General features: G+C 37.7%; 4 protein-coding genes and 2 long non-coding RNA genes across 11 annotated transcripts; all 6 read left to right on the top strand.

Moving 5' to 3' along the window:
* The first annotated feature begins 25324 nt into the window (after positions 1-25324).
* Positions 25325-30983, top strand: LOC104437539 (omega-6 fatty acid desaturase, chloroplastic). Its single transcript, XM_010050509.3, has 10 exons — positions 25325-25633; positions 25851-25905; positions 27236-27474; positions 27846-27989; positions 28138-28289; positions 28739-28861; positions 29030-29207; positions 29585-29703; positions 30082-30196; positions 30526-30983. The coding sequence occupies exons 1-10, from the start codon at positions 25595-25597 to the stop codon at positions 30685-30687; spliced, it is 1326 nt and encodes a 441-aa protein (XP_010048811.2). The 5' UTR covers positions 25325-25594; the 3' UTR covers positions 30688-30983.
* A 7686-nt stretch (positions 30984-38669) lies between these two features.
* On the top strand, positions 38670-43760 carry LOC104437537 (disease resistance protein RPV1-like). Its single transcript, XM_039309656.1, has 7 exons — positions 38670-39441; positions 39568-39715; positions 42051-42156; positions 42428-42519; positions 42656-42695; positions 42773-43555; positions 43680-43760. The coding sequence occupies exons 1-7, from the start codon at positions 39189-39191 to the stop codon at positions 43758-43760; spliced, it is 1503 nt and encodes a 500-aa protein (XP_039165590.1). The 5' UTR covers positions 38670-39188.
* Positions 43761-43835: 75 nt separating this feature from the next.
* Positions 43836-47776, top strand: LOC104428756. 5 transcript variants are annotated; one of them, XR_005549194.1, is made up of 6 exons: positions 43836-44438; positions 44905-45025; positions 45191-45370; positions 45529-46096; positions 46824-46937; positions 47271-47776. It is a non-coding gene; the product is annotated as an uncharacterized LOC104428756 (long non-coding RNA). The 5 variants fall into 5 exon arrangements; XR_005549192.1 differs by having other exon boundaries at positions 44905-45021; positions 45529-46937; XR_005549191.1 differs by having other exon boundaries at positions 45753-46937.
* A 7070-nt stretch (positions 47777-54846) lies between these two features.
* On the top strand, positions 54847-55380 carry LOC104439745 (TMV resistance protein N-like). Its single transcript, XM_039309655.1, has one exon. It carries the CDS (start codon positions 54847-54849, stop codon positions 55378-55380), a length of 534 nt encoding a protein of 177 aa, XP_039165589.1.
* Positions 55381-56092: 712 nt separating this feature from the next.
* On the top strand, positions 56093-59437 carry LOC104437535 (disease resistance protein RPV1). The gene is made up of 3 exons (XM_039309654.1): positions 56093-57285; positions 57588-57869; positions 57947-59437. The coding sequence occupies exons 1-3, from the start codon at positions 56635-56637 to the stop codon at positions 59435-59437; spliced, it is 2424 nt and encodes an 807-aa protein (XP_039165588.1). The 5' UTR covers positions 56093-56634.
* A 695-nt stretch (positions 59438-60132) lies between these two features.
* Positions 60133-62264, top strand: LOC104428753. Of its 2 annotated transcripts, XR_005549220.1 has the most exons (3): positions 60133-60647; positions 61224-61341; positions 61606-62264. It is a non-coding gene; the product is annotated as an uncharacterized LOC104428753 (long non-coding RNA). The 2 variants fall into 2 exon arrangements; XR_005549219.1 differs by lacking the exon at positions 60133-60647 and having other exon boundaries at positions 60710-61341.
* The last annotated feature ends 9825 nt before the right edge of the window (positions 62265-72089 follow it).

Below are 72089 nucleotides of genomic sequence, written 5' to 3'. Positions count from 1 at the left end.
ATTGTCTATATTTGTAAGCATCTTATAACAATATCAACAAGGCATCTTATTGTGCATCTGGATAATGAATTTTTTTATTTTGCCTATGGATAGGTGAGCTTTGTTCTGTTTTTTCTCTTACCCCATATGCCTAGTGGATTGAGCTTAAAATGTTCATTGTAGTGAGCAGAAATGTGTTCAAAGTATTAAAAAAAAAAAAAATGCTGCTGAAAGTAGCCTACCAATCCTAAAAAATACGCTGCTTCCAAAGACATAAAGGGTTTTATGCATGTGTCACGGGTTGATCGATCTAGCGTTCCCTAACCCGTGTGGCCTTAGGATGTCTCCCAAGCAGCCTTAGAGAGAGAAGCTCTAGATTATATTTCACTTGTAAATGAAATGGGTACAATGAGAGGGAGGAGACCCTATATATACAAATACAAGGCAAATCATATTCGTAGATCTCTCCTCGATCTAACGATGGAGATTGCATCTCCCCAACTACCATCTACTTGCATTTATTACATATGTCTACAATTATCGTATCGTCCACCCCCAGGAGTATTCTAGAAGACTCAAGAAAACCCTAAGTCTCGGGGATACAAGCCAAGGGTCACTTCTTCATGGATAGGTCACAGTCATCATTTAGAACCCTCTTGGATCGGGCTTTCCTTCGGGCCGTGACACATGCTTGTAGGAGTTGCGGTTGTCTCTCGACTTAGGTTGTCTTATATTTACATCTATTTTGACTAAGGAAGTGGCAAGTTTATATTTCTGATGGGGACCTCCAATTTGACCTCGAAGCTTCCACATAAATCGATCCAAAAGTACTTTTTTAATCGGTAGTCATAACCAAGAAGCAAATGTTGATGGTTGGTGAAGATTGTTCATTGGTTCCTAGGATTCCTCCAAGTCAAGAGTTTCTAATGCCGTTGAAGCAAATTCATCAGTTTTTCCACGTGGAACTTGAGAAGCTATATCTTAATAGGCACTAGGTTCAAGATTCGACATGAAGAAGATGAAATTAGAGTTTTCTCATTTCCCAAATGATGTAGGGGATTAAATTGTCCCGATTTCTTCTATTACCGAAGAAGAGAACATTCTTGAATTGTAGTCCCTACATTTTGAGTTGAATTGAGAAGAAAACAATATGGCAAATCTTGTTCGAGGGAAAGACGAACAAAAATGGTACTCCTACTAGGTATTTAAAATATGAATGATGTGTGAAGTAGTCTTATCTTCTATCCCTTCCAGCTTGAGTAAGCTTCTTTCCTCTAATGCAGTTCGCGATGTGACTATTGCCTACAAGTACCATTGTCCATCTTTCATGGATGATTCACTGCTTGGCTGATGAAGACATTCTGCTTCAAGGACCAGATTTTCTTGGACTTCCATTCTAAGGGCCATATATATTACTAAACCGGGAGCCAAAAGGAGCTCTCGATGGTGAAGTGCCTTATGAATGCTCTTGGAATTATCTTCTTGACCGTCATATGTACATATCTCTTGTTGTTTTCATCCGTCTAGTTTCTAAGGGAATGTCTCTTGTTGGTGCACAACTTGCGTTTGCAACCTATTTTAAAATTCACTCGCGGCCAATTGCTAGCTCTAGGAAAGCTCTCATTACTTGCAATTTTGCCAAGCGTCGATCAGGAATAATTAAGTGTCTACAATTTCTTCATTAATTCTTCTCAACATGAAACTTGTCTTTAGATGTCTGGATTTACTGAATAATTTTGTTGAGGAGTACTCTTTTATGAATGAGGAACACTGTTAGGATGTGTTTTCTTCTTGTAGATGATATCGTTTTGCTAAGTTGCTACTCTATGTTCTTTCATTTGGTTTATGCAACTTTCATCTTCTGTCAAACTCAGATAGATATTTGTCATGCACATAATGAGCTCTAGACACAATTCAATGAAAATTTAACCGTTTTATCCTAGCTACTAACTTTAGCTTTTGGGAAGAACCTGAATTGCACCATTTCTACAAAAGAAATGTTGACAAGAATTAATGGAGGAAGAAAATTTTGATAAACTGGGCTCCCGTGGGAACCTTGCAATTTATAAAGCAAACTCATGGGTAACATTCCAATTATATATGAGCAAATACACTAGAAAGTAGAGGTTCATACAAGAATCCGCAGTAAACCAGGAATTGAAGCATTGCCCCTTTCAATAACTTTGAATAAAAGGTGGCAGGATACAACTTCAGACTTGCTCAGCCATGTTCAATCACTAGATAGCTTGTCTTCATTACACTTTCAATAATGGCTCCATGGCTATTGGTCCACGCATTGGCCTGCTACAAATTGTAGTCCTAGAAACAGAATAATATGAAAAAACATATCAATTAGAGTTATTGCAAATGGATGATGCTAACAGGCATAATTCCTTTCTTAGACGTGCCTGAGCATATGCAGTCAGTACAAATAGCTTGTGGCAATTGAGCAGCACTCGTTCCCGCTGTCCTGCTGTCCACCCTAAGTGACAACAATTTGAACCAACCTATTAAGGAAAGCACTGAATCAATCTTCGAACATCCTTAATTTTCTCAAGAAGAATAGTAAACATGCCTCACCTGCGTTAGGGAATATTACAAGAGTCTCAAGCCAAAACTTCTTCAAAGCTTTACCATCCAAATCAAGAGATGATGACCTCTTCATCTTGAATCTTGTGATGGCTCAATAAATTGATAGTTTTAAATTTGAGCCTGGCTTTCAAAATTGGACCATGTTCATTCCAGTCCCGCTTTCTTATCTGTGCCCAGAACCAATGGTTCAACAATTGACTGCTTCTACTATCAAATTGTATCAGATTTAAGAACTAAACCATGAAGGGCTGCCCGAATACTTCTGCCAAAAAAACATTAATTGGACTCCATTGTTCTTACAGAGAAGTAATTTTATAATGAAAACGTAACAAGGACCAAGAGACTGCCATTTACAAAAAAAAGAAGTGGAAAGTCTAGAAAGAAAGCGCACCACACCGCGTCACCAAAACTTACCTTAAATATGCAAGCATAGATTGGACTTGCTTCCTTGCTGGTAATCTTACCTGCTCCAATAACAACTTACCTCAAAGGAAGCAACTTGTTGTTTGAACAAAGCTGCAACTGCAGCCCCATTGCAATAAAACTCCCACGATGCTCCCTCTTTTTTAACCCTTAGGCCGTGACTCTTGAGCATCCTTTGAGGATGTACTAAAAAGAAAATAACATGGAGTTTTATGCCTTGCATGTTTTGTTTTGTTGCATGAGTTGACCCCATTAAAAGTTAAAAGGCTTGTGCTCAAAATGGACCTGGTGTGGTCTACGACCGTGATGTGCAGGTGTCATTTTTCAGTTCAAGGTTTTCGCTCTCAGTCTCTCTCCATCCCTCTTTGTTAATCAAATTGAGATGGTGGATAAGTCAACGATGAGGCTAGTCCCTTATGTACAAAATTGAATCGCACTTTTAAATCTTCTAATTAATTCGATCGGATGTTGCATTTTTATAAACATACACATAGTTAAGCCCTAAATATTTTAATCAGTTCGATTATGTCCAAAATTTATGTTGAAAAGGTATAATTTAAGGATTTAGTGTAGCAACAAGTTTTAGGTGACATTCATATTATTTGAACTAAGGGTTCTAAGTGACACTCAGACAATTTAAGTGGCACTTGGACAATTTTTCCTTTCTTGCGGTTCCAATACGGCTTTTAGGTTAACCATATTCTTTCATTTTGCTCTTTTACTTCGTGACCATCTCCCTTTAATTTCCTAAGGTGTTTTATAAATGGTTTAAAAATGAGAGAATTTTATTAATTTAGAAGAAATTCATAAATGGTCTATGTGGTCCTTATGCATTTTGATTTGGCTTTGAAATGAATCAAGCGTATTCTATCTTCTACATGTATATTTCACGTCCTACTCTTTTCTTTTTTTTTTCTTTTTGATGTAACAACATCATCTAATCAACAATTGAAATTAACTTCAATATGTGACGCAAGTGTTCGAATAGGAGAGAATTGAAGGGAGATGAAATATTAAAGTGTCAGATAAAAATGGCAATTATCACTCTTTTGTTTGACCTTTTCGAGTCCCAATTTACGTCCATTTTGCCAAAATATATTTTGAAGCCAACAAAACATAGAACAAGTTTTCTATGTTCCTATCTGATAATTTCCATTTTTCTTGCCCATTAATTGTTGAAATTTTAGGGTTAAATTCTTCTATTTACAATAAGTTTAAAATGACATTCACATTTTATCTTTTTTTATTTATTTAACATTCATTGGTTCATTTGAATTAATTACTATTTGATAGTGATCTATGAATTATACAATTGAGACCGTATCCATATGACATTTCAAAAGTATCTGAAAATGGACATATTGATGGGTGCAAATTGATTCAACTCATGGTTTTTAGTCTAATAATTACGTATATCATTCTCCCAAGCTCCCATTATCTTAATTTCTTTTAGCAAAATGGAAATCAGAAAAAAAAAAAGAATAAAAGGTAGGAAAAAAAATTAACACATTATAAACAAGTCTAGAATTTGGGCAGCAACCCTCATTAGCTTGCAAATGACTCGATTTGGGTAATCATTGCAAGTTGGACGCCACACATGTCGGGCTCTAGTTTGGCATCTATTCAATTTCTCCTCATATATTTCTGAAAATCATTTCGCATATTATAATGACAAAAATGCAATAGCAAAAGGACTACTTTTGTCACGCCCGAACCTCAATCATGCGCGTATCCCTCGGCAGTCAACTAAAATTGCGATGTTCTCAGGACGCATCGCTGACCCAATCGTTTTATGCACATGTGGAAGAGAATTAAATAAACACCTAGACAACCAACAAATATAGAAATAGTAGAAGTAGGACAACCGATTAACACAAACCCTACTTTATAAACAAATTAAGTTAGCCCTACAGAGTTATATACAAAATGTCTATCTCAAAAGAAGGTCCTCGGCAACCTAAGCCCCAAATCCCACCAACTCTAGCTTTGGATCCTCCACGACACCATTTGGGATGTCGATGTCCAAAGGATCAGCTATCTCTACTCCGGACCCTTCTGCCTCGAGCCCCGAGTTCGCCATAATATCCTCCAGTATATCGATGTCCATGGGGGTGGAGTACCTCCTCATACTTGGTTTCGACGGCAGGCCCATCAAAACCCTCCAAAGGACCCTCTTGAACCTTGTTAGGCTTGTTAAGGAACCACTCTTTAAAGTGATGAGATACCAAGTGAGGTAGGCCTCATCAACCCAAAAGTAGTCACCACAAGATCACGGGTCTAGGTGGTCCCAAGGATGGGGAGAAGGGTAGACTTGGTCTCCACTTCCTGTGGACACCCAAAATGGACGTGAAGAACCTTCATCTAAGAACTTGAAAAAGGGTTAACCACGACGGGGTGAAATAAAAATCTCAGTGAACCTTAAACCTCAATTAGGATGAGAATTCACTCAAAGACAGCCTAAACAGGCATCACACAGAACTTATCTCACCTCAGCATCTTCCCCACACATTAGCTCATCACATATATCATATGCACACAGTAAATGTATTTAATAACCAAGACACTTCATTTCATTTTCAAACAATCACATGGTCCTGATTATAAGGCCAAATAGTTATGATACGTCACATTCCGTGCCACACAATTTTGTCCTATAATCAGGTGCGGCTATCTCAATCACTCACACGTGTCCCAGTTATTACGATCCATCTACCATGTCCAATTCAACAGTCGGCAGTTATTCGGCATAATCTGGGCGTCGTCCTGCTCCGTCGGGCATGGCATTGTCCCGCGTAAACGCATTAGAATGGCATTCTATAAGGAACATCGGCCCGGCCTTCACTGCAATCGGCATTTGTTGACATGGGGCATTTGAACTTAATCAGGCATCGTTCCGTGTAAACGCATCAGGACGGGTTCACTACCCCGCGTAAACACATCAGGGTATTTAGGTGATCACACACCAGCACATACTTGTCCAAAAATATCGTGCTTTGGACTCAAATATCTCAACTTCAAATAATGGACTTGGCCAATTTTCTTCATAATAAAAATTCCCGGTAAAATAATTGTGCGTGCCACACATTCAAATCGAATCATAAAACGTGATACTCTCCCATTTCAAAATTCCACGATTTTATATAAGTACATAAAATATTTTTGGCATAAAAAACCGAGACCTAGTATTTTTCTATTTAAATACCATAAAATTAATTTTTGCAATAATAATCCAAAACGGCAACGAAGCACCCAATTGCACAATTCAGCAATCAATTTCACATATAAATTCAACGATGACGATCAACGTAAAATTTCACTAATCGGTTCTCCCGACACAATTTACGCTAAATATAATTTATTAAATAAATAACAATTAAATTAAATAAATCTAATTTAATTAAACTAACCATGGTTAACTAACTAACCCTAGTTAACTAACTAACCTAGGGTAGTTAACCTAACCAAACTAATCACTTAACTAACTAGTCTAGGTAACTAACTAACCTTACTAACTTAGTTACACCAACTAAACCAACTACTAAACCTTACTAACCCGTAAGTGTAATTAACTTCATAATCCGAGATTAGGGTGTTAACTCACCGAATTAGTGAGGCAACGGGTTCACGGCAATGGCGGTGCAAAGGCGGTGAGATCTCGCAAAACTACGGCGTCACCAATGGAGGCCCGGACGAGACTGAAAACAACCTTGCAAGTCACGGCCAAAGGGGGGTTCGGTTCTGTTTGAGCTGGTTGAGTGGTGTTGGGCTGGACGGCGTGGCTGGCTAAGGTGGTGGAAAGGCGGACGTATAGGCCGAGGGCGGTGGACGGTTCGACGGGGTTGGTGGCTGCTAGGTTGGTTGAGTGGTATATCATTTAGATTTTCTTATCATAAACATGATCAGAGCAGGTTTCTTCTTCTTGATAAACCTGGTGGAGATAAACCCTATGGTCGACAAGGCTAACGAGAGATTTTTCGAGAGATTTTTTCTATGATTTGAAAAAGTTGAATATTTTCCCTCTTAGAGAGAGTAGAAAGGTTTTATGAACAAAGAGAAAGTGTTGGGATTAGGTAACTTAAAATAATTTAAATATGGAATTTAAAATTAGATAAAATCTAATTCCAATCACTCTATTACGAAGAGTTATCCAAAAGACTCACCTGCACGGGGCCTTGCTTTAGAGAGGATAGATTGTAAAAGGGAAGTTCTAAATGGGGTGTTCTCTGCACTGACCATCGCTCCACACTATCGTCACTGCTTCGACGTCCAACAATCACACAAGAGTGAAGTGGTGAGGTCTGAATATTATTCAACTTTTATTTTTGTAGCAAGCCGATCCCTCATGGTAAGACCTTTGTCAATTATTATTTCGAGCCCTATTTTGATCATGGTTGATAGATTGACGATTACATTCTTTTTTCCTTTTTTCTAATAGATTAAGGCTAGTTTTTGTTAAAATTATTGCTTGCACTTTTGGTAGTTCTGTAAAAAAACATATACAATGATGTAATTGTTTGATACGCATAGTTTATTGATCAAGTGGCTAGACAAGTAAAGCCATTCACACAAGTGATCAAATCAAATTAGGGCAAGTAGAACATGACTCACATTTTGGGCTATTATCCCATTTAGATTATGCATGAATTTTATGACATTTCGGTATGTCCTAGGCCTAGATGTTAAGAGCAAATATAATGAAGACACATTGTCCTAGATCAATATACAAAAATCACAAAAATTCATGAAGCTAAATAAATTAGTCAAGTTTTCATAGCTATACATGATCAAAATTGTAGAACAGACGCAATGACTTGGATAAGAGTTTTGACATATCAAATGATACAAAAATGATGCATGTCATATGTTGTTTTGATGCTTGAGGTGTCCTTTACAAATGTTTAGACTATGCCTAAGGCAGTTGAGCGCGTTTGTTAGCTCGTGTTATGACAAGCAACAATGAGGTCAAAAGCATTACATATCACATTGAGGACAATTTCCTTATAATTATCCTAACCAAACTGACCTAAAAAATTCTGAAAATTTTATATGTTTTAGAAAAGGACATTTCGAATAACTTTTGTGAAGACATCAACCTCTGAATTTAAACACAAAATTCAGTAGAAAATCAACAAACAATAAACACATCCCAAAATATATTTTAAATAGATTGTAGAGGAGAATATTATCTTAACCCACAAATGTCTTTTTGTTTCATGTATGAAGTAGTAACCTATGAAGCACCGACACTCTTCAAGAGTCTTCATATAGTGTCGGACACTTCCATATGTGTTCGACATTCTCCGACACTCGATCAATACGTGTCGGAAAATCCGACATCTGGTTAATTTTTTCAACACTCTCCGACACTCGAGTTGGAATTCTAACATACGAGTTTCCAACACATGATTATGATATCAAGCTCAATTTAAAAATTTAATAAATGAAAGGTCAAAATATAGATGTGAAAAAATAAAACACAATAATAAAAATAATAAATGGAGAAATAAGAAAAACCTAGTCTTCTTTTCTCCTCTGACTCTCATTTCCCGTGATACATAATTCACCCCTTAAATTTTTTTTCTCCTCTTCCAACATATCAACATATGAGTCTAGAATATGGATCGCTTGTTTTTCTCCAAGTTTTTGAATTATTGAAATAGAGTTGAATTTGTCAAATTGAAACGATGAATGATATTAATAAATGAGGGATTAATGTTTTTAGTGTAAAATCATTCTTGACTTATTTATTTTTTATTTATTATTTATTTATTTATTTATGAATTTAATTCAAATTAATTTGATTGAAATAATCATAAAAATGATAATTTATTATGTATATATAAAAATATATAAAATACACAACGTGTCTCAACGTGTTAAAATTCTCTATTTTTTTTTTAAACAACATTTTAATGTATAGTGTCGTGTCACATGTCAGTGTCAGTACTACTTAGGTAGTAACGACTTTGCTTTTGTTTTTCCAAAAACAAATCTTTGTTTAAATAGATTTTGAGATGATAATATTTTCTTGAATCCTAGATAAACATAATTTCTGATGTAAAGTCTTTTATTCTGTATTAAATTTGCAAACATCAAAGATGAATCTCTCTACCTCTCCTCTAAAAGTCTCTAACCACGGAAGCATTACTCTATTTCTATTTAGAAAATTTTTGGTCAAATATATCTAAAAAATTCAACAAAAGATAAGAGTAAATATTTAAATAAAAGTGTCCCTTAAATATCTTTTCGTTTCACGTATGAAGTAATAATAGCTAAGCTTTGGTTTTTGCAAAAACAAATCTTTATTTAAATGGATTTTGAGATAATAATATTTCCTTGAACTCTGGACAAACATGGTTTCTGATGTAAAGTCTACTATTCTATATCAAATTTGAATATGTTTGAGAAGAATTTCTCTGTCTCTCATCTAAAAGTCTCTAACCATCGAAGCATTACTCTATTTCTAATAGATTTTTTTGTTCAAATATATCTAATAGATTTGACAAAAGTTAAGATTAAATATTTAAATAAAGCACCCCCCAAAATATCTTTTCGTTTCATGTTTGAAGTAATGCTTTTGGTCAAAGAGTTGATAAAAAAGTCAACTCAAAAGTCAATCATTTGACTTTGTTGAGTTTTTCATGAAAATGAATAAGAAATTACCTACAGATGATTAAATAAAAATATCTCACAAATATCTTTTCGTTTCATGTATGAAGTAGTAACAGCTTTGTTTTGGTTTTTCCAAAAACAAATCTTTATTTAAATGGATTTTGAGATGATAATATTTTCTTGAACTCTAGACAAACATGGTCTTTAATGTAAAGACTATTGTTCTATATCAAATTTGAAAACATTAGTGAAGAATCTCCCTACCTCTCCTCTAAAAGTCTCTAACCACATAAGCATTACTCTATATCTAATAGATTTTTTTTTTGGTCGAATATATCTAAAAGATTCGACAAAAAAATAAGACTGAATATTTAAATAAAAGTATCCCACAAATATCTTTTTGTTTCATATATGAAGTAGTAATAGCTTTGCTTTGGTTTTTCCAGAAACAAATCTTTATTTAAATGGATTTTAAAATGATAATATTTTCTTGAACCTTGGACAAACATAGTTTTTGATGTAAAGTCGATTTTTCTAAATCGAATATGAAAATGTTAGTGAAGAATCTCTCAGCCTCTCCTCTAAAAGTCTCTAACCACAAAAGCATTACTCTATTTCTCATAGATTTTTTTGGGTTGAATATATCTAATAGATTCAACAAAAGATAAGATTAAATATTTAAATAAAAGTATCCCGCAAATATCTTTCAATTTGGCGTGGGAAGTAGTAAAAGCTTTGTTTTGATTTTTCTAGAAACAAATCTTTATTTAAATAGATTTTGAGATGATAATATTTTCTTGAACCCTAGACCATGCGTGCCAAATTAGATCTTGATATCTTCATGAGATTTGCTCTACTCATCAAGACCTCGTTTGTAAAAAAAAATTGGAAAATAAAAGATGTTTAGTAATTTTATTGAGCCCTCAAAGTTGCAAGGTATTCTAGAATTTTGCATTTTTCATACAAACCGAATTTGATTTTCATTCATGTGATGCCCATATGAAAAATCTTTCTCCATTGAAATGGTTTAAATATCTTGAATATTGATTTGACATGGATCTCGTCAAAGTTTGAGTCATATTTAGAACGTTTGTGATTAGCATAAGATGCACCCAAGCTAGCCTTGATGGCTAAATGTGCTCCAAGTTGCTGATGAAATTATGTCTTCTTTCTACTAAAATTTGCAATTTGTGTTCTTTGATTTTGCATTGATTTCATCAAAGTTTGGATCATATTTAGAATGTTTGCGACGTTTGATCAGTTGTGCATAAGATACACCCAAGCTAGCTTTAATGGCTAAATGGTTTCATAACCTTGATGAAGATATGCCCTCTCTTTATCAAACCTTTTCGAATCAATATCCCAATTGTTTGCTAAGTGGTTTTAAGGATATCACATGAATCATTGCATTTTTTATGTGTTAATTCTTGCCATGAATCATGGTTGTGTTTGGTGCATGATGATTAAATAAGCAATTCATTATTGGCTCAGTCAGTTGATTAATTGATTACAAAATAAGGTCGTATAACCAACATGCATGTTATCTTATACACTTCATATGTGAATTTTAGATATATGATCTAAGGGCGATGCATGATCATGTGGTTTACTTTGGGACAACAATTAGAACCCGGCTTAGGGACTTTTTAACATTAGCCACCATGCAAAGTGATGGCTAATAGCTGTAAATCACATTAAAACGAATTGGGTAGGTGTTCTAGGTAGGTTGTTGCATGCATCATCCAAAGACCGACCTTGAGGCCGTTCATGATTGATGGATGTTCTCTTTTAATACTTTGGATGCTTTGTTTGTTATTTGTTATTTGCATTGTGTGCATAAAAAGTACTTTCGAATTATCAATTTAGTTTGAGCGCTACACTAGAATTAGGATAGGCTCATGGAGGTGGCGATCCCAAAGATATGAAGATGATCAATGGTCAATGTCCAATTTGACCTTTCACTTGTACTATTCATTCCCTAACACATGTCTTGGGTTGCTTTTTGTATTGTATAAATGTCCAACGAGTTGTGGGTTTTGCTTTCTATCGCATTTAGAGTTGTACACCTAGATTTGATTTTGCCATTTTAACTACTTTGGTTATTTACTTTTATGCACTGTCTTTCAATTAATTATTTGTTTCATTCTTGTTCTTGTTAGAATAGAGGAGGATGGCATGAACGAGCCATCCATGCTTAATCATTGTTTTTGTTTCTTGAACTTGCACTAAAATGTACAAAGAGATGCGTGGCCATGTTAGGTAATGAAACACATCAATTAGGCACCTAAAGGACGCCAATAGCAACATTAGCATAATCCAACCCTTGATTAGACACTTTAGTTAGCTCCCAAAAACAAGGCTTATGGTGACTCCTAAATATCACATGGGTTGTCTAAGACAACTCAAAACTAATAAGTAAATCCGTCACGAGGGGTATGCAATTTTGTAAAAAGTTCATAGTCATGATTTAGCATACTTGTAGTGATGAAGCCAAAAAGATGAAGTGATGTCATCTTAAGTGGATGGACCTTTGACAGGGGTATCATAGTCGAAATATCTTTAAACCCACATTCATGTCCAATTTCCTTTCAATCTTAAAACTGTCAATTAAGGTATGCCATGGTGTCGAGGTAAAATTATGACAAATTCCATTGTTATGCGAGGTATGAATTTGGGAGAGGTCATGACCATAACCAAGTGAACTCATATGGTTGATCTCAAAGAATGAGGTGATGACACTCTTGAAATTATATACCATGAGAGAACTCCCATGGTCAAACACTTTCAAACCCCGCCTTTATGCTCATCGCATCGTCGAATGGGCGCCAAGGTTGGGTCGCAACAATCCTCATGTTTACTGCTTTGTTCCATCCATTTGAACCTTTGAGGTTGACATAGAGAGCCCTTTTCTGTGTGTTTGCTTCAGCATTTTAGTTAAATAAGATTGGAACGTCATTGTCGATGAATATAATCGCTTGATATTTTGAGTTTGAATTTGTGGACTTCAAATTCTCTAATATTGGTGTAAAATGCATTTCACAGTGGATATTTCATGTGATCTATCTTTTTTTAGCTTTGAAATGTAGTGCAACCTCTGTCCAAGTCGATAGACAAAACTCCTTTACAAAGTTGTGTCATGTATTGTCATGCAAACTCTCCATGTACAAATGTAAATCTCTATCGATTTGTTGTTTGTTGGGTGTTTAGAAGACAAAATGATGATGGTTGTGTGCCACTTATGGAAATAAATCAAAATTAGTTGGATGAAGTGTTGACTTGCCAATGCCAACCATGCAAATGCTCTAGTGCATTGGCTAGATGAAGTGTTGACTTCTTCTTCATATTTAGTGTTTCAAGAGTAGATATTCAATAGTTAAGGATATTCAGCTCTTTCATTAGAAATTAACACATTAGTTCTAGGAAAATATTGATGTTGTGGCCTATGGATAATTTTTTGGAATGTTTAATTTTGTCGTTTCATGGTAGACTATCTCATAACATCTGTTGCTACTTCCAATGTTTACTAAAATTTCTAGTTGATTGATTTTTCACAACTAACAACATTGAGATTATTTTTTTTTTTTATATTGGATGATTATCCACAAAACCATAGAGTTGCGTCCCATAAAATGGGATTCCACGGCTTGTATTCATACATACTAGCTACATCATTAAGGTGTGGTCTTGTATGTTTTCATGCATACAAGTTTGTATACTTATTTTGGGAGAGAAGAACAATAGAAGTGCGAAAAGTTGTGTATGGCATTCACTTTAGTGTTAAAAGTTTTCATCAGCTCACTTAAATGCCAAATCAGAAAAAATATTCATTTAAGTGCTTTTGACAAGAAATTCTAGTAAAAGAAATTACATGGCTTCTATAATAAAAAATTTTGTTTGAGGTGGAATTTTTTTGATATTGAAGTGATCGACTTTTCATTGAGATTAGCATTAAAGTGATCATTTTTAATAACAACTGACACTAAAGTGATCATTCTTTAATAATGACTGTTAGTCTGTTACTAAAGAGATCACATTTCAACCCACTAAGACTTATATACTGACTAGGCACGTTAGCAAGTCATGTAGGATCAAGAAATTAATAAAATATGGATACATTGGACTTTCGGTGATCCAAATCAGAGTTGATACTTAAATGATCGTTTTTTAAATTAAGTGGTACTTAAGTAATTAGAAAAAAAAATAGTACTAAAATGAGTACTGTACACAATTTTTGGTATTTCTAATGTCCTTCTCCCCTTATTTTGGACTAAGATAGTTGATTCCTTCCTTCTTCCTTTGAAGTTATTAGAAGCAAAAAGGATGCCAATTGATCACATTGCTCATCTAAAGCCATCTAATAGGGTTCCAATGGCAACTTAGTATAAGGCCTCGTCACCTTCCATACTCTCCAGGGAGCCTTGGTCCCTAATCAAACACCATCTACATAATGCATAAAATTACCCCTTCCATTAAAAAAAAAAAAAAGAAGCAAAATTTAAATATTCTTGCTATTTTATTTTTTCTTAGAAAAAGCACTTAGATGCATAATTATTTTTGTATCGAAGGACTAGCAGGTGATCTACCTTTATATGGTGGAGGAGAAAGAGAAGGCCTCTATGGATAAGAGTACAAATAAGCATTATGACTAACTATGATCGATATTGGTTAGGTATCTCACTCAAGATTGTTAATTGCATCATGCTCGAAAGTAGGTTTTTATGAAGAAATGAAAAGGACCTCATAATAGGTTTAATTTCTTTGGTGATACCATCAATACATGCACCGTCATCTCATAAAGTTTGTGTTGTAAATACCAAAAAAAAAAAAAATCACAAGTGGAAATAAAACATGATGATCATATATATTAACGACTTTCGTGCTATGTTTAGCTAGTATCTTTTTGGATATTTTGGAATTTTCAATTCTTGGAGCTAATAATAGTTTTCCAATCGAAAATCGAGGTTGGCATTTAATATTTCTAGTTGCCCTTCCTATGATGTATAAAGGTTTTTGAATTCTAGTTGCTATTTGAGTAACAAACAAGAAATTTATTATTTTCTTTTTCATATTTCTTAGTAGTTGAAAGTGAGGTTTAATTTCGAAAAATTGGATGGTACTGTTATAAAGTGGGTTGATGTATGCATTATTAATAAAAGTACACACTATATATTATATATGTAATTTATTCAAGTGTTCTAATGGAAGGTGTCATTTCCAATTTATAATACTATAAATAAAGAATCTCAACTTGCCCCGAGATTTAGATCAACCGTACATGTAGATGGGGATAACTTTATATCAGACTACAAATTTCTTGAAAAAAGCAAGCTAAACAAGATTTTACTCGAATTGTATTACATCTTTTGTTAGGAAACTTGATGGATGAAGGTTGTTGTCATCCTATCTTCATGGCTTCAACTATACCATTATCATCCTGTTAGAAATTTATTCCGTACCAAAATGGAGAACCCTGTAGTTAAAGAAAGTGGACTTCGGACACGGCAAGCAAGGAAGAGAAACGAGCGCTATGCTCCAGGGACAGGTATAGTCATTCTGAGCTAGTATTTACTCTCTTTTCCACGCGAAGCATTGATGGGTTACAATTATATGTAGGCAAGGAGAAGGGGGCATATGATGCATCTCTAATGACATTGTCACAAATTCTGCAGTCAATGGAATTGGGTTTCGTGGTCAGCCCCTCGTAGGTTAGACACCAATAATTGCCGAAGTCTTAAATGATAATTTTGGGAACATGAAACTTAATATTTTTAGTGTTATCGCGAACAAAATTTTTTCCTTTGCTGGTGCCAAGATAAATGCTTTTGACATAGTCACATAATGGCTTTGGCTTTGACTGTGCAACTTGATTTGATGCAAATAATTCAATATCTCATGGCTATTCACGTACATACCTATGTATTGTAACTATCCGAAATCTTTTTCTGAGCCTCTGCCAAGCTGGTTTAACATTCGAGCCCTTTTCTTTTTCTTTTAAATTTCATGGCGCATGTACAAAGAACATAAATCATACAATTGAGTAACTGAGTCAAGAGGCTTTAGCATAATATACCGTCTTGAACAAATAGTTAAGAGGCATATTGTATTAAAAGTAGCATGAAATGTTGCCTTGCTTCATGTGAACGCACGGGGTTCATGTTGCTTGAAATCCTCTTCAACAGGATACAAAATTAGGGGGAGGACTCTCAATATCTCACGCGTAGCATTTGCGGAAACGAACTCTGAATCCAAGAGGTACCATCTAGGAAAAGGAATGATGAAAGTCAACATTTACCGGTAAAAGAGGAGTGAAAGAGGACCAATTGGGGTTCCGTGAGCCGGAATGCGGTAGGGCCTTCAAGCCTCATGCTCAATTCACGACGGAGACTTTTAAGAAATTTTCCTTACCTCTCTTGAAAACTTTCGAAACTTGATTTAACCAAAAAGAAAAAAAAAGAAAAGGTTGATTTTGATGTATGTGACGTTTAAAAGTCACATTTATTATTAGATGTTAGGGCCGTCGAACAAGTCGGGCCAAGCTATGGCCGATTTAGGCAAAACCGACTAATTGGGCTTAAAAAATATTGGATCGACCAGCTTGGTCAGACTTATTAAAAAGTATTCGCACAAACCTTCCCCAATGTATAATGGGCTTAGTCAGGCCCAGCCTATGATATTATCAGGCTCATAAACTAGTCATAATACAAACAAACTCTAATAATTTTTTATAAAATAATTTATAGTATATATTCTTTGATAAATTGGAGGGGCAAATCAACATCGAAGCAAATATTATATTATCAACCATATGTTCCATGAACATGGGCCGGTTTCAATTTAGGAAGTGGATTAAAATATATTTGTGCAGAACCTAATTCAACTTTTGTGCTACGTATGGGACACTGAAGAAATGAGGGCATGGAAAATGGGAAAAGAATATTAAATTTCCGACCCATCATTATACAACAAATTTGAAAAGTTTCCCAATTTTCCATCCGAATTTTCATTTCTCCTCCATGTTCTCTAATTTTCCAAAGGGAACATTAGTTTAATTATGCATTATCAAGTAGGAGTAAGCACTGATTTGGTTTAACTTGAGAACTAACCAAATCAGCCTACATCTAAGTAGCACCAACACACAACATAGACATGCAATATGACATGCTGACATGTTATTTCTCAAAAATAGATAATTCTGACACGTTGGGACATATTGTATAATAAATGAATACTTTTATTTTTAATTAATTCGATTCAAATTCACAAATAAATAAATAATAATAAAGAGCTTACAATGAATTTACACAATAATTTTTTTTTAATGACTCAGGGAAACCCGTAAACCGACAACTGGCGGGTAAACCCTAGGGCCCATGGAGGAACCCACCATCCCCGTGAAGCGGGTAAGTTCACATGCAACATGCTGAGGATTCGAACTTCTCTCCTTTGTGAATGGGATAAGCCCGAAGCCAGCAACGCCACTCAGTGCGGTGATATTTACACAATAATTTTCATAAATCTATAAATAGGAAATTTAAAAGACATTCATAATTAATGCATATCCATGTTTGGGGAAACATTTATAATTAACAAAAGTTATCAATGAAACTAATGACTAATAAGATATTAGAATTAACTTATTTTAAATAAATCTATGATATTCTATAATGACCAAAATTTATCATTATTTAACATTTGGTGCTTTTATTTTTTGAAATCATCTTTTAACCCCATTTTTTGTTTTTCTAGAAAAAAAGAGATATTAGAATCAATTTATTTAAATAAACCTACGATCTTCTATAATAATCAAAATTTATCATTATTTAACATTCAACTCTTTTATTTTTTAAATCACTTTTTAACTCCGTTATTTTTGTTTTTTATTGACAAAAAAGCCCCGTCGCCCCCAAACCCTCACCCCCTCCCTAAAAAATTATTTCCCTCTCTTGTTTCTTTCCTCCCATCACTTGTTACTTCTTTTCTTGAGAATTGAAGTCATCCTCCACTCCCTCCCTCCAAAAAGGAAAAAATCACGCTAAGTCCCATCAAAATCCCTATTTTTAATTCTTTTACCTACTCTTCTTGCTAAAGCCTAAAACTAAAAGAGGAGGAAACTCAAAAACCCTAACTGTGGCTTCCTCCTTCCTTGCACGAACCTCTTCCTCTTGATCTTTGCTTTCTCTTGGTTGTCTCATCACAATAACTCATCGCCTCACCTCCGGCCCTTCTTCCTTCGTAGCTATAGCCTTGCTCCGGCCCTCCATTGCGGAATCGTAGTTACGGCCCTTTGGGTCATCTCAATCTCTGCTCTTCCTCTAATCCTCCTTGCAATCACGCAACCTCGCCATTGCTTATGCCTCACCTCCACTCTCTCTCTCGCCTTCTTCGAAAATTCTCTCTCTTGTTGCACTTGTAGACCCACCCCAGATTCCACCATACCTCTTGCAATTTCGGACACGTGTGTTGGAACGTGTTGAAAAAGTTAACCACGTGTTTGATTTTTCGATATATGTTCATGTTTGAGTGTGGTCAACACGTGTCGAGGTATTTGACACGAGATGGAAGCTCCTAGAATATGTCCGTGCCTCATTGGCCTACACTGGTCTGTTCCAAGATGAGCTGCTTCAATTTCTAATTTTCCAAACCAAGAACCGGGCCAACATTGGTTCAACTACGGTTCCAAAGGCCGAAACTGCATGTTCTACTGAGGTTGAACTAGTTTGAAGCCTCTCTTAGAAAGAAGTATTTTTTCTACCTATTAGATGTTGAATCTTCAACATGAACAAATATCATAACCGATGGACTAAGAAATGTTTCCATAGTGAAAAGCGTTAACTTTTATATATTATTATAAGTATTCGATTTTGTACTCAAAACATAAAAAGCGACTAGAACTGGTAGTTTCAAAATCGATTAGTTAGGATTGCGATTTCTAATATTTTGGAATTGCACAAGGTGATTTTCAGTCATAAATAAAAAACTAACTCATCTTGAAACTGATGAACCATATTATAATGTGAAGAAAATTGTCTAATTACTGGAGAACCTGAACCATATGATGAATGAATCCATTGAAAAGAAGGCCATATTAGAATCTTTAGTGGAATTGTGAAACGCGTGTTGTTTTTGGGGATTGGCCTACAAAGAAGCACTAAGGGCACGCCATTGCCAATTATGCTAAAGATTTGAACCCCCACGACTATCTTGTCCCACATCCCCGCAACACATCAATGGTACTTTTGAATTCAGTCATTGAACACGAGCTTACGGTATCGGCAATGAATGGGACCGAGGGGTGTTCAGTGATCGGATTGAATTGAACTCCGCGCTACGTGCCGATCAAAATAGACTTTTCTTGTGTAGTTCTCAAAAACTACCTATTTGATTTGAGCTCAATGATACTCAGGTTTCTCAAGTTTGAGTTTTAATTCACATATAAGGCATGACCAATTTGGACTCAACTAAACTTAACTCGAGTATCAGACAATGATATAATCTACATGAGGAAGTTCCATTGTCTTGCAAAAATTTATTCTGACACGACATCAATATTTGAATCCCTTAGCTCTACCAAATCTAAATGAATTATGAGGAATCAGAATAAGAATTAACTTAAAAATTACTATAATTGCACATGCTTTATTGAATTTTGTGTATCAAATAGCTATAACTAACAGGACATTAGATACAAAAACTTACAAAATTAAACTTTTGACGTGCAAAAGTTAGAAAATGCAAGGTTTAGTTAATAACCACATGTCTACTTGCCTTTTCATGCGACTCTTCTTATTTAAACATTTCATAACCTACATATATCAATGTATAAATTCATATGTAACTATATATAGTTTTCTGAAACTTAAATTCTTTTGAAATTTATATTTTAAAGAAATAAACATTTGTATATTAGGCAAAACCAAAGTGTAAAATTATTTGAAGTTGTCTAAATCTCGAAAGTTAACCCAAAGTTTGGTGTGGCAAAGCAAAAACCCAAAATTATAGCCTGTTTTGCTGTTTTAAGCTCCGTTTATTTATTGGTTATTTAAAAATAACACCAGAAAACATTTTTTTTTTAAAAATTGTCATCCTCTATGTTCGGCACGATTAAAATTGGTCAACGAAGGATATCTTCTCATTCAATGGAACAATTTTTTTTTTTCATTAAACAATTAAGTATTCTTAAAAGTTGAAAGCTATATGTACCTAACTAAAAGGTGCAAAGTCATTTTCTAAAGTTCACGCTTATTCCACGTTTCCACCTCCACCACCATTTATACAAAGTTGACAAAGTGAGTCAACGTGAAAAAATGAATAGTATTTACTCCCATATTGATTGAGAGAGAAAATTTACTTGAAGACGATTTTTGAAATCGTAATGGTAACGATTTATATAAATCAGCACACAAATTTTTCAATCAATTGAAAGACATGCAACATTATGTGATAATTAACAATGTCATGTTACTTTACAAAGATTCATAATGCCTTATAGATAGAAAAAAAAATGAGGGGGTTAAAATACCATTGAAAATCCAAACTGTAACTCAATGGCAGATTTATCTCAAATTAAATTTTTGCCTAAAATAAAATTCAAAATTATTAGCCCAAACACATACTTACATTTCAATCAATATCCCATTAAATGTATACGTCAACACGTGAATTTATCACGTTGAATCCATCATTCTCCACGTTGGATCCGTTTGGTAGTCATCTATTGAGTATGTTGACGTGTGGGCATTTTAATAAGGTGTTGGATGAATGCCAATGGATAAAATTGGATTTGATACTGATTTGAAATTTTATGCAAGATAAAAAATAATATAGAATTAATTTTTTATGAATTTCAATTTGAGATTTTCAATGGTAATAATCGAACAACAAGAGTCTAAATGCTTTCATCCCCCCCCAAGTAGTTGTCTATTGAGGGCTCGTTTGGTTTGCCTTTTGAGGAATGTATTTGCAAAAATGCAAATACCTTTAGGTGAATGGGGTTTTCCAAAATGCAAATAGCATTTAATAAATTGTAATTCTAAAATGTATCGAGAAACAACTTTGGTCAAAATACCATTTGGTAAAATTTACATTTATAAAGGACTTTTATTAAATTAAAAAAAACATTTGTATTTTTTTTAAGGCCACTTTGATTGCGCGATCGGGCCATCGGTCGCCCGGGTCGCGCGACCCAAGCACCGCCCGAGGTCCGCCGACGGTCGGCCGGGGTTAGGCGACCCTTAGGTGGCGGTTGCCGACGTGCGCGCGACCCCTTGGTCGGCGGTTGGCGGCCCTAGATCAGCTTCCGTGTGGTGGTTTTGGAGAAGATGAACAATACCGGGGATTTGCATTTCGAAAATGCAATTTTCCAAAATACCTCCAGACCTACTTTGGGCTAAAGACCCTTAGAGCTATTTGGATATATAATGGCATTTTACCAAAGTCGCCTAAAAAATCGAACCAAACGCATTTGCATTTAATTAAAGGACTTTAGAGTCCCAAAGCCCATTCCCAAAACCGGATCAAACGAGCCTGAGTATGTTGACACATGAGCATTTTAATAAGGTATTGGATGGAATGCCAACGGATGGTAAATTTGGGTTCAGATACCGGTTTGAAAGTTTATGTAAGATAAAAAATAATACAAAATTAATATTTGTGAATTTCAATTTGAGAACGATGAGTCTTGCTGAAAGTCCGAAATGCTTTTCTTCCCACCCCCACGCGAAATGTGGGTTATTGACTTCGACAAGTGCATATGGTGACATGGCCAAACGAAGACAAAGCGTGCATGTGATGGTCACTGTTCGTAGGACGGCAAGAGCGACAGGACGAGTGAATCAACTTACGCACTCCACGACGATTGGTGTGGCTGGTTTCTGACTCGTATTCACGACCGACACGAAAGACTCAAAGGGTCATATATGATTATGTGTGGAATTAATGGGAAACGCGTGCAACGTGAAATGCCCTAATTTTATCATTCAGCTGACAAGATTGAACAGGGATGCCCCAAGAATTTTCTTCCTAATAAGTTTACTGAGACACGCCTTAAACTCGGTGAGATGCCAACGATGCTCTTCCCAACATGGGTCTAGCGTTGCACTAGCTCTCCATAGATAGATGAAGAAAATATGTTATTGATACATTGTTTGATGTATGACGCGGTCGATAGAAGTGATTTGATGGTTTAGAAAATGTAATAAGCCTTCGCTCTTTTCTTGATATGTAATTACTTAACTCTAAATTGCCACATCTATGAAATATCATATTGTAATTATAAATGTGTTGCGGATACACTCAACCGCCTCTCAATTTGAGGCGGCAACTGGATGAAGTACCATCGTGTATTACAATTTTTGTGCTAGAGAGGGGTGATAAGTTAATATATGCATCCATTCAATTTTATGATATCAAGAATTTAATCGACTATCTCTATCTATCATGACAATAAATTCTGAAATTTTCATATTCTACCATGTTATTCTTTTAGACCTTTTCAGAGGTAAAAAATATTTTCTTTTTGCATTTTTGCCAACTTCTGAAATATTAATCAAGATCATTTCAGCATTTGCATGTTCTAAAAGTTTTCAATATTTGGCGTAAGAAAAAAAGAAAAGAAAAAGAAAAGTTGGCGACCTGCAATATTTTAAAACGTAAAAATTAACGGTCAATATCAAATACAGAGTTACAAACCGTGGTAATTATTTAAGTCATTGTAAGATAACAAATTTGCAAATTATGTTTTCCTCACGCAAATGTAGATATCATTGACTTTCAATCAGCATATGAATTTGTGATCAACATCTTAGATTAAACGCAAAATTACATGCACTACTTAAATGGAGTCAATCCTAAATAAGTAAGAGCAACACGAACACACAATTTGTGATCCTAAATAATTGTTAACAACTTGAACAAAAATCCTAACTTAACACATAATTCTCTCTATGGTTTCATCTACAACACTAAATGTCTAAGTATGATTAACAACACAAACATAAATACTGACTAGACATATAATTCTCTCTAGATAAATACTCATCATGTCTTTACAAATTCTGTTGTCATTGCCTTTATTGAAATATTATCCCACATTACTTAACAGTGGGTCTTATATGCTTTTTATTTTTATGCAGTCTATCTTAATCTATAAATTAAAATTTTTGGGTTAGACTTTCTACAATCTAAAAAGGATTAAACTTTTTCTATAATAAATTCTTGTAATATTTTACACAGAAAGTGTTTTCTTTCACTATAAAATTTTCTTTGAAACAAACACAAGGAAAAGTTGTTTTCCTCAGTTTAAACTTATTGTTTTCAGTTCATGGAAAACAATTTCCATAAATCGATTAACTTTTCGTTTTCCAAATATCGAAAAGTCGGAATAATTTTTCGTATATATATATATATAAAAACAAACGGTGTTCTACATGTTTTGCCCCATCAAAAGTACACGCCTATGGCGTCTAGTAACCAGGTGTCGGTCAAACCTCGTGGCACGGAATCAGTCGCAATGAACAATCCCCGCTTTCCCGGGACTTGGCTCCCTATTCCATGTCCAAAGCATTGGTTGGTAAAACAAATTTTTTTTTTCAAAAAAAATTTATTACGAGTTTGGTTGTGTTTTTTGTTAAAAAGACTAAGATTTCGAACAATTTTTGAACAAAAATACGCGTTTGGTAAACTTGTTCTAATAAAAAATAAACGAAAACATGTTTGGTAAATTTGGATAATTTTTTTATTTCTTTTATTTTTTCTATTTTTTCTTATTTTTCCTTTTTTCTTTTTTTTTTTCATTTTTTTCTTCTTTTGGCTTGGCCGCCGCCAAGGCCTTGGCCGGCGACCGGCCCGGCGAGGGCCGAGCTCGCCCCGGGCGGCGGGCGCGCCCGCGGCCACCACCGCTGTGCGAGGCCGAGGCTCGCCGCCGGGCGAGCTCGGCCTCGCCGGCCCGGGCGAGCTCGAGGCCGGATCTGGGCGAGATCGAGCTCGCCTGGCCGGCGCGAGGTCGGCCTCGCCTTGATCCGAGGCCGAGCTCGCCCACGGCCGGGCGAGCCGCGGCCTCGCCGGGCCACCGCCCGGGCGAGGCCGAGGCTCGCCGCCGGGGCCGGCGAGCTCGGCCTCGCCGGATCTCGCCCGATCCGGCGAGGCCGAGCTCGCCCAGCCGGCGCGAGGTCGGCCTCGCCATGGCCGGGCGAGCTCGAGCTCGCCCCCATGGCGAGGCCGACCCTCGCCTGGGCCACGACGGCGTCGGCCTCGCGGGGCCGGCGAGCCTCGCGTGGCCGGGCGAGGCGGAGCTGCCCTCGTCGGCCGATGCCGCTACCGTGGCCGAGGCCGGCGGCGACTCGCCTCGGCCATGAAAGAAGAACAAGAAAATAAAAGAAAAAAGAAAAAAAAAGTGTTTCGATTTGTGTTCCGAAACAAGAAACACAAAATTTGTGTTTCTTGTTTTACTTTTTTGTTCCCTTTAACAAAAGAACAAAAAGGAACAGAAACGCACACAAACGTGTTGCTCCTTTTGTTCCTTTGAACAAAAACAGAAAACTGTTTAAAAACAAAAAAAAACGCAAACAAACGGGGCCTAAGTTGAAGACTAAGACGAGTTTAATAGTTATTCTGTCTACAAACAAATCTATGTTCTGTTCGGAAAACATTTATTTGCGTACGAATTCATAGGGTGAAGTCTAAGTAGCCATTTGGACACGACACGGGTGAATCTATTTATGCTCTTTATAAGACCATATCCATCCAATTTCTAGTAAAGAAATAAAATTGTTTAACCATCTAAACGAAACTTCAAGTTTTGCTCAAAAAAAAAAGAAACGAAACTTCAAGTGATGGAGCTCCAAATTTCTCCACTTTTCTTTTTCTTCAATTTTTTTAATTTATTACTAAAAATCTAGTTGTCGCAATGAGAATAGCACATATTTTCCTATATTTTCTTTTTTCTTGACTATCTTACGTGGGCACATATCACCATGCATGTTAAAAGTGCAATGTATTATTTTTTAAGTTTTTAGATTTTGCCTCGCACATGTTAGCTTTGTCAATGAGAGAAAGTTCCCAATCATTTTCACGTTAATCGAGCAAATTTATAGATTAATTGTCAAGTAAAAATTAAGAAAATTTGAACATTTATGTACTTTAATTTTTATTGCACATATTACCTCCAAGCTCTTTTTTATCGGTCGTCTCTTTATATACATATAATGAGATGACCGGATGCAACAAAAAAAGGCCCTCTTTAAAGATTTGTTAAAATAAGACCATGACTAAATTTTCCAATTCAAAAATTTTAAAAAAAAATTTATTAAATCAAAATTTGTAAAAGACAACAACAATTTTAAAGTGCAGTTAAATTTCACTTCACTTTGATGGATTAAAGGTAATAACATTGATAGAGTGTTCCTTTATAAGAAAATTCAAGGTGCCTGAATGTCCACAAATTTTTCACGCCGTGTGCTTTATTGCACAATGGAAATGAGATGGATTTAATCATATGCAGGGTGGAAACAGCTCTATCATTTGGACAGAATTAGTCATATTAAAGCAATAAAAAGAAAAGTGGCATAAATCCTTTTTTTTTTTTCCTCACAAAATTACTGTTGGCAAAAAAGGCAAAGAAAGGAAAAAGTACCCCCAAAAGAAGGGAAAAAAACTAGGAGGAAACAAAAAAAACTAGGAAGAAACAAAAGGTTGAGGATACCTGCGAAATGTCGACCACACTTTCGATGCCGACCACGGACAAAGAAGATGAAGTTTGGGGAAGGCAACTGCCCGCATATAAATAGCCAGCAAGAGACGCTGTTTGGAGATCCTCTCCTTGGGGTTCCACCGCCTCGTCCCATGTATTGTAACCCCAGTTGCAATAACTGAGGGAGAGAGAGAGAGAGAGAGAGGGAGAGAGGGGCTTATCTTTTGGATACTTGAGTTTGTGTCTGTGTTTGGGGGTCCTCTTGAGCAGAGCTGCAAATTCTTTCTGCATTTCTGCTTCTTCATGGCTTGCAGGCTTGCAGATTCCGCCTTCCTCCTCAAGGTGTGTCCATCTCTGTCTCTGTCTCTGTGTCTCTCTCTGTGGCCTTCAAGATTGATTCTTTTTGTAAATGCAAGATTTCTTTTGGATATTTTGATTCTTGGGTTCCCAATTCTTGGTTGAATTTGGACTTTGGTTGTGTAATTTTAGTGTAACGTGTCAATGGGCAGTTACTGTCCGCCCCTCCCTATTGACAAGTTCGTATGGATTTTGTATTCAGGGCCCCCATCAGACGTCGATTCGGAGCCGAAGAATTGCTACCCAGTGTTCACCTGGTATTTGATTTTCTATTATGCCTTTTCGCCTGGAGTTTAATTTTTACTAATCTCATGTGTGAATTGAGTCACTTAATACTTTTTCTCAAAACCTCCTTCGGTGGTTGTGCCCCGGTGGTGGTACACTCTGTCAGCGGCCAAAGTAGCTGTAAATTTGGAGCTTTAAATCTATTCTGTTAAGTTTAGAATTTGGTTGTGATGGCTGCAGTTGATGATTCGTGTGATAGGTGAAACTGGTTCTTAACTCTTTACTTTTAGAAAAGTGATTTACTTTTTTGCTCAATGGTGGGATTTAGGATTCTAATTATGACGATGCATGGCACTCAAAGCTACCATTTTCTTCTTCTAAGAGTACGCATTTTATGCCATTTATGTGCATTGCGTTTTGTTGCATAGAATTTGCATTGACAGTCACTGGCTCTACTCTTCTGGTAAAATTCTGAAATTAACCCTTTTTGCAATTGATGATTGGATTGCCCAAGGCATGCATCGAGTTTAGAAATACTCTTATGTTTTGAAACCTCTGTTTAATATATATCAAGTTAATTGTCTTACCTAATGCAATGCTGTTTAGAGGCTTGAAGGGTCCATTTTGTTAGAAGGACCATTCATGGACTTCTGACATCGATTACAGTATTGGTTATATATGATGGTAAATGTCGACAATGCACTTTCTTACCATTGTACGGTCGCTGAGCAATAGCTTGGAGTTGGCTCCCACACCCACACCCACACCCAGGCAGTGAAATGGCCACACTTCCCAGTTCATCCACCCTATTTTATCAAAATGATCCATTTACTTAAATAAGTGGTTCAGATGTAGCCTTGTTCAGTATGCTGTTCTTTCTTTCCAACAAACTAATGATGTGGCTGAAGGATAGGTCCACTTAAGTGCTAGAATCATGAAATATAGCTTCAAATTGGAAAATCTGATCCCTACTAGTTGACCAACTTAGTGTTTCAGTCAGCTGAAACTGGATCTTAATTAAATTTGCTTGCTTGGATGTATTTTGGACTGGACCAAGTCAACCTAATCTCAGGTATGACCAAGAAAGGCTATGTGAACATGACCAGCTCATGCATCTGGTGCCTATTCAGTTTGGTAATAGCATAGACATCGTCGTAAAGGCTAGAATTTATTTGAGTGCAAGCATCATTTTGATAATGAAATTTTGGGAATTGGGATGAAACCGACCAATTTGCTGGGTTTTATTTTGCACTTACGCTTTAAATGACATGAAACAAATTGCATGGGTCATTTGATACTATACTGCTTTAAATGGTTTCTCTGGTTTTGGTGGGTTTCTTATAATTCTCTGTTGGAAGACAGGCTTATATGATCTGAAATGGGAAAATCCACTCCAGAAGGGAATCAAACATAAAGGACATTCATTCTCCCCTAAAAAAATTCATATTGTAAGGGCTGTGGCAGTTCCTGTTGCACCGATTTCAGAAGACAGTGCTGAGTACCGGAAGCAATTGGCTGATAGTTATGGCTTCAGGCAAATTGGAGAACCTCTTCCTGAGAATGTTACCCTCAAGGATGTTATCGATTCACTTCCCAGAAAGGTATCCGTTTTACTGGCTGCGGAGTGTGCTTACATGTTCTCTTATCCATGAAGCATTCCCATCTTCTCATTTTCATTGCCAAGATTGTTTATTTAGATTACTCTTTCGACTTGAGGATGTTTTTGTAAAGAGTGAAAAAGAATCCAATGATGTTTCTAGTTCATGCTCCTATTGCTTGGGAATAGTCCTCAAATAAATGAACAAATGTCTCTTGAATACTACTACGTAAGCTTTTCACCCGATAATTATATCAGCTGCATCTTGGTCATATGTAGGGCTAGATGGTCACAAGAAACTTTCTGGTGTAGCTGAAATAATTGCAACATTTTAGCAAGTTTTCTAACAATTATTGCCCTCAAATTTCATCGAAGGTTTTTGAGATTGATGATGGGAAAGCCTGGACTTCAGTTTTGATATCAGTTACTTCCTACTCGTTGGGGTTGTTCATGATTTCCAAAGCCCCATGGTACCTACTCCCTTTGGCGTGGGCATGGACAGGAACTGCTGTTACTGGGGTAAATCTTGTTTGCTGTTTCTCTCCTTTGTTAAAAAATTCCCTTGCTTTTTGCTCATATGGGTTGTCTTTTCATTCTATAACAGATATTAGATTAACTTCCTAGACAGCTCTGTTTATCCCTTCTTGTTTTCCCTCCCTTTTTCAAGTTCTTTGTTATAGGGCACGATTGTGCTCACAAGTCATTTGCAAAGAACAAATTAGTGGAAGATATAGTGGGAACGCTGGCATTTCTTCCGTTGATATATCCCTACGAGCCATGGAGGTTTAAGCACGACCGACATCATGCAAAAACTAACATGTCTGTAAGACACTCCCTTTACATTTTTGCATTTGATAATCCATTTTGAATACCTTTTAATATGAAATAAAGGGGTACATGGTCCTTTAACGACAAGCAGAATGCTCTTGTGACAGTATATCTCCCTTGATTTTTAACAATTAGTCCATTTTAGGCTATCTACTCCATGCATAATCTACATACTTAAAGACTCACTTTGGATATAGTGAGGAAATATACATGAAGACAATTGTTTGCACATGTGTTGTTTGTTATTTCCTTGCCCTCTTTCATGTCTATGATGTTATCTTCTGGACACATGTTCCTTGTTTTTTCCTCTTATTTTTTATTTTTGTGAGAAAATTCCCCTTGGTTAGCATGACCATATGGTTGTAGTTGTCTGGTTAATCCCCTCTTAACTGCCTTTATGCAACTATCATGATGTTTTTCTTCCTTTTTATCTGTAATAGGTTGTCTGAAGATACAGCTTGGCATCCTGTTTTGAAAGAGGAGTTTGACTCTTCTCCTCTTCTGCGCAAGGCAATTATATATGGATATGGCCCAATTCGTCCTTGGATGTCTATAGGTCATTGGTATGTATGGAACTATAAACATGTATTATTTCCATTTAGATGCTCGTTTCCTCACTCTTCGTGCCTTCAAATTCAAAATGTCAAATTGATGTTGGTTTATTATAATTCTTATTTGTTGCCATTTTATGTAAATGCATTGATTTTTAATCAGAGTAAATGCCCTACTAGGTTGATATGGCACTTCGACTTGAGCAAGTTCAGACCAAATGAAGTCAAAAGGGTGAAGATCAGTTTGGCTTGCGTTTTTGCTTTTATGGGGATTGGGTGGCCATTGATCATTTACAAGGCTGGCATTTTGGGTTGGATTAAGTTCTGGTTGATGCCATGGTTGGGCTATCACTTTTGGGTAATGGTCTTTTTCATCTGCATTGACGTGTGGTTCCTTGCCCCTCTTTAATGAAGACACCAATAATTAGTTGACGAGTAATCCCCACGGTCATACTAAAGAAAACCTCCAAAAGAATCTAGTGGTCTCTCATCTTTTTGTAGCTTTTGATCATTTAGGATATTTGGTGAGAAGTTGCTCATAGTCATTATTGCCAACTGCAGCTGAGGACCATGAATACCTCAATCTTAGGATTTGGATTGTCTGAAAATCATGAGTTGTATAATTAAGAGTTTTCACTTGAAGCTTCTTTGCTCAATTAATTTAGTTGCCCTGGCTGTTCAAGTCAAGCCATCTACATTTGCTGAATGAGAAGAACAATCTTTTCTTGTTTTCAGATGAGTACTTTCACAATGGTCCATCACACGGCACCACACATTCCTTTCAAATCTTCCAATGAGTGGAATGCTGCTCAAGCCCAGCTGAACGGAACCGTACACTGCGATTATCCTAAATGGTAATAAATCTTTTATTTTCCTGAAGTTTCTTCATTACTTGTTCTCTTTTGCTTGCATCTCAGATATAAATGAACTAGCAATGACATGATGGTGGTGGCAATTGGGTCCTGTACCTTTAAACTTAACACATTTGACATTGCTTCTGGGCATTGCCATACAAAAATGTGTATCAAGAAACTTTTGCATTTTTGAAAGTGCACAATAAAATTATTATCAAGTTGAGGTGGTTATAGGGGAACTAGCTATCTTAGATGACCACATGCTTCGGAAGAAGGTTTTGTCACTTGCTTTGCCTTAAAAGTTTATCTGACGACCTTCGGGTGCAAGAATGAGTAGAATGATCAAAAAACAATCTGAGATGCTATTCTCTTGTGCAGGATCGAAATTCTATGCCATCATATAAATGTCCACATACCCCATCATATATCACCAAGGATTCCAAGTTACAACTTGCAGGTGGCTCACAAGTCTATACAAGAAAACTGGGGAAAGGTGAGCTGATTTCCATCAAGTATGTTATTCTGGCATTCAAAAGGCCAGCTAGATTAGGATGATTTGGAGCAAGTTGTGTTTTTTTTTTTTTTTTGGGGGGTGGCTCTTGTCATGAGTAACAGACGCTTGAAGAGGAAGGGAGTATTTTAAAGTTGAAACTAAATTTGGCGAACTTGAGATAGTTTTTGATTTTAGTGTTTGGTGCTTCGAATATTTGTAAATGCAGAGTGATCTTGGTATTGGATATTTGCCTGAGGACCAGTTGTCTCGCTGTTGTCAAAAAATGTCTATTTGCTAGTTTGCTCATTTGGTTTACATGTCATCCACAGTACTTAAATGAAGCCACATGGAATTGGCGACTCATGAAGACAATTATGACGATGTGCCATGTGTACGATGAAGAGCATAACTATGCCGCATTTGACCAACTGGCGCCTGAAGATTCCGAGCCGATTACATTCCTGAAAAAGGTGATGCCTGATTATGCTTGAGAAGATATTTCTATCGGACTCTGGTGATCTTCAGCTCTCTCTCATGGGGTATTCTCTTCTTGAATTGACCCGAATGTAAGTTGCCAGTAATTGAAATGATTTTGCCCTTGTTAAGTAGAGGCTTTTCCATATTAGAGAAGAAAATATTCTTGTGAACTATCTTTGGAAGTTCAATTTTTGTATTGTCTCTGGTGTGTCTCAGCATTATGACATAATATACATTTTGCTACGGCAGCAATACTGAATGTGTCGTTTGAGTGACACTTGATCCATGCGAATATGATAGTTGCTCAAAAGATGCACTTAGCAACTCTTAATTCTGGTCTTGCTATTACGAGAGTACTTGTTTTGAATCGATTAAGCTTGTTGTTTAAACATTTTGGTATGAGTTTGCGCAGGGTGCTTCGTGAGAATCTCTTGCTCATGGGTTGTAGATGGAAGATGGCCATACGACCTTTAATTAGGATTAGATCCCACAAATATGACAATATCTCGCTCATGGGTCGAAGGTTGTTTTATCATATAAAAGATAATTTCTCACTTTTTCTCAGGTATAGTAAGCGGCATGAGAGAGAGAGAGAGAGAGAGAGAGAGAGAGAGAGAGGTCGGATCTATTGTCGGTGTCTGAAAAATGGATAGAACGCCTAATATCAAATTATCGTGATTATCCTGACAATAGAAAGCTTGTCATGCCAAGTTTCCAAAAACACGATCGGATAGGATTTATTCCGTCGCAGGTTCTTGTATCAAACCAACTTGAATCCATCTTTTGTCAAACTAAAAGCGAAGTGAATTTATCATGGCCGAGTCTGCCCTAGTTCGGTTAAAGATCATCCCAATCATTGGTGCTCAAAATCAATTCAGAAGTTTGTCTGGGTGGAGACCTAGCCCCTTTCATTTAGTTCTTATTTGTTCTTATAGCCGATTTTGACTTGTGATTTTAGATCCCCTTGATGTGATTTTCGACGACATGAAATACCCATGGCTCCTACTTTCAACTGACACCATTAGATTGAGAAAATTACAGAACTATTGATATCATCAAGATCGAATCGCCAAGATATGATGGCATGGTGTCTCAAGACGTGATCTCTTAAGTTTCAACAGATCGATATCATGTGAAGGCTCTCTCCAGATTGTATTTACTAGGTCAAACCGTAAAAGTAATAGTTGAAAAAAATGAGAATCGACAGGATCCTTGTTTTATGCAATGATGCATACAAGTAGGGAGTGATGATGCTTAATGTACATGTCGACTCCAAACGAACAAAAGCTAGCTTTTTGGGGAGCACTACATCCGGGCTTTTCTTAGGCTACCGAAATAATAACATACATCAAGTTCTGTTAGAGTACACTCTGTGAAAGAAAATTAGAATGTAGATAATAGTTGATATAGTGTGATTTGCACGGAATGATGTCATAAGTTAATACCCGATGGTCCAAGCATGCATATTCAAAGTACCCATAAGTCCATTCAACTTCGCCTGACTCTGAAAGGGAAAAAAATCTGCCGGACTAACTAAAAATCAATACACTATATTTTTCTCCTCTCCAGAACTAAATAATGAAATACCTATAAATTAATATCACATGACAAATGCATGACATCAGATTCAGACTTATGTCATTTATAGCTAGATCAAACTTGTTGCTATAGTGAAATTGAAATTAAAACTATAACTTTTTTAGCTCAATTTATATGTGTTTTTTTTTTACATTATCTAAATAAGTAATAACTAAACAAACAAGGGAATTGTAGATAGAACGGATAGTACATGTGGAGAATTACTTTTCTTCTTCGAGTTAATCACAACTAGTCAAGTGACAATAAGTGTAATAAAAGTCCTAATCTTTTGATGGTTGATTACTTAAGTTCTAAATGTTTTATTTTTAGTCAATTAAGTCTCAAAAAACTTAATAAACACGCCAAAAGTGCCAATATCATTGTTGGTGACCTTAGTAACTGGATGGTTATACTCTATGGGTGATTATGAAATGAAGAAAAAATCATCCAAAAAGTCCTAAACATGTTGTAATTTTGTTAATTGAATTCTAAACCTTTTAATTTTGTCAATTGAGTTTTAAACATGTTCATAATTTACTACTTAAGTCCATTTGGCTCACTTTGGTTAGAATACACTAACATGTACACTTTGGAATATTTTGATATTTTTTGGAACTTATTAATTTATTTTTCCTTTATTATTATTATTATTATTATTATTATTATTATTATTATTATTATTATTATTAGTTATAGTGGCCGACAAGGGTTACCAAGCCTTGCTGGTTGCTGGTGAGGGGCCGTGACACCCTTGCTGACTATAGGCTTCTCGTGACCCTTGCCCAAGTTTTGGTGAGGCTAGCCTCGCTAGTCGCAGATGAAGGTGGCCTCACCCAAATTTGGGTAAGGTTGCCTTGCCCATGGTTGACAAGGGCTCAACAACTCTCCCTAGCCATAGTAAAAAAAAAAAAACAAAAAAACAAAAAGGGAGGAAAAGAAAATAAAAGAAAAATACAAAAATTAGAAAAATAATAAATATTATTAAAAAATGTCAACATCAGTACCATGCTATACTAGTGTCCATGTTAATGATTTTTGGTCAAAATTGGTCAGATGGACTTGAGTAACAAAATGCGAAAAAGTTTGGGGCTCAACTTATAAAATTGAAATTTTTAGAATTGAATTAGTAAAAGTATAATAGGTTTAGGATTTTTTGGACAATTTTCCCTTAAATGAAGTATCATTTTAACCAAAATTAGAAATAAAGCATATGAATCTTTCATTTAGTAGAGAATTTGATTATGAAAATTAATTAAAAAATAAAGCCTAAATTTTACTTAACATTTTTCTCGAGTCACATAAAGTTAAGAAGAAAACTTCAATTCTATTTTTCAATGAAATCTCATAATCAAGTTTCTCACCCAATTCTCAACGAAATTTATGTGCTTTATACCTTGATTATTGTTAAAATAATGTTCACTTTTGTGAAAACCTAAAAGGACATTATTTTCTGATAAGTAAATGTCACCGGTAGGGAAATTAGGATTGAATTGCAGATTTTCCAAAATATTTAGGAGTCAATTTACTAAATAGAATGTTAAAGACTCAATCAACAAACAACCAAAACGCCTTGTGTGCCTAGAGCATATATGTTGTACTTTGAGAATCTTTATTATTTAGTTAACACTATAGAATACAAAAGATATTGAGTTGTCAACTACATAGTAGATTAACATATTGTTCAATTAGGGAATATATTTGGATAAGTTAGCAAATGATTTTAGGCAAGAAAATAGTGTGAGGGAAACGAATTGTCATGAGAGATTTTTTTTTTTTTAAGCTACCTCTTCCGGGTGTTACTATGAGAGTTCTGTATTTGCAGTAGAATGTTTAGTTTGAACCTTTTGTCCAATCAGAAAATTTTTGTCTTAGAAATTTTATCTTGAAAAAAAGAATTATTTTGATCCAAATATAACATATTTACTCAATTAAATATAATGTGATACATGAACGAAATGATTAAATTTGAAAAGATCATTTTTGTTTTTTGGGTCATAAAGATTTTGTATTCACTTACTACTCAAAACTGAAAGAGCCCATAAGAGGAGTGTCATTACAAAGCAAAGCCTATAGGGCTTGAGGTAGGTAAGGGCGCGTTTAGTAACTATTCTATTCCTAAGAGTAATTTTTATTAGAAATGATTTTTTTTTAATTTTGTTCTCTAGAATAATTTTTGAGCAAAAGAATACGCTTGATAATGTACAAAATTTCTATTCTCGAGATAGAAATGCGTTTGCAAGATTTTTAATTTTTTTCGTTTAATTTTTTAATACTTTTATTATATTTTTCTTCTTTTCTTCTTTTTCCTTTTCTCTTCTTCTTCCTCCTTTGTGGCTGGTTGTCGACCACCCATTTGGGTGAGGTTTGGTGAGGTCGCCGAAGGCTCGCCTAGCCACTACGAGGCGGCACGAGGTCAGTCTCGCCCTAGCTTGGCAAAACTTGGCCTCGTTTTGACCGGTGAACTTGAGCTTGTCTAAATCTAGCGATGCTAAGCCTCGCCCAACCATGATGAGGCTCAGGCCGATGAGCCTTGTCATGGCTTGGCAGCTCCAGCGAGGACGCCGGCCAAAAGGAAGAAGAAGAAGAGGAAAGAGAAGAAGAGAAAAGAGAAGAAAAGAGAAGATAAAAGAAAAAATTAGACTTAATTTTAGAATTGTTCTTGGAAGTAAGAAGCAACTTTTTTCTACTTCTTGATTATGTTCCAAATCTATTATTGGGAACAAAAAAAGGATTTTTATTCCTAGAAACAAAAAATTTACCAAACATATTTCTATTTTTTTCCGGAAACAAAAAAACATAATAAGTTGTTCTTGGATTATTACAAAATAGTCCCTAAAGTCCTGTTTGGTAATCCGCCAAATAATAAAAATTTCTATTATTTTGTTTCAGGGAGTAGTTTTGGAACATAATTGTGTTTAGTAAAATTTTGTTCTCGAAAACAAATTTATATATATTTTTGTTTCTAGAAGTAGATTTGGATTAGAATCAAGAATTAAAAAAAAAATGATTCTTGTTCTTGGAAACAATTCTAGAATCAAGCCCATATTTTCTCTTTTTATTTTATTTTTCTTGTTTTTCTTCCATTTTCTTCTTCTTCATCTATTGTCACCGCCGTGGTTCTTTGTTTGCACGCTGTCTATTATCCGCCGCCCCTGGTAAGCCTGGTTCGACGAGCTCGTCGGAGGTAAGCCCGCCCACCGGTAAGGCTTGGCCTCCCTAGATCTAGCGAGGTTGAGCCTCTCGGTGGCGGGTGGGCCTTGCCCGGCCCGCGAGGCTTGCCCAGCCTCGCCGGATCCCTATCGGTAGCTAGGCGAGCTTAGCACGCCTCGTTGCTGGCGGGCCTCACCCGGCTTAGTCGAGGCTCGGCTAGCCCCACCGAGGCTCGACCGAGCCTTGCCTAGCTATCGGCGAGGCTTGGCCATAGGCCAGCCTCACCGAGGGCCGGTGACGCTCCTGAGGTTGCCGACCCTTGTCGGCGGACGCGGTCATCCCAAGGCCATGATCGGCGTCCACCACTTGAAGAAGAAGAATATGAGAAAGAAAGGAAAAAAAGAAAAGAAGAAAAAAAGGAAAAAGTAATAAAATTATTTAAAAATTAAAAGAAAATAATTTGGAGTAGAAATTTTGAATACGGTACCAAATGCAATTTTATTCCGAGAATTGAAATTTTAGACAGTTATTAAACGGCTTAAAATGCTTAAAAATTGTTTCTAGAAACAAAATAAAAAGAATTATTTCGATTAGAAATTATTCACGAAAACAGAAGGGTTACCAAATACGTCATAAGAAAGCCAAATCCATGGGAGAGTACTTTTTTTTTTGGGCTCAAGCCAGCCAATCGGCCTCATTATTGGCTTCTCTAAAGCAAAAGCCCATCTTCAAGCCCGAAAACCGGGACATCGGATTACGACGATCACCGATGGCGCCCACACTTCCAACTGGACTTGGGGGGTGTTTGGTTGGGCATTCCCAAAGCCCCTTTGACCCCCAAAGCCCATTTGGGAAAATTATTAGTGTTTGGCAAATTTTTTGGAAGCCCCTTTGCCCAAGTATCAGCATTCGGAATGCTCAATGCCCAATCTTTGGGAGGGGCAGACATTGGGCATTCGACATTTGGGAAATGCCACGCTACTGTTCATCATTTTTCCTTGTGGTCGTCTTCTTCTTCTTCTTCTCGTCTTCTTCTTCTTCTTTCCAGCCACCAAGCTTCTCCGGCAGCCACCGCCTCTACCGCCTGAGGGTCGCGCGTCGCCGGTGACCATCGTCTGGGGGTGCCGCAACGCGCGACCCAGGCGGCGCGGACCCCGGGGCGCGGACCTCGGGCGGCGTCGACGGTTCCGGCGAACCCAGCGACGCCGCTGAGGTCCGCGTCGCTGAGGTCGCCCGAGGTCGCGCGGACCTCGGGAGGCGTCGCCCGGTTCCGCGCGACCTCGGAGGCGTCGCCCGGTTCCGCGACCTCGGGCCGCCCAGTCCCAGCGGTCGGAGGCCGATCCGGCCGCCGGACGGCCGAGATCACGGCTCTGGCCTCCAGGCCCGAGGTCGCGCCGCGCACCGCCCGGGTCCGCGCGACCTCGGGCCGCATTCGGCCTCGCGCCTCCCGGGCGCGAGGTTGCGGCGACGGCGTCGCCCGAGGTCGCGCCGTGCACCGCTCGGGTCCGCGCGACCTCGGGCCGCTGACTGGGCGGTCCGGAGGCCGATCCGCCGCCGACGGCCAGATCCGGCCTCTGCACCCCCAGTGCCTGAGGTCGCGGCGACGGCGTCGCCCGAGGTCGCGACCTCGCCGACCGGACGGCCAGATCTCGGCCGTCCGCATCGCCGGCCGGGATTTGATTTTTAGATTTTTTAAAAGAAAATTGAAAGCAAAAGCTCATTTGGAATAAAATTTGCCGCACAAGTAACTTTTCAATGCGTAATTTGCCAAACGGCCGAGCATTCCCGAAAACCCCTTTATCCTAAAGATATTTGCATTTGGCCAAAGACATTCCCAAAAGCCGAACCAAACGGGCCCTTGATCTAGTCTCTCTAGAGTACTTAGGCTGCGTTTGGGAACAACTTTCCCAAGTATCTTTAGACACCTAAAGGGCTTTTGACCAAGTATCAGGTGTTTGGCAAAAATTTTAGAAACCCCATTGAGCCAAAGCCAGCCTTCTGAAGGCTTAAAGCTCAAGGCAGCCTTGGGTGCCTTGGACTTTCACTTTGGCTTTGCAATTGTTTCCCTCTTTTACTCGTTCATCTTCTTCGTAGACTTTACTGCTCATCTTCTTCGTTCAAGCGTTCGGCAAGGTTGCCGAGGGCGGACGACGAACCAGCGAGAGGCCGGTGACGGTCACGGCGACCGTCGTCGGGTAGGTCACGGGACCTTCGGCGGGTATTTAGGCTGCGCGATCCGGTCGCGCGACCTGCGAAGAACCCAGCGCGACCTCATGGTGACCCTAGCGTGACCTAGATCCGGTCGCCAGAGGTCGTGCGACCTCGCGGCGACCAGATCTCGGGTCGCGGCGGCGCCCTCCGGCCGTGACCTCGCGGAAGACCTAGGTCTGGTCGCTGCGAGGTCGCGCGACCTCCGACGGACCCAAGTCTGGTCGCCGCGAGGTCGCGCGACCTCCGGCGACCCAGATCTAGTCGCCGCGAGGTCGCGCGACCCTCCGGTCGAACCTCCTCCTCCGCTTCTCCATTTCTCTCCCCTCAAAGCTTCACCGCCGATTCTTGGCCCATTCCGATTCTCCAACCATGCTCCTCCGCGCCGTCCCTGCTTTTTCGCTCCTCGGCCCCGCCGGCGACAGCCTCTCCTCGCCGTTGTCGTCTTCCCCTGTGGGGGCGAATCGCGGCGCTTGGGTTCTTGAGCAGCGGGCACGAAGGCTCCCGGTGGTCGGCGTGAGCAAGGAGTCGAACAGCCCGCCACTCACCGGCGTCATGTTCCAGCCCTTCGAGGAGGTGAAAGAAGGAGCTTGATCTGGTGCCCACCGTGCCTCATTTTTTTTTTTAAAATTAATCATCAAAGTCATTTGTAAATTTATCTCTCCAAACACTATTTTACACAAAGGTATTTTATAATGGACTTTCAAACTACAATTTACCAAACATAATTTGCATTTTGGAAAACCTCTTTAACTCAAAGTCATTTGCATTTTCTTAAAGGCTTTCCCCAAAAGTCCAACCAAACGCACCCTTAATGGTTTAGCAAAGTCAGTACCCAAGGAGATGTCTTCGTGTTTCCTCTCCAGCAGGTACTTAGGAGCTTTGTTTAGGGCTAGGGATTCCGCTTGAGCTGCAAAGGCTGCCTTCACCGATTTCGCAAATCCATCGGCGATCCTTCCAGTATAATTGCAGCATATGCGAGCGATCGCTGCCTCTGGGACTCCTTCAAACGACCCATCCATATTAACCTTCAGACCTCCTTTTCTTGGGGAATCCAGATCTGAGGTTGGCTCCTACTTCTCTGCTCCGTGAAGTTACTGTTTGTATTCCACTTTCTGAAATTTTTCGCTCGATCTCTACTTCCTCGTGGGTGCTTCTCGGATGTGGAACTTGGTGCCTGAAGATAGAATTGTTGCGCGCCTTCCATATATACAATAAAACAGTGGCTACGTGCTCTACTGAAGGTGATGTTGCTGTTTTCTCTGTGATCATTGCATGCATCGGACCTTCGTGGATTCATACATACACGTTCACAACAGGCCAATTTTCCCCGATGAGACTGGTGGTTGGGGGATCTCGATAATGCAACATAGGATAAGAGAAGAAAAGGAAAAAGAAAAGAAAAGAAAAAACTTCCAGCACTCTCTGGCTCGTCCACAAGTCCTCGATATTCCCATCTCTTTCCTCATTATCAAAAAGAAAAAAGAAATTCCAGTACTCTCTGGCTCGTCCGCAAGCCCTCGAGATTCCCATCTCTTTTCTCATTATCAAAGTCGATCAGTGTACAAATCTCCTGAAGATGGAGAGGAGGCACTCATCAAATGGAACAAGGGCGTTGACCACCGATGGTGGTGAGGTGAAGTCGATGGTGGGGGCTGAATTCGAGGTATTCTTGAATTTTAGAGGTCCCGATACTCGACAGAATTTTGCTGACTGTCTCTATCACTCAATGGACGGAGCTGGGATTTGTGTTTTCAGAGACAAGGAAGAGATCAAAAGAGGGGAAACGATTGGAGGTGAACTGGAGCGCGTAATCAAGAGTTCCACAATTTGTATGCCTATCTTTTCAAGGAACTATGCATCCAGTGCATGGTGTCTTCGCGAGCTTGCATACATGGTGGATTGTTCAAGAAGCAGGGACGGCCAAGTGACGATCTTGCCAATTTTCTTTGATGTAGATCCAGACGATGTCAAGCTCAAAACGGGACTATATCTCGACGCGTTGCATAAGCACGAGCAGAAATTTGGCTGTGATGTTGTGCACCGATGGAAGGAGGCGCTGAGAGAGGTCGCTCATATCAAAGGATGGGATTTGAAAGAAAAGGGGTAAGGTTTGCGCCTCTCTCTCTCTCTCTCTCTCTCTCTCTCTCTCTATTTATTTATTTATTTTAAAGACATGTAATCTATATAAATATAAATAATAAGAAATACTCCCGTACTTAGATCAAAAGTAAAAACTATCCTGTCTCTGTTTCATCAACGTGTTATTCAATTCATACATATTTAATAGCTGCTCACTACATCTTCACTCAATTCCTTTAAGAAAAATTTGATTCACTTCATTTCGTACGTACTCAGCCAACAACAAGGCAAGCGTGGAGCAGGGGCCTCAACGCTAGTTCCAAATAATGGCTAAGTTTTTTTTCTAACATTATGATTAATCAATACTGTTTTTAAAAATAAAAAAAATTATAAATATAAATCACATGAAATGACAAATTAAAATGATGATTAATCATTTCTAATTATACTCTTAATATTTTTTTGTTTGGTGAATTATGGGAGTGGATTAAAAATTCTTCTAATTTGGTTGTAAGCAAAAATGTTGTGTGAAAGGAATGGTGTTGGTGAGAGTATTCTAATGAATTTAATTTACATTCTACTTGTTTGTATTTATTGCAATATCATTGTAACTTCAAATATGTTATTATACATTTATAACTAGATATCTAATAGTGGTCATATTATATATCTATTCCTTTCCATTCCTTGTCTATTCTATTTGGGCGTACCAGCCGCAACACATTAGAGGTCACAGGACCTCGTCTCTCCAATGAAAGACACTCTTTTATTGTAGCAAAAAGAGGCTTTATTTAGTTTGTGTCAGTGATGGAGCCAGGATTTAGGTCCAGGGGCTGCCAAAGTCATCGATGAAATATAGAGAGAAATATAATTCTTTCACACAAGTGTAGTGAATAAACTTACTCCCTAAGTGAACAATCTGGACAATAGAGATATTTTTTTTTCCTTGATGACTCTTGGTTTTAATTATGTGGAATTCTAAAAGTTATTTTTTCAGTTGAACTCTTTTGCTAAAATATTCAATTGATGTTTGGCTTCATCGTAATTTAAGTAATACTTTTGTGTGAATGGAAAAATTTACCTAAACAACATAGATTGCCATACACGGCGTACAAATAATGTCAAAATAAAATAATAATTCTTTGACAGGAAATATAATACCCAGAAACAAAGAATTCAAAAGAACTGTTGATTCTTTTATAATAGATTATTTTCCCTATATTTGCAGAGTCCCCTTCCCTCTGTATGGTTTGTTATTGATTGAAAACATTCCTGAACTTGATAAGTTAATACTCTACCTTCGATCTTTCTGACTAGACCCTTTGTCTTGAATATGACAGCCAAGGTGAGCTCATTAGATTAATCGTTGCCGAACTTTTGATCTAGCTGAATAAAAGATACAAAAATCTGCCCGATCATTTAGTTGGAATCCAGGATCGTGTTGATGATGTGGTGCACCTGTTAGATGAAGGTTCTCCTGATGTACAATATCTGGTAGTTCATGGTATGGGGGGCATTGGTAAGACGACTCTTGCCAAGGTTGTGTTTAATCATATTTCTAGTCGGTTTCATGGGTATAGCTTTCTTTCTAATGTTCGAGAAGCTTCAAAGGCTGGAAAAATTGTTCAATTGCAAAAACAATTATTATCAGAAATTCTCAACTTCAAACCAGTGGAGATATCTGACTCTGATGCTGGGATTGAGCAAATCAAAAGGAGATTTCGTGACAAGAAGGTTCTCATTGTTCTTGATGACCTAGATAAGTGGGAACAACTCTCAAAACTTGCAGAAAAGCGTGATTGGTTTGGTCTAGGGAGCAGAATAATTATTACAACGAGGGACACAAACTTTTTGCCAACCGAAGAGCAAAACCGAGAAAATAATGTTCAAATGCATGTCGGAGAGTTTAAAATCTATCAAATGAGGGAAATGGACGATGACAATGCTTTTCAGCTTTTTAGTAAGCATGCTTTTAGAATGGATTCCCTCTACTGGACTACAATGACATTTCTCACGATATTATTCGCAAAGTTGGTGGACTTCCTTTGGCTCTTGAGGTTATCGGTTCCTCTCTTTATTGTAAGAGCAAACGACTTTGGAAAGACACATCGAAGAAATTAGATGTAGTTCCCAATCAAGATGTGCTTGACAAATTAAAGATAAGTTTTGACATGCTAGAGGAGGGGCATAAAGAAATTTTTCTTGATATTGCATGTTACTTTATTGGTGAAGAAAGAATTTATCCACATTACATGTGGAAAGCGTTGGATTTTTTCCCAGGAAGTGATATTATTGTCCTTACCCGTATGTCTTTGATAAAGATCATTGATGATAGACTGTTGATGCATGACCTACTCAGAGACCTTGGAAGAGAAATTGTTCGTCAAGAAGATATCAAAGTTCCTGGGAAGCGTAGTAGACTATGGTGTCCCAAGATTGGGTTAGACATAGTGCAGAATAGAAAGGTAAATTTAATTCACAGCTACTGTCTTCTAGATCTGGAAACATCAACTTGAAGTTTGGAGTAAATTCCCGGATGTGCTATATCATGATTTATAGCTAGCCAAAATTATAAATAGCTTACATTTACGATCTGAAAATAGAAACGGTTTGCTGAATAGAATATACAAACTCTCATACAGTTATTTCACTGTGAACAAGTCAATGCAATATGTGCTCACGGAATGTGTTCTCTTTTGTCACTGTTGAAACACTTGTTTCATTTCATGTTGTTAGGGAACAGAGAACATCATAGCACTCAAGCTAACTGGACTTTCCGAAGATCACAACTTTACAAGGGAAGAGTTTTCGAGGCTGCCTAACTTAAGGTTTTTGGAGTTAGAGGGGGAACTTGGCAGGAGACTTTAAGAATCTTCTCTCAAGTTCTTGGCGTCGTTGTCCTTCAAACTTGCAGGCGGTCAATCTATATTTATGGAACTTAGTCGTGCTCAAGCTTTTGGACAGTGACATTCCAGAAAATTGGAATGGATGGAGCCCATGCTTGGTAAGTTATCCTGTCGCATATGTACACTTGTTGCCATTTGCTTTTACCTACTTTTCTAATTTTCATTTGTTTTGCAGGCGAACTGTAACTTGAAAGTAATACATCTCATAAGATGCCATCTCTCGACATTTCCTGACTTCTCGACGTGCTTGGATTTGAAGATACTAGTTGTTAATGAACATTGTCCAAAGTCCCTACAATCTGGTAGCTCTATCAGTAAGCTAGAGCACCTAAAGCGCTTGGAAATAATCGCAGACCAAGTTCAGCTGTCAAAGTTGTCCGCAAGCCTCCATTTTGACATGTTCTTTGTGCCTTTTGCCATATGCGGTCTAAAGCGCTTGTCAAGTCTAAAGTTAGAGGGACAGTGTATACAGGGGCTTCATTCATCTATTGGAGAGATCGTGGGCTTGACAAGCTTGTCTTTAAAGGGTTGTCATCGGCTTAGAAAGCTTCCAGATTCCATTGGGAAATTGAGATCGTTGCTAATATTGAATTTGTTTGACACAGGAATCACAGAGTTACCCGATTCTATTGGAGATCTCAAAAAGTTGGAGAAAATGAACCTGGGATTCACTAAGATAATGGAGCTGCGAAACTCCATTGGAGGACTAGAATCATTGCTCGAGTTACATTTGCGGGGTACAGAGATTACTGAACTACCTGCTTCTATTGGATTTCTTAAGAGGCTTGAGTGCTTAGTTCTAGCAGAGAGTAAGATAAGAGAGCTACCGAAGGCCATAGGGATGATGAAGAATCTTAAAGTATTGAAAGCTGGCAGTTGTAGAAATCTTGAGGGTGAAATCCCAAGTGAAATCGGGCAAGTATCCTTTTTGGAGGAGCTGGACTTGTCAGGTAGCAAGGTGAGCAGAGTGCCAACAACCATTAATCAGCTGTCTCATCTTCGAGAACTTCGTTTAGGAGATAATCGTAAGCTTGAAAGGTTGCCAGAACTTCCTGCTACCTTAAAACATTTATATTTCGTAGCGGAGACTTTGCTTGGCACCCGTGGACAAACTTCATCCAAGTGGATGGGGGAGTCACCAAAAGGGGAGGAGTGGAGTCTAAGTACAGATATCACATGGCCTCCTCAGCTTTGGTCACTTCGCATATCTTGTGATGATCCTCGATCTCTCAAGGCTTCCTTTTTAGTCTTTGTCGTTTGGAAATAGGAGATGTTAAGTCGCCGATAGAACAACCATTCTTTTCCAACTTGAGATATTTGAGATATTTGTCTGAGTTAACGCTCTTTAGGTGTTGGTCGAGAGAGATTGAGTTTGAACTGCTGGCAAGTCTCCAGAATTTGACTGTGGCAGAGTGTGAATTGCTGGTGAGGTTATCGGGTCTATCGAGCTTAGGGAAGCTCAAAGAGCTGAAAGTGTGGAATTGCTCCCAGCTAATCGAAATTCAAGATTTGGGAGAAGTGAAATCGCTGATAGAATTATTAATTAAGAGTTGCAGCACCATAAAAATATTACCAGATCTATCAAAACTACGTAAGTTGCAGATATTGCGCCTTTTTCACTGTGAATCACTGCAAGGTTTGCCTGATATACCAAAGACATGTCATCCCTATGTTCATCGATGCCCAATGTTAGGCGAGTCTGTTGACAACTACAAAGCTTGCGAAGAATGTAGGAATTCTGACATGGATGTGGATGGCGCGTGAGGTTTATTCAATTGATCAAACCTAAATCTGGAAGAATTTGGAACAATTGGAAGCATCATGCAAGACCTAACATATTTGTAAGACACTCCCTTCAGGTTTTTGTATTGAATAATCCATTTTGAATTCCTATCCAAATGAAATAGAGGAGTAGTGGTCCTTTAACAACGAGCAGAAAGCTCCTGTGACAGTATATTTCCCGTTGTTTTTTTAACAAATGGTCCATTTTAAGGCTGTATACTCTGTGCTTAATCTACATATATGAAGGCACTTGTTTTCACTTTGCAAATAGGGAGGAAATGTGCATGAAGGCAATTGTTTGCACTTTGCATATATACATATATATACATATATATTTCATTTCATTGTTTCGTTCTCTTTCATGTCTATAATGTTATGTTTTGGACACATGCTTCATTTTTTTTTTTCGTGAGAATATTCTTCTTGGTTGACATGATCACATTCTTGTAGTTGTCTGGTTAATCACCCTTAACTACCTTTTTGCAACCATCCTAATGTTTCCCCCCTCTATTTGTAAATTGATAGGCTGCCTGAAGATACAGCTTGGCATCCTGTTTGGAAATAGGAGTTTGACTCCTTTTCTGCGCAAGGCAGTTATTTATGGATGTGGCCCAATCCTTCCTTACATGTCTTAGCTCGTTCGTAGGTGCGAAACTAAAAAGCAGGATCATTTCCATTTGGATGCTTGTTTCTCGCCCTGCATGCCTTCAAATTCAAAATGTCAAATTGATGGTGATTTATTAAATTAATTCTCATATGTGGTCTTTTCATGTAAATGCGTTGATCTTAATCTGACTAAATGCCCTGCTAGGTTGATTCGGCACTTTGACCTGAACAAGTTCAGACCAAACGAAGTCAAAAAGGGTGGAGATCAGTTTGGCTTGCATTTTTGCATTTATAGGGATTGGGGGGCCGTTGATCAATTACAAGGCTGGCATTTTGGGGGTGGATTATGTTCTGGTTGATACCATGGTTGGGCTATCACTTTTGGGTAATGATCCTTTTCCAACTGCATTAATGTATGCTTCTTGCCCTTCTTCACTGAAGACACCGATAATTCGTCGACAAGTAGTCCCCTTAGTCATAACAAAGAAAGCCTTCAAAAGAATCTAGTGGTCTCTCATCTTTTTGTATCTTTTGATCATTCAGGATATATGGTCAGAAGTTGCTCATAGTCAGTCATTATTGCCAAGTGCAGCTGAGGACCTTGAATACCTCAATCTTAGGATTTGGATTGTCTGAAAATCACGAATTGTATTATTAAGAGCTTTCACTTCAAGCTTCTTTGCTCTATTAATTTGGTTGCCCTGGCTGTTCAAGTGAAGCCGTCCACATTTGCTGAATGAGAAGAACAATCTGCTCCTTGTTTTTAGATGAGTACTTTCACAATGGTCCATCACACGGCACCACATATTCCTTTCAGATCTTCTAATGAGTGGAATGCTGCTCAAGCCCAGCTGAACGGAACCGTCCACTGCGATTATCCTAAATGATAATAAAACTTTTATTTTCCTCGAGTTTCTTTATTACTCGCTGTGACGGCCCAAGCGGTGGTGCGCGGGAAGGAGGGATGGTGGTGTGTCTGTGCCGTGGTCACTGGATGTGTGCAAGGAGGAGACACATCTCTTGTCTCACATCGCCTAGGGAGGGTGTGACATCTTCGACTCTGTTTCGATAATATGAAATAGGCTTTTCATTGACGCGATTATCCTAAATGGTAATAAAACTTTTATTTTCCTCAAGTTTCTTCATTACTTGCTCTCTTTTGCTCGCATCTCAGATATAAATGAACTGTTGATGACATGGTGGTGGCGGCAATTGTAGGGGTGTGCAAAATGGACTACCCGAACTGGGATTGCCCGAATTAGACTGGATTGACTAAATATACTTATTGTTTTATTATTTCTTCAAAAACATCAGTAAAATGTGAATTAAACAATATCTCGGTCCCGTTCCAAGTGGTGGGAAACAAAGTAACAGGAAAAGGTAGTGAGAAAAAATAAGTTATCGGTTCCAGTGGATCGGACAAGACTGATGGTTCAATTTGATTCTTGGTTCTAGGACCAACTGCTTCGGTCCTTGGTTCCGAATTTTGGGAACCGATCCTCTCAGTCCAATTCTCTATTGGAACCGGACCTAACTGGGAACTAATCACTCCTAGGCAATTGGATCTTGTACCTCTAAACTTTAACACATTTGGCATTGCTTCTGGGCATTGCCATGCAAAAATGTGTATCAAGAAACTTTTTCATTTTTGAAAGTGGAAGATGAAATTATTATCAAGTTCACGTGGTTATGGGCGGACTAGCTATCTTAGCTGACTGCACACTTTAGAAGAAGGTTTTGTCGCTTGCTTTATCTTAAAATTCATCTTAGTTGACCTTTGGGCGCAAGGATGAGTAGAATGATCAAAAAGCAAATTGTGATGCTCTTCTCTTGTGCAGGATTGAAATTCTATGCCATCATATAAATGTTCACATAACCCATCAGATATCACCAAGGATTCCGAGTTACAACTTGCGTGCGGCTCACAAGTCTATACAAGAAAACGGGGAAAGGTGAGCTGGTTTTCGTCAAGTATGTTATTCTGGCATTCAATGGGCCAGCTAGATTAGGATGATTGGGAACAAGTTCCCTCTTTTTCTCTTGTCATGAGTAATCGGTGCTTGAAGTGGAAGGGAGTAAGAAAGTTGAAACTAAATTTGGCAAATTTGAGATAGTTCCTTGACAAACTTGAGATGGTTCCTTGATTTTAGCGTTTGGCGCTTCAAATATTTGTAAATGCAGAGTGATCCAAGTACTGCACATTTGCCAAGTGACCAGTGGTCTCGCTGTTGTTGAAAAAAGCCCATTTGCTAGTCTGCTCATTTTGATTTACATGTCGTCCACAGTACTTAAATGAAGCCACATGAAATTGGCGACTCATGAAGACGATCATGACAATGTGCCATGTGTATGATGAAGAGCACAACTATGTTGCATTTGACCAACTGGCGCCTGAGGATTCCAAGCCAATTACATTCCAGAAAAAAAGTGATGCCTGATTATGCTTGACAAGATAAATTTATCGGACTCTGGTGATCTTCAGCTCTCTCTCACTGGTGGTCTTCTCTTCTTGAATTAACCTGACAATAGTTTATCAATCATTAAGATGATTTTGCACTTGTTGAGTTGACGCTTATCCATATTAGAGAAGAAAATGTTCTTGTGAACTTTTTTGGAAGTTAAAATTTCTGTTTTGTCTCTAGTACGTTGCAGCATCAGCATGATGACAGATTATACATTTTCTTCCATGCCAACATGATAATTGCTCAGAAAAGATGCACCTAGTATCTCTATATTCTGGTCATGCCATTACGAGACTTCTTGATTATAATTAGAAGAAGCTGCTTGTTTAGACATTTTTGTTATGAGTTTGCGCCAAAGTGCATGTTTCTTGAGAATCTCTTGCTCATGGCCATGGGTTGTGAATGCAATATGTCAACGCAACCCTTTAGTGAGGATTAGATCCCATAAATACGGCAATAAGGGTAGCGCTCCCTACTTCAAAGGTAGCTGTAGTATTCCTAATTTCTTGGGCAAATTTCGGCATCTTCCATTGATGAATGAATTCGCATATTCGTGAAAGTTCAGTTCTATCATTTTAGATTTATGTACCAACGACGTCTTCCAAGTGTACCACGCAGCGTGAGAGCATCGTTGCCTTTTATTTTCTCTCTAGTTTTGTTGACCAAAAAAATTATCAGTTTCTCCTTCTTTGGAGACATCTCTTATCAAATTGTTTTGCATCATGGACAAATGTGGGCGATCAATAGATGAGCAAACTAAGAATAACGAATTAATTTCACGTCACGTCGGTTAGTTTAATGCTTATAGGATGAGCTGTACATTATTTCTTACAAACCGACTGAATGCATGCATATGCCTATGCACGCAAACACTGAAACCGACAGGATGTCTAACTCGGGGTCATGGGCCATGATGTCCTTGCCGATTGCAAGGCTCTCGTTGGCCACTGACGGCCCTCTCTGGCCACGGGCACCACTCACACAGATCTGGCGAGGCGATGTCATCACGGCCCTCGCCGGCTCGCTTGTTTAAATCTGGTAAGATAAGCTAACTGGCGGTCGGTGATGGTCAACGGCCATCGTTGAGGCCCTGTTGGCTTGAAGGAAAAAGAACAAAACTTAAAAAAAGAAAAAAAAGAAAAAAAAGAAAAGAAAAATATAAAAATAATAAAATATTCATAGAATTTTTGGAAAAAAAGTTGCAAAAGTTGTCCATAGTAGCATTGATTGTGTCATGTAGGACGGTCGACGTCAATATCATTATTTTTGGCTCGAGTTAGCTGGACAAAGACTATATTGGTAAAATATTAAAAAGTTTATGACTAAATTAGCAAAATTAACTAGTTTAGAACTAATTGGTATTCATACAATAACTTTAGGATTATTTTGGTAATTATCCCTTTATTTTTTAGTGGACACTTTATGTAAAAAATATTGAGTTATCAATTACTTAATATATTAACATATCATTCAATTAGTGAATATATCTGGATAATTTAGCAAATGATTATTCCGACTTAAATGGAAATGTGATTATCATTTGCAACAAAACTACTACTTTGAAAAGAGAAAAAGAAGAATTTTTTTAGCTAATCCCTTTGTGCGTTACTATAAGATTCTCGCATTTGTTATTAGAGTCTCCTACAGAATATTCGGTTTGAACTCTTTGTCCAATGATATGGCTTCATCTTGTAAAATGGTTATCTTGAAAAACAATACTCCTTATTTTTCCATTGAATTTAAATTCTAATACCCGATATATGAAATATTTTGCTTGATTAAATAGAATGTATTACAATGATGAAATGCTTTCTTTATCTTAAATTTGAAAAGATCATTCACGTACGCCACGGGCAATTTGATATGGACAAATGGGGTCCTCACCCATTGAGTAGAACAAGATGTGAACGGAAGTGCCGTCCCATGAATTTAACCGGCCACTCATGTTTCATGTTTTGTTTTTTGGTGGATTGATACTTTTCATATCCCGACACGACTTATTGTTTGATGACGTTCCCACCATTTCCAAAACTTCTCTCTCAAGGAAATAGGAAGATGGGATTCGGCAGTCTAGTAGCCTTTTTTTCCACGAGTCTGACCCCAACAGCGTTGAATAAAGGATTATGATTTCTTGTATCTCTTGTCGTTAATGTTCTTGTTTATTAATAAATTAGAACGTGAAGTGGAAGTAATTCAAATTATTGATTTGTTTATGGAATGAAAGAATAAATTTTCATTGTGGGAAATTTCTCGGGTCCTTCCAAGAAATAACACAATGCAATGAAAGAGACTTCTCTTGACATAAAATGTGAAGTGAAATCAATTAATGTTATATATATATTCTTTTTAGTGGGTATCAATTAGAATAGTTAATAGAATATTTTTAATTAGATCAATTTATTTGTGTTTTTTAGCGTTATCCAGTAGTCACAACAAAACAAACAAAAAAAAAATTACTACTGAACCGATAACACATGTTACCTGTGGAGAGTTACTCTTCTTCTTCTTTCAATGAATTGCATTAGCGGGAGAACAAGTGTAGAATAAGTCCTAATGTTTTGACGGTCGATTAATCAAGTCCTAAAAAATTATTTTTTGTTAAATGAATCCTGTATGTTTTGGCTAAGATGCACTCAAGTACTAAAATCACCGCCGGTGACCTTTCGTAACTAGAAGTACTCTTTGAGATTATTGTGAAATGAAGCATCATTTGAACCACAATTAGAACTTAAACATATGAATCTTACAGATCGAGTGGACAATTTCATTATGGAAAATAATAGAGAAATAAAGCCTACATTTTACCAAAACAGATAGGAAAAACCCAAAGCATATTATTTTCGTTTTTTCTTGAGTCACATAATATTATGGAGAAAAATCTTATTATGTTTTGAATAAAGTTTCATAATCAAGTTTCTCACTCAGTTTTCAATGAAACTTATTCACTTTATTCCTTGGTTATTGTCAAAATAATTTATAATTTTTTTTAAGACCTAAAAGAACATGATTTTGCGATGAGTAAATATCACCAGGAGGGAGACTAGGACTCAATTACACATTTTCCAAAAAGATTTAGAATTCGATTGATTAAATACAAATAAGACTTAATCAAGAAACAACCAAAATGCTTAAGTTTCCTATACCGCATATAATGCTTTTTGAGAACCTTTATTATGTAGTTGACACTTTAGAATAAAAAAGTATTGAGTTATCAATTACATAATAGATTAACATATCATTGAAATAAGGAATATATTTGGATAATTTAACAAATGATATCATGCAAGTTAGTAGCATATAAATTTTATTTTGAGGGAAATGAATTGTCATCGGCAAGAAAAATAATACTTTGAAAAGAGGAGAATTTTTTTTTCGGCTACCCCTTCTAGGCATCACCATAACAGTCTCGTGCCGTTACAAAACGTTTAGGGTTACTATATGTTTGTATTGAACTTTCATCAACAAGAAAAGAAGTTCTGATTTTTCTCAATTTTGTACTCTATATATAAAGCACAAAAAGACATGAGGCGTGAGGCGTAGTTTGATAATATTTTATTATTTACTAAAGCTGAACGTCTGGGAAATAAAATATGGGTAGGTTTTAAGCTTCTATATTTTTAGTTAACGAGGGCTATGAATTTTTTATTTTTCCTCTAGCTTTCATACGTCAAGCCATATTATAGTTCCGAAAACTCCATATACCAGCAATCACGGGTTACTTACCAATTAAACCTTTTCTTAATTTTTTTATATAACATTATTATCTGAATGCACAGTAACACAGCACTACTGGATAAAACCTGTTCGAAAATGAGGGCGCTGTTGGCCCCAAGAATCTATCAGTCACACTTCATCATCTATGTCAATACACATCCTCAACGGTAATTTTCATAAAGTATGTTCCTTGTTTTCAGCATTTGGCGCGTCAATTATTCGCAGGTGCAAAGTGATCTCAACACTGCATCTTTGCCTGGTGATCGGTCCTGTAACTTTTGCCAAAAAAATTCCTATTTGCTATTTTGCCCATTTTCATTTACATGTCATCAACAGTAGCTTGATGAAGCCTCATGTCAAACAAAAAGCAGAGTGAACTTAGCCTCACGAAAACTATATAATGAAATTGTAGAAATTAATTTCACATGAAAAGTACATGACACTGGACTAAGATTTATGCCATTTATAGCTAGATCGAACTTGCTGCTATAGTGAAATTGAATCTAAAACTATAATTTTCATAAGGTCAATTTACGTGTACTTTTGATGGTATCTCATACAGTGAAAGACATAACAAACCAATGACTTGCAATATAATCAATTACACACATCACATGTGGAGAGTCACTCTTCTTTTTTCTTTTTCATTTTTTTTAAAAAATTAATCACCCTAGTTGTGTGACCTTTAGTAACTAGATAGTCATACTCTATGAGATTATTATGGAACGAAGCATCATTTTAACCACAATAAAAGATAAAACATATAAATCTTATCGATTATTGGATAGAGAACTTGATTATGGAAACCAATTAAGAAGTTAAGTGTAAATTTTACCTAGACAGATAGGAAAAACCTAAACCATATGTTTTAATTTTTTTCTTGAGTCACATAAAGCTATGAAATTTTTTAAATTCTATTTTATAAAAGAATCTTATAATCAATTGTCTCATTCAATTTTAAATGAAACTTAAGTGTCTTATTTCTTGATTATTGTCAAATTAATTTTTAATTTTGTAGATTACTAGAAGGACATGATATTTGCGATGAGTAAAAGTCGCTAACAGGGAGGTTAGGTGACTTACATATTCTCCAAAAATGTTTATTACTCAATCAACAAACAACCAATTAGCTTGGGGCTCCTATTGCTCATATATTGTATTTTGAGATCCTTTATCATTTAGTTGACACTTTAGAATTAAAAAAAAAAAAAAATATTAGGTTATCAATTACATAATAGATTACCATAATATTCAGTTAGGGGATATATTTGGATAATTTAACAAGTGATTTTTGCATGCTAAGTGCTTAATTTTTAGTGAGAGGGAAATGGATTATCATTAGCGAGAAAGATATCACTTTGAAAAGAGGGGAAAAAAAGAATTGTTCAAGCTGCCTCTTTGGACCTTATCATAGGAATCCCTCTTCTGTCGCGGAGTGCTCGAGTTGAACTTTTTGTCCAACAAAAAATTTTAATCTTAGAAATTATTATCTTGAAATAGAAATTTGTGTTATTTTTCCTTTATTTGAACTGTAACTATATATGATATATTTTACTTAATCGAATTTAGATGAATGGATTGCTTTCTTTATCTTAAATTTGAAAAGATAATTACATGCATTGAACCTTCGTGGAATCATACTTTCACGTAAATCACGGGCCAATTTTATATGCACGGAGGGAGTCCTCGCTCATCGAATAGAACAAAATGTGAAGGAAAGTGCCGTCCGATATTCAAGAAAAGAACATCATCATCTGTTCATATTGACATATGAACAAGTTTTGTCGTTATCCCTCGTTTTTGTCAATTGACTGGGTCCCGTTGGTCTTGCCTGCCTACCACAATTAGGTATTATTTTAGAGTACAACTTCTGTTTGTTTGTTTATTTGTTTGTTTTCTTAGTTTGAAATTAGGGAAGGGGTTCATGCTTATGGTGCATTACCAGCTGTCTGAATGAGATAGCCTTCGTCCTCTTGTGACATGTGGGAAGATAATGCGAGACAGTGGTAGAATTGAAAGTTTCTAATTTTTTTATGAAACTATTGTTTTATGAAATGCGGACACCTTGCTAATATAATTTTTTGTTAATTAACCCACTCAAATGCGCATCTTTCCATACCCAACCCAACACGTCGATTGGATTTATCTAGTGCGTGCAAAAGATTTTAGATTAATAAAAAACACGTGAAGTGGAATCAATTGAAGTTAGGTATTTTCCATTTTGAATGGTAATCAAACTCATATGACCAATCATAACGCAAAGTGAAATCAATTGATATACTTTATGATCAATGGAAAATAATTTCAAGAAAATTGTTTTAAAGAAAAATGAGTTGTTTTCTTATGGTTGATTTTGCGGAAAATCACTTTGAAAGAAATTCAGGTGTTCAACAAAAAATGAAATTGATTGGAAGATCCATTATAAATTGCCCTTAAAACAACAGTTTAGTCATATTTAGAAACAAATCACAAACTTTCAAGTTTAAATAAGTCTTCTAGTTATTATTCACGGTGCGAATAAATTAGACGAGTTATTATTCACAGAACAAATTGATTGAAGGAACATAAGATTTGAGGACAGTAGATCTCTGAAAGTTTTTTTTTTTTTGGTCAGAGATCTCTGAAAGTTGATGAATCCGTCAATGGAGAGTGATTCGTGAAGATTCGAGCGACAACTGGCCACGCATGCATGTGGTGCGTGGGGTAGAGCATCGGTGCATTGTTAACTTTCTAAATCAAATAACCTTTGTCCAGTTGTGATCTGAGGAAAGTTAGTATAATAATTTTGAACGAAAACTGGAATCAATCGAAATTATGTATTTTCTGTTTTGAAGTGCAATCAAACTCATATTATTAATTAGATTAGCATAAATTTAATTTTCTATTGTAGGAAATTTTCTCCGTCCTTCCAAGAAAATGCGCAATGGAGACTTCCCACAACACTTTGGCTCATCACAAAGCGGGGAAAAAAAGAAGATAATACTTAAAAAAGAGGGGAAGAAAAGAAATTTTCTTTTTCTCTACCGCTTTTAGGCATCACCATAAGAGTCTCATGCCTGTTACAAAATGTTTGACTTCAACTTTTTGTCCAACAAAAAAATTTCATCTTAGAGATTTTTACTTTGAAAAGAAGTTTTTGTCATTTTTCCCTAAATATTTTTTATTGGAAATGTAAACTCTATGGAACATAATTTACTTAATCAAATAGAATGTAATCCATGAATGGATGCTTTCTCTATATTAATTTAATTATGGACAGATGATGTCCTCACTCATTGAATACAACAAATGGCGAATGGAAGTGCCGTCTCTTCAATTTAATCGGTCCCTTATATTTCATGCTTTTTTTTTTCCGTAGATTGATACTTTTTTGTCCCCACATGACTGGCTGCTTGTTGTAAGTTAGTTTCAAAGAATCTCCATCACGCAGACTCCTTATTCCTTTTGAATTCGAATTATATATCTATGCTTACGACGATGTCCCCACCCATTACTATAATTCTCTCTTAAGAAAAGAGGGAAATGGGAACTGGTAGTCAACTACCCTAATTTCCACGAATCTGGCCTAGACAACATCAAATAAAGGATTATAATTTCTTCATTCGGCTCGTCCATAAATCCTCCGGAATCACAATTATTAGACACTACCCTTGCATCTCTCCTCATAATACCTTGGCTCCTGAAGATGAAGAGGAGAAGGGACTCATCGCATGGAAAAGCGGCGGTCATGACCGATAGAGATGATGTCGAGCTGTCACTAGGGGCTGAATTTGAAGTATTCTTAAATTTTAGAGGGCCCGACACTCGCCTGAGTTTCACCGATTGCCTCTATCACTCCATGGATGGAGCTGGGATTCATGTTTTCAGAGACGATGAAGAGATTAGAAAAGGCGAAGTGATCAAAGGCGAACTAGAGCGCGCGATTAAGAACTCCACAATCTTTATGCCTATCTTCTCTAAAAACTATGCATCTAGTCCGTGGTGTCTTCGTGAGCTTGCATTCAGGTTGGATTGCTTGAGAAATAGAGATGACAACACAATGATCCTTCCGATTTTCTTCGATGTGGATCCTAACGATGTCAAACTCAAAACCGGCCTATACCACGATGCTTTCCAAAAACATGAGCAGAAGTTCGGCAGCAATCTAGTGCAGCAATGGAAGGAGGCTTTGATGGAGGTCGCTCATGTCAAAGGATGGGATCTCAAAGATACAGGGTAAGGTTTTAGTATTTTTTTTTTTTTTTTTTTTTTTTTTTTTTCATTTTTCGTTGATTTAGATATTTAATTGATATTAATAATACTCATCCTGGCATCAAAAGTTAAAACTACCCATTGCTCTCTCTTTCATCAAATTATCACTCAATTCACACATTTAATTACTACTAACTATACATCCACTCAATCAAATAAACAGTCAATTCTTGTCAAAACTAGATAATTTCTCTAGAAAGACTCGACAAATCAATTTTGAATTAATTATTTCATTTGCAACTTTTAGATAGACTAGAAATACTTATTCTTAACTTTTGTGTAGGATTTGAAATAAGAAAGCAATTGTTCTGGCTATTACTATTCTAAACCATGCAAAACTAGAAAAACAGAGCACTAATATTTGAGCAATCAAAAAGGAATAAACAAATTTTGCATATTTAAAGGAAGAAAGTCCACGGATTTCGATTTTTACAATTTATGGACGAGGGAGCATCTTTTGTAAAGTTTAACATTTACCTTATATAATTAACTCATTTTGAGTACATTCACATGGATTTTGATTGATATATTTTTTCCTTGTAAAAGAGCTAGAGCTTTTGTAAAATTAATATTTCAGCTTTTTTTTTTTTTTTGGAGGGGGGGCAATTTACTTACAATTGACTTTTTCCTACTTATCCCATCTCACAAAAAAATTGGGAGGGGGCCCCCTCCACCCCCTCTCCCTTAGTTGGTTTGTGTTTAACTTCTAATATTTCTAACCTTGATACGTTAATATTCTTTCTGCGATAGATCTGACTAAACCCTTTTGTATCAAATATGACAGCCAAGGTGAACTCATTAGATCAATCGTCGCTGAAGTTTTGATCAAACTGAATAAAAGAGAAAAAATTCTGCCTGATCATTTAGTTGGAATTCACGATCGTGTTGAAGATGTCATGCACCTATTAGATGAAGGTTCTCCTGATGTACGCTATCTAGTAATCCATGGCATGGGGGGCATCGGTAAGACAACTCTTGCCAAAGTTGTCTTTAACCAAATTTCTGTCGATTTGATGGGTACAGCTTCCTTTCGGGTGTTCGAGAGGCTATAAAGGATGGCAAAATTGTCCAATTACAAAAGCAATTATTGTCAGAAATTCTCAACTCCAAACCAGTGGAGATTTTTGACTCTGATGCAGGGATTAACTACATTAAATGGAGATTTTGCCACAAGAAAGTCCTTATTGTTCTTGATGATATAGATGAGTGGGCCCAACTCTCTATGCTTGCAGCAAAGGGTGATTGGTTTGGTTCGGGGAGTAGAATCATTATTACAACAAGGGACATCAACAATCTAGCGATCGAAGAGTACAAACTTTATCAAATGACAGAGTTGCATTATCACCACGCCCTTCAACTTTTTAGCAAGCACGCTTTCAAAATGGATTACCCTCCACATGACTATGATGATATTTCTTGTAATATTACTCACATGACTGGTGGGCTTCCTTTGGCTCTCGAAGTTATTGGTTGTTCTCTTTATCGCAAAAGCAAACCAATATGGAAAGAAGCGTTGAAGAAATTACAGTCAGCTCCCCATCAACATATCTTTGAGATATTAAAGATTAGTGTTGAAATGCTAAGTGAAGAACAGAGAGAAATTTTTCTTGATATTGCTTGTTTTTATGTTGGTGAAGAAAGAATCTATCCATATTATATGTGGAAAGCTTTGGACTTTTACCCAAAAATTGAGATCAATTTCCTTATTGGTATGTCTTTGATAAAGATCGATGTTGATGATAGACTGTTGATGCACAACTTGCTTAGAGACCTTGGAAGAGAAATTGTTCGACGAGAAGACCTCAAAGTTCCTGGGAAATGTAGTAGACTTTGGCAACCCAAGATTGCGTTGGAAGTAATGAAGACTAGAATGGTAAATTTCATTCACAGTTACCATCTTCTTGATCAAGGGAACATTAGCTCGATTAGAGTATGTTTTTGAATGTGTTCTTTTGCTTTGCACATTGCAAAAAACTAAATTTATTAATTTTGAGTGACTGAAGGTAGTAAAAAAAGTTTATATGTAGTGATTATTAATAGCTTACATTTACAATATGAAAGTAGAAGCAAACAATAATGCTTTACTTATTGAACAAGTCAATGCAATATTTACTCACGGAATGCGTTCCTTTTTTTCGCAATATAAAAGCTCACTTATGCTTTTCATGTTGTCAGGGAACGGAGAACATCATAGCTCTCAAACTAACTGGACTTTCCAAAGATCACAACTTTACAAGTGAAGGCTTTTCAAGGATGCCTAACTTAAGGTTGTTGGAATTAGAAGGGGGAAACTTGGTGGGAGACTTTAAGAATCTTTTCTCGAATTTAAAATGGCTCTCTTGGCATCGTTGCCCTTCACACTTGCGGGTGATCAATCTATGTTTACGAAACTTAGTTGTGCTCAAGCTTTCAAACAGCAAAATTCTTGAAAACTGGAATGGATGGGGCCCATGCTTGGTATGGTTTTGCATCACAAATATATGTTTGCTGTCATTTACCTTGCCTTACTTTTCTGACTGTAATTTGTTTTGTAGGAAAATAGTGACTTACAAGTTATACATCTCATGAGATGCTATCTCTCGACAACTCCTGACTTCTCAAGATGCCTAAAGTTGAGGATATTGGTTTTTGCTGAACATTGTCCAGAGTCGCCACAAATCGGTACCTCTATTGGTAAGCTAGAGCGCCTAAAGCGCTTGGAAATAATTGCAGTCGGAATGCAACAGTCAAAGTTGTCTAGAAGCCCCCATTTTGACTTGTGCGTAGTGCCTCTTACAATTTTCCGTCTAAAGAACTTGTCAACTCTAAAGCTAGAAGGACTGTCCATGCGGGAGCTTCATCCATCTATTGGAGAGATGGCGGGCTTGGCATGCTTGTCATTGGTGTGTTGCGATCGGCTTAGAAAACTTCCAGATTCTATTGGGAAATTGAGATTGCTCCTCGAATTGAATTTGTTCGACACAAGAATTAGAGAGTTACCTGATTCTATTGGTGATCTCAAAATGATGGAGAAAATGCACCTGGGATGCACTAGAATAAGGAGTCTACCAAACTCCATTGGAGGACTAGAATCATTGAAGCGTTTATTAATGCCTTCAAGCAAGATAAGAGTGTTACCCACTTCTATTGGAGATCTCAAAAGCTTGGAGGAATTGAACCTAATGCAAACTCAAATAAGGGAGCTACCGGACGCCATTGGAGGACTAGAGTCATTAAGATACTTATGCTTGTCCTCTACAAAGATTATTGCGTTGCCTGCATCTATTGGATATCTTAAAAGATTGAATTCCTTAGAAATGAGTCACAGCAAGATAAGAGAGTTACCTGATTCTATTGGAGATCTCAAAAGCTTGGAGAGGATGAACTTGGAACAAACTCAGGTAACGGTGCTACCAAAATCCATTGGAGGACTGGAATCTTTGTTTTACTTAGGCTTATCGGATTTAGAGATTATCGAAATGCCTGATTCTATCGGATGCCTTAAAATGCTAAATTATTTAGACATGAGCCGGAGTAAGATAAGAGAGCTACCAAAGGCCATTGGGATGTTGGAGAATCTTGAAAGGTTGGCGTACGGTGGTAGTAGAAATATGGACATGAAATGGCCTCCTAAGCTTTCAACACTATGGATATCTTCTAGTGATGATCCTCAATCTCTTACACTGCCTCCTCAGCTTTCATATTTTTCCATATGTTGTGATGATCCTCAATCTCTCATATTGCCTCCTCAGCTTTCGTCATTTTCATTAAATTGTGACCATCCTCAATCTCTCCCAAGGCTTCCTTTAGGTCTTCGTAGTTTGGAATTAAAGCGTGTCAAGTCACCGATACTACAATCACTCTCTTCCAAATTGAGATATTTGTCTGAGTTATCACTCAATGGATGCGGTTTAAGAGAGATCGTTATTGAACAGCTAGAGAGCCTCCACTCTTTGAATGTGCAGGGCTGTAATTTGCTGTTGATATTGGGTCTATCAAGCTTACGGAGGCTCGAACAGCTAAAATCTTTGGGTGCCCTCAGCTAATTGAGATTCGAGATTTGGGAGAAATCGAGTCGTTGAAGGAGTTACTTATGATGACATGCAGCTCGATTGAAAGGTTACCTAAACTATCAAAACTGGATAGGTTGAGGTGGTTGCATGTAAAAGACTGTAGATCACTGCGGTGTTTGCCCGATTTACCAAACTCGCTTTTATCAAGTGGGAACTGGAGGTCCACGGAAAGTTCACCGGAAAGTTCACCCGAGCTATCAAAACGTAGAAGGCTATCAAAACATAGGAGGTCGTGCGCATTGGAACTGTCTCACTGCGAATCACTGCAAGGTGCCATACCAAACGGATGGCATCCCGATATTCATGCATGCCCACTGTTAGGCGAGTTTGGTGACGTTTCCATAGATTGCGACTTGTGTCGGAAGTCAAACCCGGGCCTATGTGCATCGTTGGGAGCTATGAGGAGATGGTATGGGTCATGTTATCAGCTCCATATAATCTGTACTTTGAACGATTCAGCGATTGACACCAGTCCCGACGGTCCACGTCGTCTCAGTTTAAAAGTGGCCCGCCGAGCCACTGCAGCTGCTCTGACTTGATGCCCTCTCTCCACTGCAAACCCTCTCTATCCTCTCTTGCCCCTCTCCCCGTTAAACTCCGTCCCGTTACGGAGAAAAAATTTCCAGCAAGTGGTTCCGCGCTCATGCCTCCACCTCCGCCGTCCCCCCGCTGCCGACGGCTCTGCCTCCGGCTCCGCACTGAAGCAATCTGCTCTCTCTCTCTCTCTCCTCCGTGAAGTGCTGAATCTGCCAGTGAACCATGACACCGACGCACCTCCGTCGGTTGCCTCCGCCATTGCCTCCTCGAGCCACCCTGTTGAGGCAATCTGCTAGCGAACCACGACGCCGACGCGCCTCCGCCTCTGCAGTCGCCTCCCGAGCCGCTGCACCTCAGCGCTGAATCAATATGCTCTCTCTCCCCTCCGCAAAGCGCTGAATTTGCTAGAGAACGCCGACGTTGACGCCGACGCGCCTCCACCTCCACCTCCGCCTCCTTGACCCGCCGTCGCGTTTTTCCCTCATCCTCACGACCTCTGCACTGTTCTCTCTTTCTTTTCTCCGCGAAGCGCCCCTGCTCGTGAACGCCAAAGCCACCGACGTTGTCGATGCCGTCGCTTCCTGAGCCCCGCCATCGCCTGTCAAAGCCCCATTGGCGGCTCCGATACGTCCTCTGCATCTCGAAGGTTAGGGTTTTCTACGGATTCTGCTCAGTAGAGTTTTAACTTCTGTTATAATGTGCTTATTTTTTTATTGAAGTGAAACGTAGATGAACTTCATTTCATAGATGAAGAATCCTTCGCCACCAGGTTTTTATGGCTTATATGTGAGTCAATGGAGCAGGTCTTCCAAGCTCTATAATCTCATTGTCTTTGGAAAAAAGTTCATAAAATTGCTTGGTTTGCCTTAAACTGCGTTGATCTGGAGTATTGGCTGAGAAAGATGCACGATTCTTTGAAAGTATCAAATGAACTATGATAAGTGTAGATCGCATATTAAGTCTATTTACAGAGCATATTTTGATCCAATCTGGTAGCTTGATCCAGCTCTATGCCGTCCAGTTTGAGAGATTTTTTGTATCAGAGCTTGCCACCTAGTATAAAGTCATCTTTGCACTCTAGAATTCATTCTTTTCATGTCAAAGAAAAAGTATTATCTCATAATCATTCTTTTCTTGTTCAAGAAACTGAATGCATTCTACTTTCTATTGATCCAAAATACTAAATTCGAAGTCTATTTCTCAAGCTTCTTCCGTTGAGCAGGTAATGCTTTGAGAAGGGTCCATAAAGCTTGTCTCTGTGCAACTCTCTGTTGCAGACATCAAAGTTGAGATGGAGAAGACTCTACAGTGGCTTGTTCCAATTGCCAAAAAACAGCGAAGTAAGATATCCCCACTACCGACCTCAAATGCTTTCAAGCTTGCCTTTGTTTGATATTTCTGTTTTTGTTTCTGATTGGAAGAGAGCTCATCATGACTTCGGATGGGTTGGTGAATGGGCGAATACTGGCTTAGTTAAACTCGAGAGCACTTTCTGTCATTTTTTAACCGCCACTTCCACCCAACCAGCACCTCTACAATAGTAAAAAGAACTCCATAGTGGTAAATTCATGCCAAAACATAGATGACGTGGTGTGTTGTTGCAGGTCTGAGGTAAACAGGAAGCCTCCTGTCACTGGATAAATCGAGCTATCATGTTAAAGACGCGTCTGCCAAAATCTGCTCGCCTTTACTGATTGCTGATGACTAATGTTACAAGACATAAGTGAGAGAAAATGGCAGTTAGGAATCAGTAAGAGCTGGGATTTCGACTCCTTCAAGGCTAGGTTGAAGAAGCACGACAGACTGAGCAAGAGGATGTCACTGATAGAGTCAATGAATTTAGATGACTCAAAGGAATCCACATACCTTTGGATAAAGTAGAACGCCTTATAGGTAAAGAGATGGTCATCCCACGTCCTGCTTTTGTCTACCACTGTGTACATAGAGTTCTGGAAGACAGCGAGCCCCATAGCATCCCTGGTAGATGGCTTTGAAAGAATTTGGGGAATATTCGCAACCTCCGTCACTCAAAAGTTCCTCCTACGACGTAGGGGCAACGCAGGTATGCTTTGGAAGCTGGAGAGATGTGGCTGGGAGAATATGCAAAGGAGGTGAATCACAGTTTAGTTTGAAAAGATAGTGAAAAGAATACGTGACATACTTTTGGTGTCTGTACAAAAGTGAAGTCATATTGTTCAAATTATTCATTTTGGATGCATGGAGTTGCTCTTTTTGGGGGTTCCGTCTGCATTTCTTCACTCTACTCTGTCCTACTATTGCGGTTTCTTTTCTTGTTTCTTTCTTTTGTCCTTGTTGAATATGTAAACGGGTGGCACCACAAGAACTCCATTTGTGAACTAAACACAACACTAAACCGCTTGCCGGTGCTCAAGCGATAAGGAAACTTTTGTTCTAAGCATATTTGTTAGTGTGGTTTTTCTTCACAGCCGTCTTCTCAAAACTCAAATGCCATTCGGTGCACAAGTTCGAACACGAGACAAGAACAACAGTATCAATTACCTCGTAGGCTTTCTCCTCCCCACTCTTGGGACTCTATTTCCCTAGATGTTTCTAGCTTGGTTTATCATTTCGCTCTTGGTGCGTCCATTTGTGTTGGACTTTCAGTTGTTCTAGATGTTGGACTCGTTGGATGAACTTTAAGCTTGTGGACATATCAACATGTGTGTTGGAGCTTGTGGACGTATCATGCGACTTTGTAATATAGAGAAATGAAGGACTAAGAATTAGAAACCAAGATACTAGACCTAGTGAAAGTCAACTGACTTCTCTGTACTCTATGATCCAAATGCATTGGGTCCATGTGCACTAAATTCATGTAAGAATTACAAGCAAGCAAGGATCGAAGTCAGTAAGAATACTTGCAAATCTAGCTGCACAAAACAAAAGGACAATTTTGAACTTCCTCACTAGTGGCTATAGTATTGCTCTTCAGCGATTCATGAAGTTGTACTCTATATTGCAAGCTTAAGCATATTAAGATTAACATTCAAGGGAGACTATAGTTTCCTTTAAGTAGATCAATTAAGATTAAATTGGGAGACATAGTTTCCAAAGTGTTCACACTTGAACAAAAAGCAAGAGAAATTGACAAATCGAGAGGGACAGAAGTAGCAAATGTTGGTCTCAATAAGTGTTGACAATTATTGCAATCCCTGAGTTGGCTGCTGCGATGATCTTCCAAGTGACACCCCTTCTCAAATCATGACCCATTCTCATGACAACCGCAAGGATGGTTGAAAAGTGCTTCGAGCTGCTGAACCCATGCATTATGCATCTCTCATTGTACAGGCGTCGGAGGCACTAAAAATTTGGAATGTCATGAAAATTAATCTGAGCTTATGCTTAAACCTTGAACGCAAATATCATATCGACCTACATTGGCCCACAATGATATGTGTGTGCATGATATTGGAAGAACAAAACTAATAACATAAATTGCAGAAACGTTATAATTTAATAGTTCATTTAGGTAGACTAAATATCGGATACACTCCAAATAAAAGGCCTACCATGACCACACCTACATTGATGTCCATTGGACTGGCAAAGTTAACAGAAATCAACAGAGATAAGTTGAGTAATCCATAAGATTATAAGTAAATGGAAGAGGAGAGACCTGAAACTAATAGCTTTTTACTAAATGGAAACAGAAAAGGCAGAACTTTTCTAGCCTTAATATAAATAAATAGGCATCCTCCAAGTAATAATGAAGAGTGAAACTACTACAAAGTACATAAATATGGAAATCGCAAAGGGATTCTAATTGCAACTAAGTAAGTACCATCAGTGATCACAATCAAGAAGAATTCTTCATTTGTGCCTTTAAGGGAGCTGTGCCTATATGCATGTGTGCGTGCGTGCATTCGTGTGAGAGAAAGAGAGAGTCTATAACCTTCTTTCCTTATTATGTCAAACAAGTGTTAAGTAGCTAAAATAAAGCATCACCATGCACATAAATATACCCACTAGGGTTGTTTTGCAAGATGACCGAAATGGAGAGGAACCCGTAACTCAATCTGAATTCAAAAGTAGTAATCGCAAAGGGACCAGCTATCCTCATGAAGCCCTCCTTATGTTTTCACCTCAAACACCAGTAGCCGCAGGAAGATGGAACAGTGTAGCTAAAAGTATGAGAGAGGGAGAGGGAGGAAGAGGAAGGGGGGTGTGAGAGCAATACCTTGTGTATAAGAGGAAGAGTGGATAGCTCAATAGGCGACAACTCCCTCAGCTCGCTAATCACGCTATGAAACGTATTGTCTGTGGAAGAAAAACTAGAAAAACATGGAGACACATAAAATTGCAGCTGTTAACATGGTTTAAAGATACTTGCTCAAAAAAAAAAATGGTTTAAAGATTCAAGAGCAAGGAAAAATGCAAAAGTGGTAAAACTAGTTGGAAATTACACTTGCTAAGATCTCGAAATACGTTCTGTGAATTTCGAAATGTTTAAAACAAAAATCAGAAAAATTAGATTCCCTCTGTCTAACGAGAAAAAAACTATTCATGGACTTTCCTATCACCAATGTATAGTGACGCAAATAAAATCTTAAATTCTACATTATAAATGCTTTGCATTTTCATTTTATATCGTTGTGTAGGTCTCAAATTCTATTGTAACTGAAATCTTCTACTTGAATCCATAGTCCCTTTTCAGAACTGTAGTTACACTCCCCTTATATCACATGAATTCATCTGTTTCACTAAGACACCAAGAGACCAAATTTAACAAGTCAAATATCTTTTCTGTTGAGGTATGTGACCCAAGATTCATTACATGTTTTTACAACCAGATCCCCTGCTGTTGAGTAAGTAGTTATGCAACTAACAATTGGAATAGATATCAGTTGCTCCATTCATTGATTCTCATAAAATTCTAGCCAAAAAGGTTATCAACGAGCATTAGTCATGCATCAGAGAACCCTCTTCAAAGCCTACTTCAGATATTTATATTAATACTTCTTGCATTTCGACTACAAACCCCAATCCAAATAGGTTATCAGTAATTAAATCCTAAATATGCACCAAAAAGCTTCCTTCAAACCAAACTAGAGGGAGATGGTTGCCCAGGGGGCTGTTATGCTAGTACGTATAAAGATCTTCCAGTTATGTTCAGGAGAAAAGAGTATTGCTTCAAGTCATTGATTAATCTATTTGGGACAAGGAAAGGAAAAAATCTCAAGATTAATCTATATCAGTTTCCAAAGGCTTCTGTTATAATGCTAATTCTTAAAATGGTGAACTGTATAGAGAATGACCAGAAGCCAAACAGATGCTACTTTTAACATACATTCACAAATATCATGTTGCTCATAAAAGAAGGTGCAGTTATGCATGATATTTTTCAGTTACACTTATCTTAAGATGTACCATTCGCTACCATAGGTACAACCCATCTTGACATTTGAGTTGCACGTCTAGCAATAACAGAAAGAAGAAGAAGAAGAAGAAAATTCAATCTTTGTTAATGTGTTTAATTCAAAAGGTAACGTGTTTAATTTAAAAGGCATTTTTAAATATAGTTGCTAAACCACTTTAGGCGTTCTTAAAGATTTGATTTAAAGGCTACCCTTACAGTTTATCACCTATGTGCAGCTTTCCAATTTCCTCAATTTGGTGGGAATGCAAGAGATGCAACCATCTATCTTACAACACTTAGCAATGTCAAAGTGATTGCAATTATCTAAAATAAAAATACCAATAAAAAAACCTAAAAGATGTCCATCACCTACACACCGAAAAAATGCATATCACAAGAAGAAGAAGATTGTAATAGAGTTCCAACGAGTTGGCTAACATTCCCTAAGAGCAAGTTATGTCCATTTCAATAGCAGCAAAGCATTGTGGAAACAATTTAAAAGGTTTTGCTAAGGGAATTCCCAGGAGATGCCTGCATAATAAGTTATTTTGTTTTATTTATTTATTTATTTATTGGTATTACCTGCTCCATCTCAACTTTGATGCTTGCAACAGTTGCACAGACAAGCTATGTGGACCCTTCTCAAAGCATTACCTGCTCAACGGAAGAAGTTTTTGGAGAAATAGGCTTTTTCTATTTCGGATTTAGTATTTTGATCAATAGAAAGTAGAATGCATTCAGTTTTTGTTATGTGCACCCTTAGTATTTTGGATCTTGAACAAGAAAAGAATGATTATGAGATAATACATTTTCTTTGACATGAAAAAAATGAATTCTAGAGTGCAAAGATGACTTTATACTAGGTGGCAAACTTCGATACAAAGAATCTCTTAGACTGGATGGCATAGAGTTTGATCAAGCTATTTGATTGGATCAAAATATGCTATGTAAATAGACTTAATATGCGATCTACACTTTGTTGGGAAAATATGGCTTCAAATTGGGTAGAACAATGAAGTCGGATTTTTAGAGTAATCAAGTCGGACTTTGAGATATGATATCACTTTCTTTAAGAATTTATTTGCCCCACAATAACTGGTCATTAATTTGATACAAAAAGTCTCAAAATGAGAATACTAGACAACAATTTCAGTATTTATCCAGGATCTCTCTAGGAAACAATTGAAAAGATGGCTCTCATTTTTTTTTAGAAAGAAGGCTCGAAAAGATAAAATGATTACACACACTGTTCTTCTGAAAACTAACATGTATATATAAAATTGTCTTAAAAACATAGGCAACTTTTCGTGAAAAATTGCAAAAATAAACAAACGTATCCTTTCGAAAATTGCACAGATGAACAAAGGCATCTATTCAGAAGAAGTTGAAAAAATAAACAAAACCACGCGCATGCTTGTTGCGACCTCTTTTTTTTCGGCGCCCGATCGGGGCGGGCGCCTTGCGGAGGCTAATGGTTCGGCTAGGTCTTTTAGCCTGGACTCTCCCAAGTCCACCAATTCACGACTTAATGGTCCAAGTTTTTTTAACCTGTAAGTTAATTTTAAAACAGTCGCCACTAATCGGTTTGGGGTGGGTCGATTAGAAACCCAAACAAAGTATCGGGAGAAATACTTGCTCCTGCGCAACCAGAGAAATTAGGATCGGTGACTTGATTACACTAGTTAATCACTAATGCCCTTTTGATACCTAATCTTGTTTAAACCCTGAGGTTTTTTGATATTTGAGGGATTTTCCATGCATTCGTGGAGAAAAACATCTTTGGGACCTTTTTTTTTTTTTTTTTTGGAAAATAAAAGGGATTTTTGGATTTTTTACTATTTTTTGGAAAATAAGTCTTTTTGGCTTTTTTCTGAATTTTGGTTTTTTTTGGGAAACTATGGATCTTTTTTATTTTTTTTATTTTCTGGAAAATAAATTATATTTTTTATTTTAAATATATTACATTATATTATAATATTAAAATGACCCGGCCGGATCCCCTGGTTGGATCCGACCCGGGTTGTCCACCTTGAGACCGGACTCATTTTTTTTTTCTTTCTCTTTTAACCACGGCCCAGCAACCCATCGTTTGAAAATGACCCGCCCGACCCGACGACCCGGTCCCGCGAAATCCTACCCGACCCGACGGCCCGGCTTCGCGAACCCTAGAGCTCGACGATTCACGGCGCCGAGGGGGAGCCGTGATGTCACTCGGCGGTAGTGACAGCAAGACACAAAGACAACAAAGGGTAAGAGGATGCGGTGTGGTAGCACGAGGGTAGTGACGGATGGAGATGCAGAGGGGAACGGTGGACAGAGCCCAACCGAGGATTGGATCCCGCGGTGGCTCGAGGCGACGAGGACGGGTGGCGAGCGTCGATGTTTACCTGGATATAGCAATAGCGAGATGTGGCGGCGAATGGTGGCGTTGACGACGACAGGGCAGCAACGACGGCCCCTCAACTCCCGAGATCTCGATGTGGCATTGGCAGCACGGCTCGAGTGGCAGCCGCAACAGCAGCAAGAACATCGTCGAAATGATGGCGAAGCGGCGGTTGCGTCGGTGACGGCGAGTCTTCTCCCCTCAGATCTGGCCTTTCGCCTTCCGATTCCTCTCTCGCTCAGCCTCCACCCGCTCGGATTTCTCCCCCTCGAGCTCGCTTGTTACCGGCCTCCCCCGAAGTCTCTCGGAGGGAGGTTGTTCGAGCTCGTGACCCGATTTCTCTCGCGTGCTCGCTCTTCGATTTCCCCTGAAGTCTGTTAAGGGAAGATCTCCGAGTTCGCCGTGTCCTTCGACGGAGCTTGTGGCCTGCTATTTATAAGCAAGGGGGCGGCCGGTTGACGAAGCTTCGACCGCCGATCTTCGTGCACCGAACGGCCTCCGCCGGCCGAACCGGTGTCTCATCCGCTGAGGTGGCTCTAGCTAGGCCGCCTTGCATTGAAGATGCGTCCACTCCATTCCAGCGTCGCGCGTCTTCGTCTTCGGCGCATGCTGCTTATCCGGTTGGGGAAGAAGACAGATGAGGAAGAAGACAAAAGGGGCAAAAAGAGGGGCCGGTTGAGTCGCGTGGGCCGGGCCATGGGGCCGGGCAAGAGAAAAATAAAAGGGAAGGGGTTGGGCTTGTCGACCTAGCCTTTGGTTGTCGTTTCTATTTTTTTCTCTTTTTTGTTTTGTTGTTTTTATTAATTTTTTGTTGTTTTTGTTATTTATTATTTATTATCAGAAAATGGAAAAACAAAGATTAAAAGAGACTAAGGCCTAATTTAAAAATCATAATTAAAATTTAGGTGTCAATAGCCGCCCCTCTATGAAGGTGAGTTCGCAAAGGTTGCATTAAAAAACAAACCTAATACCTAAATTTTGTCTATACATATGCAATGGATTATATCTTATTTGGGACTTAGTGTCCTATGCAGAAAATGAACAATATAACATTACACATACTAAGACATAAGAAGATACATGTAGTTACTTATCAGAAGTGAGTGGGATAGGGTGTGAACCCTGAGTTTGGCAAGTATCAAGGCGTCATCTTACCTAGTGACATGAGGAGTTTGCTTCTCCAGGACCCGAACCATTCTTTGATCGCCTGTTAGAGCAATAAGTGGTTTGTCTAGGACCCGAACCTTTCTTCGGTTGCCTATTAGAGCAATAAGTGGTTTGTCTAGGACCCGAATCTTTCTTCGGTCGCCTATTACAGTAATAAGTGGTTTGTCTAGGACCCGAACCTTTATCAGTCGCCTTGACAAGGAATTGCTTTTCCAGGACCCAAACCTTTCTTTGGTCGCCTGTTAGAGCAATAAGTTGTTTGTCTAGGACTCGAACCTTTCTTCGGTCGCCTTGATGGGGAATTGCTTTCCCAGGACCCGAACCTTTCTTTGGTTGCCTGTTAGAGCAATAAGTGGTTTGTCTAGGACCCGAACCTTTCTTCGGTCGCCTGTTAGAGCAATAAGTTGTTTGTCTAGGACCCAAACCTTTCTTTGGTCACCTTGACGGGGAATTGCCTTCCTAGGACCCGAATCTTTCTTTGGTCGCCTGTTAGAGCAATAAGTGGTTTGTCTAGGACTCGAACCTTTCTTCGGTCGCCTTGACGGGGAATTGCCTTCCGAGGACCCGAATCTTTCTTCGATCGCCTGTTAGAGCAATAAGTGGTTTGTCTAGGACTCAAACCTTTCTTCGGTCGCCTTGACGGGGAATTGCCTTCTCAGGACCCAAATCTTTCTTCGGTCGCCTGTTAGAGCAATAAGTTGTTTGTCTAGGACCCAAACATTTCTTCGATCGCCTTGATGGGAGATGTGCCGACCTTTCTCAGGGCATCTGTTTGTTGGGAGATAGTACTTAGATGATCACAAGTACAAACTCTTAGAGGATACCTGTGAGAGTGCTAGAATGAACACCTAGAGGGGGGTGAATAGGTGTTTAAAATAAATCTTGGCAAATATATGCGGAGTAAAATAAACTTCGAGTAAAACAAAGGAGTTAGGGAAGAGAATAAGAACACAAGGTTTATAGTGGTTCGGCTTAATCCAAGCCTATGTCCACTCTCCCACGCTAACAGCCTTCTTGGCTGGATTCCACTATGCAATCAACAAGAGATTACAACTTCGAGTGCAAACACTTAGTAGATCACACTATCTCACTAAGTCACTCTTTTGGTATTTCTCTCACGATCACAAACGTTTAAGCTTACCAAAGACAAGTGTATGATCGAAGGTCGCGCAGACTTTGGAATTATAAATTCTACGCTCTGTCTCTTACTTGCTCATCAGTCCTTCATCTCCTTAAATACTTCTCCACTTCCAAACTAGCCGTTGGACAGTATCTTGAGGATCGTCTTCCAATATACCCATTGGACAGCTCTGTATCTAGAAGATTTGGTAGCCGTTGAGTGACAAAGATAGAATCCCAAATTGATTCCGATCGCCCATACAAACAGAATCTTGGTTTCCATAAGTAAAGCTCCTTCGTATAGAAAGATCTTGTCTTCAAGATCCAATTGTCAATCAATTAGATTGAGTCAATTAAATCAATATTGATGTGGAATCAAAACCAGATCACTAGCCATTATATGATTGGGCTTGAGTTACGTTCTGTCGAATCTGGATGTAAAGTCTGAGAGTCATAGACTTTACAATCTGAGTCTGAGTGCAATAGACTTTACAATCTGAGTCTGAACATATTTTGTTTCAGCATAGAGTCTGTCTTCTAGTTCAGCTTCAGTATAGAGTCTGTCTTCTGGTTCTTCCAAGTATAGACTTTGATAATATCTTTTACATGTTATATCATCTGCATAGTCTATTACTCAACCATCAAACATGTTAGTAGCCTTTGATTTATTTTGTCATCTTCAAAACATCATAAGGGATTTCCTAACAATCTCCCCTTTTTGATGATGACAAAACAATATCTGAATATGCAGATTTGTAAACATGCTTTTAAAAATATTAATTTAAATCAAAGGATATTAGAAGATAGCAAATAGATTGAGCATAACAATATATAGAAAAATAATCGTAGCTCAATATTATGCAATAAATAATATCAACCAATCAACACATATGCATATTCATATCTTCTCCCCCTTTTTGTCATAATCAAAAAACGATAATAATGGAAAAAGTATCACGTAGAGAATGATAACAAATATCTCGCATGAATCACAATTTCCAAAAATCAGCTTTTATAAAGTAAATCGAATATTAAAGATATGCAATATAGCTCACTTCGATCATATTAGAAAATATCCAATAAAAATCACGGATGAATCATAAAATTCACGTACCTTTTGTCATAATAAAATGATAATATCAATAAGAGATTTGTTAATGACAAAAGGTAATAAAAGATGCACTAACCGGATTTTGTAGAACTTAAATTCTGACACATTTACCTTTCCTTCCATCCATAATAAGATCACAATCAATCCAAAAGATTTTTCCATAATTGATCAATGCTCCCCTCAATTTGTTGCCTTTTTGAGATGATCACGATTCTTTTCATTTTCTTTTTGATTCGATTTCTCCCTGTGATCATGACAATATTTGCGGATAGAAACAATTGTGGCTTGTGCATGTTAAACAGAATATTTTTCCAATATTTCCTTTGTAGCAACAATATCCGCAACGATCACTTGCATTTTGAAATTCGAGAAAAAGATTTATTTTCTTCAATCAAGCTCGTCTCGAATTCAACCTGCATCAACTTAACCAACTTTTTGCACAAATAAGCTGTAATAATATCCACATAATATATAATGCCCTTTCTTCAAATAAATAATTGAATAGCATATATGAAATTATCAATTATTAAAATTCAGAACTACTCAACCTTTTGTACGATGCATAAGGGATTTCCTCAATAAGCAAAAATTTTGCACAAGGAATGGAATTTTTAAACCTTCAAAAGATAGGATAGAATCTCCATGATTTTCTGATTGAGTTTTCCAAAATCCATACGGAAGATTCTTTTGTGACCTGCAAATTCTTATATAACAAATAATAATCTTTGCAAAAATGTCACGTAATATCTTCTTTTGATTTGCGGATCAAACTTGCTAGATATGATATATCTTCTAAGAATATAGCAAGAATATCCATAAATATGCAATAATATCTTTCAAGATCAAGGGTATTTCTTTAAGCATAATCTCAAAAATATATCATTAAATTATTTTGCAGAAAGAAAGTTGATATTTTTATCACGTGCCAAAT

The sequence above is a fragment of the Eucalyptus grandis genome, chromosome 3 (assembly GCF_016545825.1).
Source record: "Eucalyptus grandis isolate ANBG69807.140 chromosome 3, ASM1654582v1, whole genome shotgun sequence".
NCBI lineage: Eukaryota > Viridiplantae > Streptophyta > Magnoliopsida > Myrtales > Myrtaceae > Eucalyptus > Eucalyptus grandis.
This window is presented reverse-complemented; position numbering and strand designations above follow the sequence as displayed.

Bases quoted from the DNA above. Each gene is read 5' to 3' on its own strand.
- LOC104437539 (XM_010050509.3), top strand. From the start codon at position 25,595: ATGGCTTGCAGGCTTGCAGATTCCGCCTTCCTCCTCAAG. The intron at 27,475-27,845 runs GTATCCGTTTTA...ATTTCATCGAAG, and splicing joins TCGATTCACTTCCCAGAAAG to GTTTTTGAGATTGATGATGG. The intron at 28,290-28,738 runs GTCTGTAAGACA...TATCTGTAATAG, and splicing joins CATCATGCAAAAACTAACAT to GTTGTCTGAAGATACAGCTT.
- LOC104437537 (XM_039309656.1), top strand. From the start codon at position 39,189: ATGGAGAGGAGGCACTCATCAAATGGAACAAGGGCGTTGACCACCGAT. The intron at 39,442-39,567 runs GTATGCCTATCT...TCTTTGATGTAG, and splicing joins AATCAAGAGTTCCACAATTT to ATCCAGACGATGTCAAGCTC. The intron at 43,556-43,679 runs GTGAGCAGAGTG...TATATTTCGTAG, and splicing joins TGGACTTGTCAGGTAGCAAG to CGGAGACTTTGCTTGGCACC.
- LOC104439745 (XM_039309655.1), top strand. From the start codon at position 54,847: ATGAAGAGGAGAAGGGACTCATCGCATGGAAAAGCGGCGGTCATGACC.
- LOC104437535 (XM_039309654.1), top strand. From the start codon at position 56,635: ATGCTTGCAGCAAAGGGTGATTGGTTTGGTTCGGGGAGTAGAATCATT. The intron at 57,286-57,587 runs GTAAATTTCATT...TCATGTTGTCAG, and splicing joins AAGTAATGAAGACTAGAATG to GGAACGGAGAACATCATAGC. The intron at 57,870-57,946 runs GTATGGTTTTGC...TTTGTTTTGTAG, and splicing joins ATGGATGGGGCCCATGCTTG to GAAAATAGTGACTTACAAGT.